The sequence below is a fragment of the Lactuca serriola genome, chromosome 3 (genome assembly GCF_051521515.1).
Source record: "Lactuca serriola cultivar US96UC23 chromosome 3, Lser_US96UC23_V15, whole genome shotgun sequence".
Classification (NCBI taxonomy): Eukaryota; Viridiplantae; Streptophyta; class Magnoliopsida; order Asterales; family Asteraceae; genus Lactuca; species Lactuca serriola.
The window spans coordinates 188463797-188535885 of record NC_136410.1 but is presented as its reverse complement, the minus strand read 5'-3'; the positions used below and the strand labels follow the sequence as shown (position 1 = coordinate 188535885).

The window sequence follows — 72089 nt, the reverse complement described above, 5'->3', positions numbered from 1 at the left end:
GGTTACGAGTCTTGAGTTTCGATTCAACTCGGCGAGTTTGGGAGATGAATCGACGAGTCTTCTGGGGTTTCCCCGACTTTTGGACACATTTGAACTTGACGAGTTGCCTGGAAACTCGGCGAGTCAACGAGGGTTTCATGACTCTGTGAGTTTTGGAAGAACTCGACGAGTCAGTATAGTGCACTCGGCGAGTCAGGTCAACATGGACTGTTGACCTCGGCTGTTGACTTTGACATTGACCAAGGGTTGACCAGTTTGACTTCCAAGGGTATTCTGGTAATTGAGCACTTAAAGATATGGTTCCATCATAGTGCTAGGTGGTAGAGTTTGTGGCTCTGATTGGAGGATTTGATCTTATCTCTTTAGTTCGGCAATTGCAAGGTGAGTTATCCTCAATATACTCAAGGGTCTAAGGCACCAAAGTCGGCCCTTTGATATGTTGTTTGAGATAGTTACTATTGTGATATATTAGCTCGGCATCCTGTTAGATAGGATGGTTATATGCTACTATGATCAGTTAGATCGGTACCTTTGTATATCGAATGTGGTTATGCTTAGTTACCTATAGTTTGGTCTGACTGTTTGTATGCTAGTAGGAGATTACCTGTTATATGTGCACACGATTGAGCAGTAGTGGAGGGTATCCCATCCCGAGGATGATAGGGCCCTAGTATGTTGTCTTGTAGACTGTTATATGATTATCTTATATAAGTGCCCATGTTTGATTTATAGTATGTGGGTAATCCAACCCGATGGTTGTAGGCCGAGTGTATTCCATCCCGAGGATGATTGGACTCATCGTATTTGGGCATTCCAACCCGATGGTTGTGGGCCGAGAGTATTCCATCCCGAGGATGATTGGACTCGTAGTAGGTTGGCATTCCAACCCGATGGTTGTGGGCCGAGAGTATTCCATCCCGAGGATGATTGGACTCATAGTAGGTTGGCATTCCAACCCGATGGTTGTGGGCCGAGAGTATTCCATCTGGAGGATGATTGGACTCATAGTAGGTTGGCATTCCAACCCAATGGTTGAGGGCCTGGGGTATTCCATCCTGATGGATGATTGGACCATAGTAGTTGTTGTATGTGTAGGTGTGTGGGCATTCCAACCCAATGGTTGTGGGTCGAGAGTATTCCATCCAGAGGATGATTGGACTCGTAGTATGTTGGCATTCCAACCCGATGGTTGAGGGCCAGAGGTATTCCAACCCAATGGTTGACTAGACCCATAGTATGTTGTTCATTGCTTTATGTGTATGGTTGTGTGTATGGGTATTTTGGGGGTAACTCACTAAGCTTTCGGGCTTATAGTTTCAGTTTATTGTTTCATGTACATCAGGAGATCGTGGCAAGGCAAAGGCGTGATCGTACAAGCTCCTCACTTTTTAGGACTTTGTTTCTAGGATACTCTAATATGTTACATTTTGAAAACAAGTTTTGTAATGGTTGATGGTTTTGGAAATGTTTTAAAAGTTTGAAATTGGCTTGAATTTTATGGATGTTACATATGCTTTATGCGAATCTACCAACAACATTCACTACTCCTCATAAGCTTGGAAGTGTAAGAATGTGTGAATTTGATTTACACCAGAATTATTCTAGGAAAATTCAATCTAGTGTTTGTTACTTGTTCTATATCACAAAACAATTACAGATTTTGCATTTTAGATAACCTGAATGAATCAACCCTAACTCAATTGAACAAAAAGAACTAGAATTGAAATCAAACCTTCAATTAAAACCAAATCAAATTCACTAGATAGCATTTAAAACAAACAACAAGTCAAATGATTGAATTCACACACATAATTGTCAATACATGAAGTTGGAGAATTATGTTTCTGGCCACTCATGACTAGAACAAAGCACAAACCTAGAAATTGAAATTAAAGTCTTACAAAGTGAAATCCAAGTGTTTTCAAGCAACAATTGTCTTCAAAATACTCCCCAAAATCGCCTCTGGAACTTACAAAATCGACCCTCCTTTTCTTCTGGAACTGGTTGCTTCTTTTTAGAAAGGAATTAAATTGTTTTAAACTGACGACCTCGTTTACACGGCCGTGTAAACTAACACTATCATTTACACGGACGTGTAAATATAAAAAGTAGAATGCTCAATTTGTTCAGGCCTTCAAAGTTCTATGCTTGGTAGAATGTGTTTACACGGCCCGTGTAAACACAAGGCTTGCATTTACACGGCCGTGTAAATCTCTATAAAGCTAAAATCTTCATTTTCTTGATATCTTCCTCCTCGATGCTCCTCAAGTCCCGAAACTTCATCCATATCTCTTATTCATCACCTCAACTAAGATCCTACCTCTAAAAGTCACTAAAATATCATAAAAGTGTGTGAATGGAATTGCATCATGAAAAATCCCGAAAAATATGAAACATTCATGAGTTTAAACATAAATGCAATGCACTTTTATGGAGTAAAACTACAAAAATGGATGCATGAAATGCACCTAACGAATCTCCCCAAGCTTGAACCTTTCTTGTCCTCAAGAAAGAACAAGAAAAATTTTAACTAGAGAAAATAAAATAAAGGAGAAGAAAAGAAAATCAAAGTCAAAACTTTGTGAAACTTAATGCAAGAAATCAAAACAAACATGAAAAAGAATCCAACCCAATGAACCCTGTTTTTGTACCATATTTAAGAATGTACCAGTCGTGCCTTGAGTAAACTTCGCTTTAGTCTCAAATTATATAACCATAGAAATAAGACTTTAGCCACTCCCTAATGCAAACAGAATCAAAGATCACAACACTTGTTCCCTCTCAATATCATCAGGTCAATTCATGGAACAAATTATGGTCTTACTCTCGTGAAATTGTATGTGACAAAACATGCTCAATCATCTTTGTTTCACAAAATATAACAATGACCAATTCCAGCTATTTGTTTATTAACAACAATCTTTTTCTAAAAAAAATATTTTCTAAAAATTCCCTAATATTTACCCAAATTGGATACAAATTCCAAACCACCTACACCAGTCAAAGTAATTAACATTCAGTCCCAATGTCATAAGTTCAAATCCAAGTCCAAAGGATTCTTTTGGCAGCAAAGCATTTTTCCTAAACATATTATTGAATTAATTTATAAACACAAATATATACAAACTTTCTAATTACATTTTTCTACAAATAAAGCTCATGGCTTTCTTTGAAATCCGTGTAACGGGCTTCCAACCAACACATCCAGATCAAATGACCTTAGTGTGCTAGATTTAAAGAGATCCCTCGGGTTTACTTGCCCGAACCTCAAAGGCCACAGATTAGCTTTATTTGTTATTATTAAGTTCATGAATTTCTATGGAACCCGTGTAGCGAACTTTTAACCCAATCAATCCCAAACAATTTAGCTTTAGGCGATTAGGTGTAGAACACCCCTTAGAGTTTACTTGCTCAAGTCCCAAAGGTCACAGATTAACTAAATAATAATATTTTTTAAAAGAATTGTTAACTAAGATAACACATAACACTCTTATTAATTTATTTGCTAGGTCTATTTCTTTATATTTTCGTCCTTCGCTTTTCTATTGTGGGACATCTCACGGTCTATTACCGTGAGGGCTTCTAGACATGTTTCGGGGGACTGAAGTTAACATGCAAAGACCCGTAGGTATAGTTGGAAATATGTCCTCAAGTAAGGTATATAAAAGGGAATGAGTAGAAAGAACTTTTTAGAACGATGGAAGGCTGGGGACATTGAAATTTTATATTCTTTTTAGGAATTTTTGAATTTGGCGTTTTGAGTTCAATTGAGCATTTACTACTCATAAGACCAGTCATGTGTCCCAAAGAATTGACTCATACCTGCTGTTATGCTCCAATGTTGACAATCTTCTCACTTTCTGTTTTGCACAAGTAGCTTCGGGATGTGTGTTCGTGTGCAATTAGCTTGCTATTAGATTTTCAATAAAAAGAGCAAGTCTAATCTCAAGGCAAACATCTTACTTACCAGCTCAACTGTTTTGAGAAGAACTGGGATTGAATCAACAATTTTTTTAATAAAAATTGAATGCAATGCAAAAATATTAAAACTAGACTAGAAAGAAAATCTTTTGTTTTTTTTTTTTTTTAAAAATTCTATGCAGGAAAATCAAAAAGAAAATGAAAATTAATGCAATATGTACAAAGTTACATGCAACCTACATGCAACGGGATTTATGCATGGATGGATGCCCCTCCCTAAGCTTAAAATAAGCATCGGCCTCGATGCTTGGAGACAGGCATAGCCAGCCTATTGAGGGTTGGGCGGTGGTGGATGTGGTGGGAATTGTGCAGGGTAGTAGGGCTGATAATCGGTAGGATAATATGGGGGCCACTGGGGTTGAGATGTTGATGGTGGTTGTTGTGGTGGAAGGACAAGTACTCGGTGAAGGTCACTTATCAAATAGTGGATATTGAGGTTGTGTTGCACTTGAGTTATCCATCGTTGATCGAACTCAGCCCACCTCAACTCCTGTTGGGCCCAACGCTCTTCCTGAAGATTACGATAATCCTGAAATTCTAAAGTGTTTTCAGCAACGCCCGTGTAAATATCTCCTATCTCCTGCTGTAATCTTGTGTAATGGCGGTCTAAGCATGCAAATTCGCCCATGTAAAGGTTGTGTTTAGGAAAAGGAATAGGGCGAGATGAGCTGGAAGCACCTGTAGTTGTAGTTGGAGCAGGAGGATTAGGAATGGTGGTCGGAGGTCTACGGGTTGCAGTAACATCCAAGTTGGACTGGAGGTGCCAATTGGTTGATGGGATGTCATTGTCCAAGGCTAATATCTTCTTATTTCGGCTGTCGATGCGTAGATATTCTTTACCATCAACAGTCCAATGAACATCCCCATTGGAATTGCGGTGAAAGAGATGCATGGTCTCCATAACATTAAGTGATAAACGAGTACGGCCCATAATTATGTTGGTTGGATTGTTGGGTAAATGGAGGCCAAGATGTTCAGCTATAATAGAAACCATGCCTCCACAATGAAGTTGGCCACCATTGCTCAAAGCATTTCTAAGCATTTTCTGAATTACCCAACACCCGAAGTGAGGAACTTCCTCGGGCTTGTGAATCATGCACCATAAGACTTCCAACTCTTTCGTGTTTGCCTTGCTAATCTCTTCTTGAGGAAACAGGAGAGAAGCAATGATCTGGTGGGTGACCTTAAGAACCGGATGAATAATACTGGAAGCCTTTGTCGTGCCCGACTGAAACTCGTGTTCACAAGAGATGCTTCTCCAAAATCTTTCGCATCTTTGCTCAAATACAACATTTTATGCGCTTTCCTGTATACACATCCCTTTCCGCCTTTGGAGCACAAATAATATCACAAAGGATGTCAGCATGAATCTTATGGGATTGATTGAGCAAAGGGAAAGTAAGGATATGTGTTTGGTAATCAAAGGTGATGGATGACAAGAGTTCCAACATGGGTTTTTGATAGCTTAAAGCATGGAGATTCAATAGACCTTCCGAACTAATGTTCTTCAAGAGCTTGTGGATACCTTTATAGATATGAAGGTCCTTAAGGGCTTGGATGTCTACAAATTTTTGTGCCCCTTTTACCTTTGAATAAGGCTTTCATACAAAATCTCTTGTTGATTGGACTAAAAAATAAGACCAAATTCATAAGGTTTTTCCATGGAATATTGGTCTTGTTCATCATTGGTCTCTTGACCACCCATATGTGAGGTCCCAATTCTAGCCCTTTTCCCATGGGAAGCCATTGCCCAATAAATTCAACAAAGTTTTGCACACAATATAGGACAATTTGGAACTTTAGAGTATTCACAACAACTAGCAATATCACCAATAATTACCCCAAAAGAATGTGGTTCTAACTATATGCACAAAGTAAAGAGTTAGGAACAATTATACCAATTTGTGCTTGAAAATGGTGGTAGGGTGATGTCCAATGCTTCCCCAAGATTTCCCCAAGCTTATCCTACAAGATATTACAAACATTAGCTCGAAATTGGGAGACTCAAAAATTCTAGGGCTTGCTCAAAACCCCCAAAATCGACCATTAGTAGGTGAAATTGAGATGTATGATAAAGAAGATGAAGAAAAGAGAAGCATTTCATACCTTGGAGCTTGATTTTTGAAGCAAAATTGAGGAAGATGGAGTGGTTTTTGAGGGTTTTTTTGAAGGGGGTAGTGGGGAGTAGAAGAACTGCAGCTTATGTGAAAAGAATGAGTTAACAAAATCGAGTTTTAGGCTTTAAAATCGTCCAACTCTATTTTTACGTTTACACGGCTCGTGTAAACAGAAGGGTAACATTTAGACGGCCGTGTAAATGCCGCGTTTTAACTGTACCGACTGAACGTTTACACGGCCCGTGTAAACCATAAGCATAAGTTTACACGGTCGTGTAAACCTCTATAAAGGCCAAAAATGTTGATTTTTTTCACTTTTTGAAATTGCAACTCGCTAATCCACTACTGCCCGGAAAATGATTTTTTTACCCTCTTTAAACATGAAAAACAACTTGGAGACTTGAAAATGAAGAAAATATGATGGAAAAATAAGAAATGACAAAAATACCCCCGGGTTGCCTCCCGGTTAGCTGCCCATTTTTAATGTCGTTGGCTCGACTTGGACCCCAACTATTTGTCAATCTTGGTACTTTGGATCCGTTACTTCCTCCACTTCTTCATTTTGTACTTGAAATCCTTCATCATAAGGCTTCAAACGATGACCGTTTACCTTAAAGATCTTTCCGGTTTTTTCACTTGTGATTTCTATTGCACCATGATCAAAAACATTAGTGACAACAAATGGTCCCACCCAACGGGACCTTAATTTACCAGAAATCAATTTAAAATGAAAATGGTAGAGTAATACATTTTGATCTTTTTCAAATACCTTGAATGCAATCATCTTGTCATGGTAGGATTTTGTCCTTTCTTTGTAAAGGACTTCATTCTCATATGCTTCATTACGGGTCTCCTCAAGTTCTTGTATGTCAAGCTTCCTCTTCTTTCCCAATTCACTTAGATCCATGTTGAACTGCTTGATTGCCCAATAGACTCTATGCTCCAACTCAATGGGTAATCGACATGGCTTTCCAAAAACAATGTGGTATGGAGACATCTTAATTGGAGTTTTGTATGCAGTGCGGTATGCCCACAAAGCATCATCAAGACATGTGCTCTGGTCTTTGTGGTTCGGATTGACTGTTTTCTCCAAAATGCTTTTGATTTTCATGTTTAAGACCTCTTCTTAAACATTGGTTTGGGGGTGATAGGTTGTTGAGACTTTATGAGTTACCCCATACTTCTTCAGGATGGCTTCAAGCATCGGTTGCAAAAATGAGTCCCATGGTACTTATGAGAGCCTTTAGAGTGCCAAACCGGGAGAAAACCTATGCCTTAAGAAAATCCACCACAACTTTGGAATCATTAGTACAGGTGGCTTTCGCCTCCACCCATTTGGACACATAGCCCACCGCCAACAAAATATATGAACATCCAAAAGAGGGTGGAAATGGTCCCATAAAGTCAATACCCCATACATCAAAGATCTCACATACTAAAATGGGGGTAAGGGGCATATGCTTCCTAGAGCTGAAGGACCCATATCTTTGGCATTTATCACAATGTGCACATAACACATAAGAATCGTGAAAAATGGTAGGCCAAAAGAATCCGCTATCTAAGACTTTTCTAGCTGTACTTTGGGGTCCAAAATGACCTCCACAAGCTTATGAATGACAAAAGTTGAGGATGGATTATACCTTTTTTTTCTCAACACACCTTTGGATCATTTGGCCTGCACAATACTTCCAAAGGTAAGGCTCATCCCATACGTATTGCTTGGCCTCCTTCTTGATTTTGTCCTTTTGCTAATGTGTGGACTCCAAGGGGAAACTAATTTGTGACCAAATAGTTGACAATATCTGCATACCATGGGGCTTCCTTGACAATGAACAGGTGCTCATCTGGGAATGTGTCACGGATTGGTGTGGTGTCTGCGGGTGGCACAATACGACTAAGATGATCCGCAACCAAATTATCTTTCCCACTTTTATCTTTGATTTCTATATCAAACTCTTGCAAAAGCAACATCCACCGTATTAACCTCGGCTTTGAATATTTCTTGAGTAGTAAATGCTTTATAGCTGCATGGTCCGAATAGGTAATCACTTTGGTTCCGAGGAGGTACTGTTGGAATTTCTCCAATGCAAAGACAATAGCTAACAACTCCTTCTCTGTTGTGGTATAGTTTTTATGTTCACTATCAAGAGTCTTTGATGCATAATAGATGACATGATGTGCTTAGTCCACCTTTTGACCCAATATCGCCCCAACAGTCGTGTTGCTCGCGTCACACATGATCTCAAACAGGAGATCCCAATTAGGTGGTTGGATGATTGGAGCGAAGGTGAGTAAATCTTTCAAATGGTCAAAAGCCTCCTTGCATGGTCGGGTAAACTCAAATTCAGCATCTTTTTGGAGTAGTTGACACATCGATACCGTAATCTTTGAAAAATCTTTGATGAACCGCTGATAGAAACCTGCATGACCAAGAAACGAACGAACTTCCTGAACATTTGTCAGGTAAGGAAGACTCTTGATAACATATATCTTGGCTTTGTCAACTTCCAAGCCTTTTAGGACACAATATGACCTAAAATCAACCCCTTGTCCACCATGAAATGGCATTTTTCATAGTTAAGCACAAGATCTGTGTCAATGCACCTTTGCAAAATTTTTGTTAGATTGCTCAAGCATTCATCAAAGGAGTTTCCATAGACTGTGAAATCATCCATGAAGACTTCAATGATGTTTTCAACATATTCAGAAAAAATGCTCACCATGCATCTCTGAAATGCTGCAGGCGTATTGCATAGATCGAAAGGCATACGCCTATAAGCAAATGTGCCAAAGGGACAAGTGAAGGTGGTTTTCTCTTGATCTTCTGGGGCTACCAGAATTTTGTGAAAGCCCGAGAAACCATCGAAACAGCAATAGTGGGATTTTCCCACCAATCTCTCTAACATTTAGTCAATAAATGGTAGGGGAAATGGTCCTTTCTTGTTGAAGCATTTAACTTCCTATAGTAAATACAAACCCGCCACCTATTTTGTACACGGGTTGGCACCAATTCTCCCTCATCATTTTTGACAACGGTGACCCCAGTCTTTTTCGGGACTACCTAAACGCGGCTCACCCATTTACTATCTGAGATAGGGTAAATCATACATGTATCCAAAAGCTTCATGATTTCTTTCTTGACCACCTCCGTCATGGGTGGATTCAATCTTATTTGTGCCTCTCGGGTTGGTTTCAAGTCTTCCTCTTTATGCATGGATAAAGAGGGACTCAACCCCTTTATGTCAGCAATCGTCCATCCAATAGCCTTTTTATACTCTTTCAGCAATTTCACCAACTTATTTTCTTCTTCTTTGGACAACTTATTGGAGATAATGGAAGGCAATGTGTCTTCTTCTCCAAGATATGCATACTTCAAATGCTCAGGAAGAGTCTTCAATTCCAGCTTTGGTGCCTGCACAACAGAATGAAGAAGTTTTGTGTTAGAAATGGGCAGTTTCAGCTTGATATTATCATACCTCATTTTCTTCCTTTCTTTCATGAACTCCACAATTTCTAGTAATTCCTCATCAAGCTTGAAATTCGCTGCAATTTCCTTGACCAAATTGTTATTAAAATTCATGCTCAAAACTAACTCCAAATAATCATAGTTAGTAAACTCAAAACACTTTTCGGTCAAAGGTTGGATCATATCAACAAAATTTATACAATGAACATCGCTTGGATACCTCATTGCTTCATAGATATTGAAGTTAATGGCTTCCCCATCAAATTCCATAGACAATGTACCATTGTAGACATCATTTTTTGTTCTTGCTGTTTTTAAAAATGAAAATGGTCTACCTAAAAGTATGGAACTTGAGGTTTGGTCATCATCTCCCATATCAAGCACATAAAAATCAGAGGGAAGCACAAGTTCATTGACTTGCACTAATACGTCCTCTAATATACGTTTTGGATGTACCAAAGATCGATCGGCAAGTTGAACTATGACTCCCGTTTCGGCTAGAGGTCCAATTCTCATTGTTTTATAGATTGAGTAGGGTAAAACATTAATTGATGCTCCAAGAGCACGAAAAGGTTACCCATTTTACAAGGAACCGTGAATACACCTGGATCCTTGCATTTTTTTGGTAGTCGTTTTGTAAACACGGCTGAAACATTTTCCCCAACTTTCATAGTTTGATTTCCTTTAAGCTTTTTCTTAGATGTGCAAAGTTCCTTAAGAAACTTAGCATATCTAGGAATCTGTGTAATAGCATCTAAAAGAGGGATATTGATTTCAACCTTTCGGAACATTGCCATGATTTCGTCTTCTTCCCGTTCTCTCTTTGTGTTTGTTAGCCTTGAAGGAAATGGAGCTGGTGTGACTTTCACTTCGGTCACTATTGGCTTCTTTGACTTTGAATTATTTTTCCTTTCCTCTTTTTTGACAGCTTCTTCTACCTCAATCTCTTTCTCTTCCTCTTCTTCATCCGACATCCTTGGACCTTCATAGCTTTTCTCACCTCTTAAGGTAATGGCACATGCATTGTATTTCAGGTTCTTCTCGGTTTGAGATGGTAGCTTGCCTTGTGATTCCATCTTACTAACGGATTGAGCCAGTTGTGACACTTGTTGCTCCAAGCTTTTTATGCTTGCCTTGGTTTCTTGTTGGAAGCTTTGAGTGTTGGTGGCAAGGATTTTGACAATATCTTCTAGTGACATGCTTGATGAACCCGCTTGTGGAGGTGGTTGTGGTGGATGCCTTGGCTGGAAATTTTAAGGTTGAAAAGGTGGTCTTTGTTGATTTTGAGTAAATGGGTGGTTTTTGTTGGTATTGATGTGCTTGATTTGGTTGATAATTTCCTTGTTGATTTCCTCCCCAACCTTGATTGTTGTTCCATCTTTGGTCAGCCCATGGCTGCTCAAATCCCCTTTGGTTTGACCCGAAATATCCTCCTAAAGTATTTGCTTCTGCATAACCCTCGTCTTGAAGTTGTGGGCACATATCGGTTGGATGTCCCACTTGAGTGCAAATACCACAAGGTCGGGGTGTAGGCTACACACCTTTGTCTTTGGCTAGCATCATTACCACTTTCGTAAGCTCGGATAATTGAGCTTCAATTTGAGTAGTTTGGACCTCTTTTACACCTCGGGGTGCATCCGTGTACCATTCTTCATCATGGCTTGATTGTTTAGAATCTTCAGCCATGTTCTTGATTAGGTTGCGGATTTCGGTTGGAGTCTTGTCGGGTAAAGATCCACCACTTAAACCATTAAGAAGCCTTCTTTCCATTGGAGTCATTCCTTCAATGAAATATTGGAGAATTTGGTACTCGGTAATTCCGTGGTTAGGACAACGGACACAAAGTTTTTTGAATTTCTCCCAATAGGTGTGGAAGGCTTCTCTCTTGTGTTGCTTAATTCCAATGATTTCCCTCCGTAGGGATGAAGCTTTCATCTCGGGAAAGTATTTATCCAAAAACAACCTCGCAAGATCTACCCAAGTAGTTACCGTCCCTGGTGGGAGGTCATAGAGCCAGTCTTTAGTTGCATCTTGCACTGCGAAGGGGAATGCACTAAGCTTGATTTGATCCTCTGTGAAACTGTGTGGTTTCATGCCCACACACACAACATGAAATTCCATCAGAAACTTGTGGGGATCTTTTTTTTCCAGGCCTCTAAATGTTGGGAGTAAGTGGATGAGACCGGATTTTAGTTCCACGTTGGTGGCAGTTGGATATGTGATGCAAAGAGGTTGTTGAGTAACCTCTTTCCTCGACCATTAACGGAGAGTTTGCTCGGGTGGTAGGTTTAGAGGTGGATTCCCTCCATGGTTGTCTCCTATTGTGTGAGTAGTAGTTGAAGTTTCTGTGGATGTAGTGTCACACCCCAAAACCAGGAACGGCGGAAACGTTCTAGGGCAGAGGACGTCATGTACAGTATCACAACAATGAATAGTAGTAAACAAGCAACAACATCATCCATTGCATTAATAATATAATTTTAATACAAGTGTTCTGATATGCCTAATAGACACTAAAGTATAAATCAAAATGAAAGATGAGTCTTGAACGAGCTCCATCTTCTCTAAACCTTGCATCGGTACCTGTCTACAGTTGACCTAAGGATACAAGTTATTTTGAAAGAGATTATGAACTTTAAAGCTGGTGAGATCATAAGTATTTTAGTGTCTGAATTTGTAAGAAAGTATTTGTAAGTATGTGAAGTGTAAGTATGTAAAAGTTTTGAACCTCCTAGAAATCCTATGTTTCCTACTAAAAGTAGCCTTCTACCAAGGCATCTAGTATCTGTCTGTGTCTCTTGTAAGAGTGTGTATTTTCCCAAATCCGACTATCGTTAACCAAAAACATAGCTTTTACATTACCGTGCATCGTGTGAATGTTCACGAATTGAATGTAATGGGAAAAAATATTATAGTACTGTAGTATTGAAATAAGTAACTACTGTTGTACTAAATACCTTAAACTAATCATAATTTAAAGTACCATGCGATCGGCCTATATCCTACTACCGACTATAGAACGCGACAATGTACAATGTCGGAGAAAAATGATATTTGGCACCCGTAGACTTGCAAGTCCCACTGTAGCGAGCAGCAAGGTGTAGGATAGTCAATCCAGTATAGATCTATACGCAAACTCATAAGCTCCCCAATTAAGGAGATTCTGAATACAAAAACGGCCATGGCATGAAGTGTCATGCCCCGTTTAATGGCTCACATAACTACATGAATGTATATGTAATGAATGTGCTAGCTGTAATGAATGTTCTCCCTCTGTCTAGCCTATATGTATTGTAATGTTCTATGTGTACTAGCTGTAATGTGTGTTCTCTCTCTATCTAGCAAGTATTGAAATGTACTGTGTGTACGAATTGTAATGTGTGTTCCCACTCTATCTAACAAGTATTGACTTATGAATGAACTGACTCATTGTATGATTCTTCGTCCTAGTAATAGAATTAGTAACTTCCTAAACTACGGCTATTGTAGTTTACTAGCAATATGACCCGTACGTATGAACATGAACGTATACCCTTGCTACCCAAGGGTATTGAATTGACTGATAGAACTTTTATGTCTATATATGTATAAATAATAATGACTAATATTTAGACGACCTTCGGACGGATAACCGATGCCCTAAAGTCACATCCCAACGAGGAAAAGGAGATAAAGCGAACTAGCCTTCCTATGTCCTTTAAACATTACTTATATAGATATACATATATAAGCGCGCAATTGACAATATAAAAGTATAAAAGAAGTTTTGTAAAACCATTGAAACGTTTAGTAACTAAGAAAGGATGACTTGATGTCAGTTTGTAAAACGATTTGAAAGCAGTTTGTTTGATAAGAACAGTTTAAAGTATAAGGAAAGCCCTTGTTTTGAAACAAAATTATAACAGGGTTTGAAAAGAAACATTCAGTATGTAAGACAGTTTAACAAAGAGTTTTAAACGAGTAAAAATGTTTTGGAAAGCCATTTGAAGTAATATGTTTGATAAAACAGCTAAAAGTGTAGTAAATCCGTTTGTATGTTAGTTATTAATCACATGTGATTGATATAATAACTAGCATGATTCAACTTGTATCCCCCTATAAAAGCATTTAAAAACATTTAAAAATATTGATTAAGGGGGTATGAACTCACCTATAGCAAGTGGTTGGGCTGAACGGACTGAATAGGATGCTAAGTGTCAAGTGAAGACTTGAGCACACACAAGGATCCTAATTAACATATATTAACACATATATGTATCCAATTAGTCTTTAAACAACTAATTAACCAAGATTAGACATCCTAATACATGTAAAACACTTGATCTAAGTGCTATAAGTCCTAAGGATTGTATCTAAGGGTTGTAGGACTTGGCTATTGAGTTTAGGGTTCAAGGGTAAACTCCCTTGGAGTTTACAGTTTTGTGACCATAACCCCATGGGTTTACAGTCGTAAACACATGAGTTTACGGCCGTAAACTCATGTTCTTTTGACTATTTGTTGCTTTGAAGCTCTACAAGCCATTAGAAGCAATTCTACTTGAAGCATAAGTCTATGGAAGTGTTTGTGGCATCAAATCACTCTTATATGTAGTTTACGGCCCATGGACCACTATTCCATGTGTTTACGGTCGTAAACACATATGATCTAAGGTCTTTTGACATTTTCAATTCCTAAACACATCAAGGAAGGGGTCTAAACTAGTTTCCAAAGCTGGAGAAGGGACTACAGCCACTTTGGCACACTTTTTAGGGTTTACGGTCCAAGAACATCTTGGACTGTAAACACCTTTGATCTTCACTTTCTTGGGTGTTTTCTTGATATATGGAAGTATAAGAAACCTTAAGGTACTCTAGGATAGAAGTACTTACAAGATAGAGGCTTGAAATGGTACCAAAAGGCCAAGAACACTAGTGTGTGTTCTTGGTGTTCTTGAAGATCTAACCTTTTGGAACATTTTATGGATGGAAGTGTGTTGGAACACTAGATTAAGTGATATACCAACTTAAAAGGGTTAGAAACACTTACTAGTTGAAGATCTAGGAGTAAAAGTCGGATGCTACTTGATAGGATTTGAGTTCTAACTTTGAAATGGTGAAAAGTGATTTAAATGGATAAGTGCCATATATATACCACTAGGTTTTACGGTCCAAATACCATTTGGGCCGTAAACTCCAAACTCCTGAAATTTTTGGAACTTTATTGTTGCACAATAAACCCTAGGGCATCCTCTCTCCTGATATCTCCTAAAGGGTTAATCTTAACATACTCAAACTTATTCCAAAAAGCTTGAAAGTTTGTAGAAACTGTTCTGACTTCAATTGAAGTGAAGGGTTGTACAGAATAGAAATTTCAGGTTGTCACATGTAGTATTTGGAATGTTAAGTGGGCGAAGATGGTTGTGGTGAGAGTGAGAGGCTTTTTATTTCGAATGCGGGCACACTTGAGAGGGGTATGTCCTCCCAAATGTTGATTACTAGAGGGTTAGATGATGAAGAAGTCCCAGAGCCCGGTTGCCTCTTACAAAGCTTGGCTTGCTTCCTCAACCTCTTTGCAGTCTTCTCTATCTCCGAGTCAATTGGCAATGGTGTACCTATACGAAAAGATCTAGGCATAAACAATTAGTAACACCGTGTCCCCGACAACGGCGCCAATTTGTTAGGCATGTCAAGTCAACAAATAAAGGGGGTAAAATAGCTCCTTAAACACTATTACTTTGTACTAAAAAGGTAATAAAAGGTAAGTAGGTTCGATCCACAAAGACACGAGATAAGTTCTTATACCCTTTTTGCGTAAGGTACAAATGAGATCACAAAAGAGGGGGGGTTTAACTCAAACAAAGACTGAAGCTATGAGTAAACAATTTTTCAAATAAAATAAACTCAAGATTTGTAAAATACTCCAACTCTATGCAAGACTAATTAGCAATATGATTCAAAATATGAAATCATATTTGTTAAATTCTATCTAAGTTGGTATTAGGAATGCTAACAAGCTCTAGCAATTCACATTCACCATTTTAATTAATTAAAATAAGCTCTTTAATTAATCCTAATCTAACCAATCTAATCTAAACAAGTTCTTAGAGTTAGATGGAAAGATTGCATTATGCATTATGTGAATCTACCAACAACATTCAATACTCCTCATAAGCTTGGGAGTGTAAGAATGTGTAAATTTGATCTACACCAGAGTTATTCTAAGAAAATTCAATCTAGTGTTTGTTACATGTTCTATATGACAAAACAATTACGGATTTTGCATATTAGATAATTTGAATGAATCAACCCTAACTCAATTGGACAAAAAGAACTAGAATTGAAATCAAACCTTCAATTAAAACCAAATCAAATTCACTAGATAGCATTTTAAACAAACACCAAGTCAAATGATTGAATTCACACACATAATTGTCAATACATGAAGTTGGAGAATTATGTTTCTAGCCACTCATTACTAGAACAAAGGACAAACCTAGAAATTGAAATTAAAGTCTTACAAAGTGAAATACAAATGAAATCAAAATGAAATCCAAGTGTTTTCAAGCAACAATTGTCTTCAAAATACTCCCCAAAACCGCCTCTAGAACTCACAAAATGGACTCTCCTTTTCTTCTGGAACCGATTGCTTCTTGTTAGAAAGGAATTAAATTGTTTTAAATTGACGACCTCGTTTACATGACCCGTGTAAACTAACACTACCATTTACACGGCCGTGTAAATACAAAAAGTAGAATGCTCAATTTGGTCAGGCCTTCAAAGTTCGATGATTGATGGAATGCATTTACACGGCCCGTGTAAACACAAGGCTTGCATTTACACGGCCATGTAACTCTCTGTAAAGCTAAAATCTTCATTTTCTTGATATCTTCCTCCTCGATTCTCCACAAGTCCCGAAACTTCATCCATATCTCTTATTCATCACCTCAACTAAGATCCTACCTCCAAAAGTCCCTGAAATATCAGAAAAAGTGTGTGAATGGAATTGCATCATGAAAAATCCCGAAAAATATGCAACATGCATGAGTTTAAACCTAAATGCAATGCACTTTTATGGAGTAAAACTAAAAAAATGGATGCATGAAATGCACCTAACAAGGACGTTAATGTCATTGCACGAACCTGGTGTTCCTGGGTTTTCCGCCTAATTTGCATCATATGGCTCCTTCACTCATGCCCATATTGATGTTTTCTTTTGGTTTTTTCCACGTCTCTCATCTTCACTAACGATACAATATGCTGACATTAAAGCGATATCTTCATCAGTATCCCATTTATCACCTCTTGGATTTTTTTTCCAGTATTTTGTGAGGTTTGAACATTTTCAGTGATGGGAAATTGATTGGGATATGCGAAAAACTGTGAGGTTTCATAACTTTGAAATTTTTGATAATCTTGAGAATCATTAAGATTTAAGACGAAATTTGGATTCATCTTATTAAAGAAATCAAAAGTGTTTAGAAATGAAAAGTTAAGATGAGATATGAAATATATCAATATTATACTCTATTTATAGAAAAAAAATATATAAATTTTAGTATTTTTTTTTCAATTTTGATTGAGATAATGTTAGATTTTTAATAGATAATGATTTTTATCCTGAAATATATAATCTTATCTAGAAAAAATATGATTGGAGGTTTCTTTGTTCAACAAGTGTAAAAGTAAAGTGGGTGTGAACTTTTTTGAGTTAGGTTGTCTTGCCGGTCTAGTTCACCAAATTAAGTCAATTTTTTTTATTATATCTAGTTCACCAAAAATCCCCCAAATGGGGGTAGTCTAATGCTCCCTACTTAGAAAATTCATGTGGGTGGGAGACATTTAGGTGTTGTTTAGTTTTAACTAGATGAACATGATAAGAAAAGGACTTTTAATCCAATAAATAAGCTATATATAGGTATGACCAAGTGGAAAATCTTACATGATAAGCACCATAAAAGCTAGGACGCATAAGCTCATCAATGAGATTAAGGTTTCGAGACAAAACTGCCTCCCGCACCTTGCCACATCAAACATTAAATAAATAAATAAATAAATAAATAAATTTCAGAAAACCATTGCAATTTCTTGTTTCTTATTCCAAATCTAGAGTTCTTGTTCCTCGTTGCAACATAAGGATGGACCTATTGAAAGTATTATAGATATGACATTTATTTTCACCTTTTAACTATTATATTGCAAAGGAAAACATAAAACGTAAAAGAAATAACATCGAGCATGCATCCTTATAGGAAAAAACACAATGTGTCCAAGAAATTAAAGTTTGTACGTTGTCATTCCATTAGCCCTCAAAGAAAGAAAAGACAATGTTTTGATCAACTAAATCCATCTTCTTGCTTAATCAAGATGATAAAATTAGGCTTCAATATGGGTCATCACAACATCTGGATTCAATCCCTCCAAAGAACTGTATAAGCTAATTCGATATTTCTGGTTATCTGCGGCCTACAGTAAAGATAAAAATGTGTTCTTTCAGCAACATCCAAGACTTCTTTCACCTTAACATCCTCACAATACATATATTCATCTTCTTTTTGGTGACTGATTTTGAACTGGGTTTGAAACACATTACGCTTCCGGGTATGATCGATTTATTTATGGATTTGGCGAAAGAGAATGATTGGAACTGAAACTGAGAGGAATAAGCAGCAGCCACCATTTCCATTGAGATTTGAGCGACAAGGGAACGGAGCAACAAGATGTTGCAGAGCTAGGGTTTTTTACGAGTTAAGCATTCACATACGTTGCTATTTCTACTGCTAGTCGTAAAAAAGATGTTAGACCTCAAAGATTTTGAAATTCCATGATTTACGAGTTAAACATAACAAATCGACAATATTTAATGGGTTGATTTGGGTTGGGTTTGATTCAACACATTTAGTAATTGAGTTAAGTGGGTTAACCCAACCCAAACTTTTAGATAAATGGGTTGTCACCAGATTGGCCTATTTATACACTTTCCAACCCAACCTATTAAATAAATGGTTTTAACTTAGGTTGACCTATCTCTAAATATTATTAAAAGAGAACCTTTAATTCTAAACTAAAGAAATCAGGACCATTGATTGCATTTCGATCATATATTTTCCACCTTTGGATTATTTGATGACATCATCTTTGTCAACCCATTTATTTTTGTCAATAGATTTTATAAAACGTTATTACGTTTTAAATTAGAATTCCATTAATGACACTTAAATCTCACCAAAAATAAAATGAATTAAATTAGGAATTCTATTAATGACAATTAAATATCATAAAAATAAAATGAATTCAATTAGGAATTATATTAATGACAATTAAATCTCACAAAAAATAAAATACAAAAATACCCCGCCTCCCTCATACTCTTAAAAAATGACTTTTTTGGATTATTTTTAGTTGATATGGAAAGTTATATTTTTTGTATATTGAAGCTCATTTAAACGATTGTTTTCTTGAAAAAAAATCATTAATAGCATTAAACTTTGCAAAAAAAGTTCATTAATAACATCGTAGTTTCAAAAAATGACTTTTCCGTATTCTTTTTGGCTAATCTAGAAAAAATTTATATTTTTTCTACATTAGAGCTAATTAATAGGATTTTTTTGAAAACATTTTATTAATGAAAAGTACATTTTCATTTTCTTTCGCGTAATAGACCATTTATGTAAGAAAAACATTTCAAATATGGACCATTTGTGTAATTTTGTTCCCATGTGAACCATTTATGTAGTATATAAATTTAATTGTTAATTAGTAGGTCATTAATATGACAATTTTCTAGGGAAAATTTGTTTTTAGTATTGAAATTTGCAAAAAAAAAAAAAAAGTAGAATGTTAACAATATATTAATTTATTTTGTATTTATCATATATATATATATATATATATATATATATATATATATATATATAAAAGTTATATTATAATATAAGTTTTTAAATACGACATAACGAGATTATCACTTTATAAAAATAAAAATAAGATAGCAACCAATTAATTGATTCTTTATTTCAATATTTCATTATTATCTTTAAACGATTAATTATGTTCTAAAATTTTGTTATACGAAAATTTTGTCAGATATATAAAAGTAATAATGTTTTAATTTTTCAAATTATAAAAGTAATCATGGTTTATGTTTTTCATATATGAAAATCATATTACAAAAAAGAGTGTTAGCATCTACCCGTTATAAAATAAATTTCACATATTATTTTAGTTTTTAAACAAATATTTTGATAAAATAACTATTTTTTAGGATTAATGTATACTTATATATGAATAAGAGATGATACAAGAACAATATATTATGTGTTCATTAAAGTATAGCATGTTCTTGCTAAGAACATATGAAAATTTGCATTCATAAATAAGTCTCATTTTTTAACCAATTTGCTAATATTTATTGCAACACACCCTCCCTCTAAACCTTAAGCCCCTAAATAGTCGTCTGAAACTTATCATCAAAAGAAACTATTTGGTACCGTTGCATCACTAATAGTCAAAATAAACTATCTAGAGATTTGGTCCAAGGTTTCCTCTATGTCCGCATGAAGATGACATGTTACCATTCAAGCTGATAAGAAAACAATTTCTAATCAAATTATGTTTTGCGATGGCAATCAATAAAGCTTACGGAGAAACAATTCCAAATGTAGGTATTTATCTCCCAGAATCGGTTTCACGCATGGCCAACTTTATGTGGCATTGTCTACAGGGATATCGCGTGCCAATACAAAAGTATTAGTGAACTCTGACGAACAATTCAACGACAATGAAGTTTATACATCAAATATGGTCAACAAAGAGGATATCATTACTCTGTAGGTATTTATCTTTAAGAATCATTTGGAGGCAACACCATTTTATATGGAGATGGCTTTAGACAAATTCTTCTAGCAATACAAAGAGGCATTTGTTCGGATACTGTGCATGCATCATATTCGTCCAAATTACGGCGTGATGTACAGTTTTACGTTTAACCGTAAACATGAGATTTATTTTGGTTGTATAACTAAGATTTAGATGAGACAAAAGCATTTGATGAGTGGATTGTTAAAATTGGTGATGGTAATATTGGCGGCCCTAATGATGGTGAAGCTGAAATTGAATTTCCAGAAGACGTTGTTGTTCGCTCTATAGGTGACCATATTCATTCAATTGTATCCATCATTTATCTATTCTTTAAAAATCATTTTTATGATCGATCATATTTTCAAGATAAAGCTATTTTGGTCCTTACAAATGAAGAATTTGATGCTACCAATGACTATATTTTAGGATTGATGAGAGATGAAGGGAAAACATATGAGTTCAAATTCTTTACGTGATACAGAGTTACCAGGTTTTTTTTTTGAGGAATCAATTTACTCTTCAGTTGTGTTGAAAGATTTTAAGGTTTTAAGTTGGCAACTCGACGAGTCCATATTCCGGACTCGGCGAGTACGCCAGTCTGGATGAAACCCTAATTTCAAGGGTTTGCACCCTCTTTAAACAACTTTTGGGGCCTCAAGTCAGCCCCCATCAGCCCTCAGAGCATCATTCTCGACACCCTAGAACCCTCTTAGCATTTTTGTGTGATTTGGTGTGTTTCTTTGAAGATCTTGAGAGAAAAAGGAAGGTAGATCAAGAGGAGAAGAAGGAGATCCTAGATCCTTGTGGAATTTCAGAGTATAGTAAGGTATATCTTGGCCCTTTTCTGTTTCTATGCCTAAATCCCCTTTTTAAATCCATTAAAGCTATTCTTGAATCATTTCTTGGCTTAGTAGTAGCGTAGAGGACTCATTGAGATGATTAGCCTTCGGGTCTAGCTAGGTTTGAGTTCCAGAAGCTTAGATCTAGTACCTTGATGGAGCCATTTTGCATGAAAGCTCTAAATCTACTCTTATAGTGTGCTTTGAACCCTAAAACCTTCATTTGATGTTATTTACACGTAAAGTTGGAAACTTTACGTGTTAATCAAGCCCCAAGAACCCAGATCTATGAATGGAATGGACTGGTTTCAAGCAGAATCGAGTATATAGTGTTTGCATGTATATGACTCGGCGAGTCGTTCTTCAGACTCGGCGAGTCGAGTCGCGAGTCCCCTGTTTTCCCCTTTTCGAGTTATACCGATTGGAACCAGTGAGTGAGAGATGGACTCGGTGAGCTAGAGGGTTAGATTCATTCGTGGAAGAGCTCGGCGAGTCAATGCCCTGACTCGGCGAGTCCAAGGCAATCTTCATACCTCGGGAAAAGACTCGGCGAGTTGTTCATACAACTCGGTGAGTTGTTCATACAACTCGGCGAGTTACAGCTAGAGTGTTCATCTGATGAAGGAGAACTCTACGAGTTGTTCATACAACTCAGCGAGTCGGATACAGATTGTCGGAGTGCTAGTAACAAAGAGGAACTCGCCGAGTTTGTGCCAAAACTCGACGAGTAGTAGCAGGTAGAAGCAAGAAAGTGAGAGTAAGGACTCGACGAGTTGGTGACCCAACTCGACGAGTCAGGTCAACTGAATGTTGACTTTGACCGTTAGGTTGACTTGGACCAAGGGTAAGAGAGTCATTTTACCCTCAGTATTATTATCAGTATTGGATTGATGGTACTTATGGAAATTGTAGCTGGGGTGAAACCGGAGCCGCAGCAGTCAGATTCCGGAGCAGTCCTTTCAGCAGCTAGGCTACGAGGTGAGTTTCCTTCCAGTAGGAACAGGTCTACGGCCACAATGCCGGCCCGTTTAGTTAGCAGTAGTTTCGGACCTCGGTCCGATGCAGTAGTTAGGGTGCTTGATGTCTTTGTGATTCAAGCATGTTTTGTGTTATGTGTCCCGGACTCTATTTCGATGTAGTATGCAGTATATGTATTCATGTTAGTTGATATGTTTATGTTGTGTTATGTTCAGTCAGTTCCGGACTTCGGTCCGATGCAGGGGACAAGGTCCCAATCAGTTCTGGACTTCGGTCCGATGCAGTTAGTTCCGGACTTCGGTCCGATGCAGAGGGCAAGGCCCTGGTTAGTTTCTGGACTTCGGTCCGATGCAGTGGGCAAGGCCCAGTAGATGCTTTATATGTTATGTATGGTTTGTGGTAGTTTGGGGGAGCTCACTAAGCTTTGTGCATACAGTTTCATTTTTGGTTTCAGGTACTTCCGCAAGTAAAGGGAAGAGCTCGGGATGATGGCATCGGACACACCACAGCTTCAGTCTTATTCCTGGGAGTTTGTTTTGATTCATAGTTTGATTTGGCACAAATGTTGATGACATTTTATTATGGTTTGAGATATTTGACACATGGTTTTATGATGAGACGATCAGTATATGATTTTATTATTATTAAAACAAAAAATTTTGGGTCGTATTTTTGGATGTTACAAGTTGGTATCAGAGCCTTGGTTTGAGGGATTCGGGCACACTTTCAGGTGTGTCTAAACTCAAACTAAGGAAGTGGTAAAATGTTTTCAAAAGAAAAGAGTTTTAGAAAAGTGAAAAGAATTTTTAGAAGAAAAGAACTTTGAAAAGAGAAAAGGGGTGTGGTGCATGCGATCAACAGAGCTCAAGTAAGTACTCCCAAATTACCCATACAAGTTTATGTTATGAGTTATCAGTTTCAGTTTCAGTAGAACAGCATGCTAGAATAGGGCTAAGGATCTAGGAGGATGCCTTATGTGCCTACTATATGTGCTTCAGCTTTATGAGAATTACATACTAGTTGAGTAGGCAGCAGTAGGATATCCTGTTTAGGTTATGCCTGATATCATGAGCTTAGCATTGTATGCCAGTACAAATCCTTGTTATGCGGATAGAGTTGCTTGAGTAGTTTTTCTGTGTCTGAATGATGCTTGCTTTGTGCTTTGTGGGGATCTGAGTGATAGGAGTTATCCATTAGGTGAATACGTCACGTCACATGTGAACAGGGTTGAATAATCTCAGAGTGTTAGATTTGGCCCTATTGCGCAGCTCTGGTATGAGTCTGACCGTAGTAGGGACGAGCCTTTACTCGAAGGATTATCTGAGCCTCGCCACATGTGATGGTATTCAGGTAATGGCTAATTGGCATTACAAGGAGGCCTTCAGTAGCTGAGGACTGGATTGGGTGGAGTTATAAATTTCCCCTAGGGAAAGCCTAGGATGGGGAGTAGCAGAGATTAGTAGCAGTAGAAGTGACTTGGTGGAGTCAAGGCAACACTTGAGGAAAGTACGGATAGATATGGAAGGTAGTATGGGCCCATACTACTGAAAGGAGAGGATCCGTACTCGAATCAAGGAAAGCCGAGATGAAACCAGGAAACTTGTGATAGTAGTGATCCCTCGAGATATAATTATGTCCCTAAAGTTTATTATGATGTGTTTTCAGAATGGTGGTATTGCGCTCTCGACCAGCCGTCGGCAGTTCAGGTGCCGAAGAGGGATCAGGATCAGACCCGGAGGCCGGGCAGATGGATGAGCAGACTAGGGAGTTTCTCTCTTCAGAGATTACTCGCACCATACTTGAGCAGACTCCTGTGATCTTCGGTTCGATCAAGGAGGGCATCTTAGAGTTGATGGACGAGAGGTTGAGCACTTTCCGTGCTGAGGTAGCGGCCATGATGGGGTCGCGCACGCTTACTTTCAGGGAGTTCCGGGCATGTGGAGCTCCAGATTACCACGGGGCACGGGACCCCATTGTGAGTACCAGATGGTTGGCGGATGTGGCCAACGCATTCCGCACGAGCAGATGTCCCGAGGGGGACAAGGTCAGATTGGCGTCCTGTCTTTTGAAGGATAGGGCACGAGATTGGTGGGAGGAGGTTAGTCATGCCATTGGGGATGACGCGGCTTTGGATGCCATGACCTGGATAGACTTTTCTACCAGGTTCAGAGCTGAGTTCGCACCTGTTCTTGAGGTGCAGCAGTTAGCACGTGAGTTCCAGGATTTGACTCACACTACAGAGACAGTGGCGGAAATTACCACCAAGTTCAGAGAGAGGGCATTTCTCGTTCCTCAGTACGCAGCTGATGAGGAAATGAAGAAAGCCCGTTATCATCAGATGTTGTGGAGTGATATCCGCCAGTTCGTGAGCCGGTCCAGCTGTAAGATGTTGGATGACATGATTGCTAGGGCGAGAGAGAGAGAGAGAGAGAGAGAGATTGACCTTGAGATGGAGAGAAAGAGGAAGCCGGAGGCGGCTCCAGGTTCAGGGATTTCGGGCAAAAAGCCCAAGGGTTCATATCACAGAGCTAGGAGTCAGCAGAGCCATGCTCGGTGTGGCAAGTGTGGGAGATTGCACGATGGGGCATGCAAGGCAGGGAGTGCCGGCTGATACAAGTGCGGCCGGACTGGGCATATGAGCAGAGATTGTACAGCCACTACTACCACCGTTGTGGCATCAGATCTGATTTTCTTTCAGTGCAATCAGAGGGGACATAAAAAGTCCCAGTGTCCGAGTTTAGCTACTGCAGGAAAGGTGTCAGCACCTGCTCCTGCTACTTTCACTACTAGAAAAATACTCTTTAATGGCGCGCAAACCATGACACACGCTGTTTTACGATAAGCAAAAGTGGGTGCCCTAAAAATAATGTTAGATCTCCCAAAATGTGAAAGATTTAAGACGCGCATTTTTACGTGCCCTAAAATTAGTGTTACAAAAAAAAAAGAAACACCGAAGGCACCTATCACAAAATGGGCGTCGTGAAATCATGTTGTTTTATATTTATTTTAATGAAACGCGCACATCTTCCTTTTTAGTAGCGGGAAAAGGAATTCCCCAAAAATTAGAAAAGTTGAAAACCCGCCATGTCGATTTAGGTCTGGTTCCATCTCCATCTCTCGTTCACTTCCATCTCCACTTTCTCTTCCATCTACAATCTCTCTTCAATCACCCACCTCGCCGGCGATGAAGGTTTCTTGTGATTGTTTGTTGTACTTACAAGCCCTAGGTCCGATTTCAACAAAAATCTCTTTGGCGACTCATTGCCTCTCCCTGTCGAGTTCGAAATTGTCACTGGAGGAAGTAAGGGCAGTGCAAGATGACGAAGGGCCTTCAAAGGCGATTTGTTTATTACAGTGTGGTAGCAGAGACGACGGTGCTACTGATATCCCTAAACAATAGTCATCTTCAAAAAAGTTACCAAATCAGACATGCCTCCTTCATCTTTCTCTCTCCCTCCCTCTCTCTCTCTCTCTCTCTTTCTCTCTCTCTCTCTCTTTGTGTGTTAATCGATTGGTACTTTCATCGCCTTTAATAGCTACAAGAACCCTAACCCTCGTCCCATCAAACAAGTCATTGAAGTTGGGTCATATACAAATCAGACATGCCTCCTCTGAAGACGCCTATAAGGTGCAAAAAATCTGCTAAAACTGATGGTGATTCAACTACATCTCCTGTTGTTTCTTCCGAAACGATGATCAAGGTGGAAGTCGTTTTGGATAATTCTGTAGTAGGTGATGTGAATAAAGCGATAAATGAGGGCGGTGAACCAGACGCAGGTGGAGATAAGATCACGGAGGATTTACCGCTAGTAAGTGAGGATGTTGGTAAAGGGAAGCAAAGAGAAGGAGATAGAATCGTTTACCTAGAAAATGATGAATATGACGAGACCATAGTCTAGAAGATAGATGATTTACAGCATGGAAGCGAGAATATGGATCAAGACAAACAAGGATCAGGCATCAATGGTCCCCAATTGGAGACAGTTGCAGGTAAGAAAATTTTTCACCATGAACATAAATTTTGATTTATCACTTGATTGCTCTTGAAGTTGAGGTGTTTTATGGTTAAACTCATACATCAATGATAAAAAGATTGAATTTAACCAATTTGACATGAATTTGGATGATCATGCGAAGGATAAGCTCAAGAAATCCATGGTTTCCAATAATGAATCTGGTAAGAGTATAGAAAGTGAAGTCTGAACAAGCTCCGACATGTTTCTCAACAAAGCTCAGGTAAACCGATTCATCTGTGATTCTGGTCATAATCAAACCTAAACATATGTAACATCAATGAAGAATTCTGAACAATATATGTAATGTTTGATCTTTGATTTGAAGGATAAAGTTGTTGCAGGAATTGAATCAAGGATTTCTGCTTGGACATTTCTGCCTATTGAAAATGGAGAAGCTATGCAAATATTTCATTATGAAAATGGTCAAACCTATGAACCACATTGGGATTATTTATGCTAGGTAACATTTATTCCATTTATTCATATCAAGATTGTTTGACTTTGTTCTTGATATAATAAATTAGTCTTGTTAAATCTGATTACATACCATACAATCTATTTCTTTCAATTTCTAACATGATTGTTTTTGATGGAGTGGCTTGTAAGTTGGAAGTATGTAAGTGATAATAGTTGTCTCATGGTTTCTCTTTATTCAAAATGCATACCAAGTGTTTGATGGATTACCTCAATTAAACCAATCAACAAAAAAAGAACTGTTTATACCTAATAGATTTGGGACCGTCTCCTTCGTCTCCCTTTCATTCTTTGTTTTTAACTTTTTTTGGTTCTTGTTTCATTTTTAATTGAATATTATCAATTTCTTCTTACTGATATGGTTTATGAAATATGAAGCACGAAATTGAGGCTACCTTGATTTGGTCAAATTGATGAACTGTTTTCCTATGATCAGAATATTAGAACCCTAATTCCAGAAGAATCCGATTGGTTTTCTAATATTTCATATATCTTTTTTGATGTTTTAAATGATTTGTTTCTATGACAACAACAGATGAAATGGGATTCATATCTGAAGATGGTGAACCACAAATACAAACAGATGAAATGGGGCCCAACGGTGCGCTTATTTTACTTTCGTATTAACCTTCTTCCTCTCTATCTTCCCGTAAATACAAAACTAATCCCACTGTTGAATTAGTGAATTAGGGGTTAGGGTTTGGAGTGATTTGGGGAGAAGATGGGATTGGGTAGGCTGAGAAGAAAAGGGCAAAAGGTGGAAGAAGGAATCAACTGAAACAAATTGGGAGATCGAGAAACGGAGGAGCAAGGAGAACATGATCGGCGAAGTTGCTGCTAATTCACCGTCCAATACAGCAGACGAGACAGCAGAGAATCAACAGCAAGAAAAGCCATGGCATTCCTACATTTACGAGGATCTACCTCGTACGGTTCAGGAATCTGTCGATTCTGCCGTTCGCTCCGCCCGTTCGCTGCAGCAGAATTCGTCCACTCATATTCGAACTCTTAAGGTACTCTATCAATATCTATGTCTCATGTTTGGGTGCGTTTCATTTCTTGTGCAGCTTTCCTTATAGTTAGGGCTTCCGTATATACGATGAATGTTTATCTGTGTGCGTTCTATGATGGATTTTATTAAGGACTAGTATGATAATTTAAATTTGGTATTTTGATATATAGTCTAGTTGTCCGTATGCGTTAATGCGTATCTGTATCTCTTTGCATGCTATTTCAAGTGGATTTTTCATCTATAGGATGATTGCTTATCATTGTGATTCTATTGTTTTTAGTATGAAACTTAGCTTAATGTAATCACATACCTCCGTTATATGTAAACAAGAGACAGATTGATACATAAATGATCAACCGTGATTCAAGTTTGTGTATACATGCTTATATTTTGGGTAGGTTAAGAAGATGGTGCACATTAGAAGCTCTTTTCAGCATACTACTTAAATACTCAACTAGATTATCAGAATTCTCCCCCTAGAATATGAATTTAACATAAGACACTGACAATTCTTCTCAAGAATATAAGTTTTATGCAGCATAAGTTGGAGCCAAATTAGTTATTTCTCCTTCATTCATGCAATCTGATTGTTAACTTTATTACCCTTCTAGTTTGTTCTGTGTGATTATCAGTTAAAATCACACCTCAATTTCTTATAAGACACTGGCAAGTCTTACTTTTCATGTTCATTTCCAGGATCATGTAGTTCAATACACAGCACAGTATAGGAGTTATGAAGATTTGGTGTTCAGTAAGATCAAAGGTGTATTTTTCTTTTTTACAACTACCAAACATTTATTTCATGATAAAAAATCAACAGTGATGCCATATTTTAGAGGCTTGATAAGTTGATATTTCTTGGATTAGTTTTCTCTCATACTTTTGTGTCTTAACAGATCAACTCACAATTGTAAGAGAACACCCAACTTTATCTGCTGGAATTGCAATTACAGCTGGTCTTCTCCTCATGAGAGGTAAAGAAAGTATTCCACTTTACATCTTTAGATCAACAATATATAACTTCATGCTTTACATTTGTCGTATGCACTTATGATTTTTTATTTGTAACCTGTTGGCTTGAATGAACTCATTGGCTTGTTATGAACGAGGTAATATTGTGTCTGTGGATCCCAACATCAACATTGTTGTTCATGAGGATATATTTGGTCTTTATGCAATGATTGGATCTTGATATGGTGAGTATATCCACCTAACAGTCAGCATTTTTTAGTTCAAACATTATTTATTTCCAAAATGTGACATTAACATAACAAACTGTTGTATTTGCATTTGTTTATGGAGGCACCACCATTGTTAGAGAAAGCTAAATGAACATTGTGTTTGGATGAGGCCTATCAACCCCCTTGGTTTGAAGAAATTAAGGGTATTCTTGGAATTTCAAGTGGGCATCATGTATATGAGTCACTTGCTCAAGTCAATCAAGAAATTGTAGAACATATATTCAAGTGTTTTATTTAAACTATTATATGTTTATAACTAATTAATTATTATGAATATAAAGCTTGACATGTATTATAATATTATATGTTTAAAGTACATCACTTCCTGCAGAACCTTCTACTGGAATCAAGTCCGTGAAGCCAAAAGTAAAGGGAGTATCAATGATAGAGTTGTTTACATCAGAGCAGGTTCGTGAACATATAACAGGTCTCAGGCAGTGGGTTGGCCAGGTCAGAATCTGCATTTTACTTTATGGAGGTGTGTTTTGTTTTGTGTTTGTTTTTGAATCTCTCATTTTATACAGAGCAAAGAAAAAGTAGAAAAGAATCAAGCTCTGGAACACTCGATGAGTGAGAACTCGTGTCAACTATGTGCAGTTGAAAAGCTGAGTTTTGAACCCCCGCCTATACTTGTCCAAATTGTTATATGGAAGAAGTTGAAAGAGGAGAGCGGATGCCTCTACCACAGAGTGCTGTACTTGGAGCAAAAGATTTACCTCGAACCATACTCAGTGATCACATAGAGAGCAGGTTGTTTGGAAAACTGAAGCAGGAGAGACTAGAGCGCACAAGGTTCTATGGGAAAACTTATGATGAGGTGATGTTATAATCCCCCCCAAAAAAATAAAAGACAACTCCATAACATACATTGTGAATGAACAATAAAGTATGTATCTTACATTTTCTTTATTATCAGGTTCCTGGAGCAGAAGCACTTGTTGTCAGAGTGGTCTCTTCTGTGGACAAGAAGTTGGAAGTCAAGCAACAATTTCTTGATATCTTTCAAGAGGAAAATTACTCTGTGGAGTTTGGGTATAAGTCTAAGGTATTTCAACCGTACTAATTTCGTTGATTTGTTTATTATAGCATCTTTCCCTACATTTCTTCCTATACAATATATTATACTCTAAAAAATCTACCCAGTTATATGCGCTGGCACTATCTTGTGGTTTTGGTATGTGAATCCCTAAACTAGGCTTTGTTGTTTTAGGTAGTTCTGTTGTTTCAGAAAATTGAAGGTGTAGAAGTGTGTCTTCTTGGTATGTATGTTCAAGAATTTGGAGCAGAGTTCTGCAGCCAAACCATCGGCGTCTTTATCTTTCTTATCTGGATTCAGTTAAGTACTTCAGGCCTGAGATTAAGGCTGTGACAGGGGAGGCTCTTCGTACATTTGTATATCATGAAATTCTGGTAAGTAACTTCTCTGTTGCGTTAGATCTTGCATAGCAGTTGCCTTAATTCTTGTTAGGTTGATTAAAAAAATTACCAATTTTATTTTCCAGCTACTTTCACACAAGGGCATTTTGGTCTTTTCCTGATATCTTTTGTATGTTTATTTTAGCAAGCTAGTACAGCAAAATCTTTTGTATGTCTATTTCAGCAAGCTAGATAAGTCCATATGTCACTCAATTTTGTTCTTTTTTATTTTTAGTATGTGCAACATAGCAAAACATCAATGTCCTTCAAAACTATGGATGATGGCCAAGTCTTACTCTATGCAGTAAGTATTAAAGAAATAGCAATGCACTTTCATTCATTTATTTCATATTTTTTTCATAGTTCTCTAGAGATATTTTTCCTTGTGTCATAGAATGATTGGCTCCTATCTTGTTTTTTGATATTTATACGCATTTTTTAAACATATTTCTTTATTGTATTGCATGTTAAGTTACCGAGTATAAAAAAGCTTGTTGATCATGTAGGTGTTCAAACCAATAGAAAATTTTTAAACATATTTTTTTATTGTATTGCATGTTAAGTTACCGAGTATAAAAAAGCTTGTTGGTCATGTAAGTGTTCAAAACAATAGAAACTTTGTAAACATATTTCTTTATTGTATTGCATGTTAAGTTACCGATTTGCCATGTGTAGGTCTTGTTTATGTTCATAATGTCAAGCAAAGTAGCTCGAATGTTGTGAAGGTGGGCAACAAGTTCTTCTAGTTCAACTATTACTAGTTGATGACTTTCATCTTTTTCACATTTGATGTATTACATTTGTCTACTATTAGAATGATTATTTGTATAACATTAATTTGTACAATGCATTGTATTATTTGTATATGGTATTTTATTTTCCATTATGAGACATGAAATGCAAATTTAATATGAAAATAAGTAAATCAATAAATATTTTTTTAAAAAAAATTTAAAATTACGATACGCAAAAATGTGTGTCATCTTCATTTATGACATGGCCTATCTTGACGGGGGCTTTCTTGATACGCATTGCGTGTCATTAACACGCGCGTCGTAAGGTTACGACACGCGAATGCGTGATGTCTTCCTTTATGACAGGGCCTTTCTTGATGCGCATTGCGTGTCGTAAACGCGCGTCGTAAATGCGTGTCGTAAATGAGCGTCGTAAATGCGCGTCGTCTATAGACGACGTGCAAAAGCGCTTCATCTCTCTTTATGACAGGGCCTTCCTTGACGCGCATTTGCGCGTCGTCTGAGCCTTTTACGACGCGCAATGAGCGTCGTAAAAGGCTGTTTTTCTAGTAGTGTTTGAGGATTTCAAATGGCCGTCAGGGCCGAGTTGAGACGCCGGTGGTGAAGAGTAGGGCTTTCCAGCTGACAGCAGAGAAGGCGCGAGCGACTCCTGATGTGGTGTCGGGTATGTATTTTTTTCCCTTATCTCAGTATTTATTATTGATTGTTCTTATGGTTATATGTTTTGTATAGGGTCGTTCTCGGTGAACGGCATTTCAACTACAGTATTGTTTGATTCGGGGGATACCCGATCATTCGTCTCCCTTGCGCTTAGCAAGAGGTTTAGCAGAGCTCCAGGGGAGCTAGATTGTCCAATTGAGGTTGAGATAGTAGCTAATAGGACCGTTAGGGTTGCAAGGGTACACAGAGGGTGTTCCCTACAGTTATTCGATGAGTAGTTTCCGGTGGACTTGGTCCCTATTCTCCTGCGAGGGAATAAGGTCATAGTAGGCATGGATTGGCTGAGCCCCAATGGGGCGGTGATAGATTGTGAGCTTCAGTTGGTAAGGGTTCGCACTCCCAGTGGGGGAGAGTTAGTGATTCAGGGCGAGAAGCCACAACGCGGACCAGTTTTGTGTTCAGCAGCGAGAGCGAGACGCTACCTTCAGCAGGGTTGCACCGGCTATATTGCCTATGTTTTAGATGCCCGGGAGAAGGGCAAGATGACAGTTGATGATGTTCCGGTGGTGCGAGACTACCCGGATGTATTTCCGGAGGATTTGTCGGGGATACCTCCTGAGAGACAGGTTGAGTTCGGGATTGATCTAATCCCTGGTGTGGCTCCGATAGCCAAGGTACCGTATCGGTTGGCTCCCCCAGAGATGCAGGAGTTGTCTACGCAGCTGCAAGAGCTGCTAGACAATGGATTTATCAGGCCGAGCAGTTCGCCCTGGGGTGCATCGATTTTATTCGTGAAGAAAAAGGACGGGTCGCACCGTATGTGTATAGATTACCGGGAGCTAAATAAGTTAACGGTGAAGAACCGTTACCCACTTCCGAGGATAGATGATTTGTTTGATCAGCTTCAGGGAGCGTCTTGGTTCTCCAAGATCGGTTTACCCTCCGGATATCACCAGATGCGGGTCAGAGGCGAGGATGTGCAGAAGACTGCCTTCAGGACCAGGTATGGTCATTATGAGTTTGTGGTGATGCCGTTTGGGCTCACCAACGCTCCAGCCGCGTTCATGTACCTCATGAACCGTGTGTGCAGGCCGATGCTGGATCGGTCTGTGATAGTATTCATAGACGATATCTTGGTGTATTCCAAGACTTAGGAGCAGCATGAGGAGCACCTGAGAGAGGTGTTAGAGGTTTTGAGGAGGGAGAGACTTTTCGCGAAGTTCTCCAAGTGCGAGTTCTGGTTGCGCGAGGTGCAGTTCCTTGGTCACCTCGTCAACTAAAAAGGTATTTTGGTAGATCCGACCAAGATTGAGGCCGTGATGCAGTGGGAGGTCCCGAAGTCTCCATCCGAGATTCGGAGCTTCCTAGGTTTGGCAGGGTATTACAAGAGATTCATCCAGGATTTCTCCAAGATAGCAGTACCGCTCACCCGACTGACCAGGAAGTCGGTAGCGTTCCGTTGGGGGGCTGAGCAGCAGATAGCGTTTGAGACCCTCAGGCAGAGATTGTACGAGGCACCGATTCTTACCCTGCCAGAAGGAATAGAGGATTTCATAGTCTACTGTGATGCCTCGATCATAGGTATGGAAGCAGTGTTGATGCAACGAGGTCGTGTGATAGCTTAGGCCTCGAGACAGTTGAAGCCTCACGAGGCTAATTATCCTATGCATGATTTAGAGTTGGGGGCAGTGGTGTTTGCCCTCAAGATTTGGAGGCATTACCTTTATGGGGTCCGTTGTACCATTTACACGGATCACTAGAGCTTGAGGTACCTCATGGATCAGCCGAATCTGAACATGAGGCAGAGGCGATGGTTAGATGTGTTGAAGGATTATGGCTGTGAGATCCTTTATCAGCCAGGGAAGGCCAACGTAGTGGCCGACGCCCTGAGCCGCAAGGCAGTAGCGGCCCCGATCAGAGACATTTGTTTGAGGATGACGGTGATTACTCCATTATTGGAGCAAATCAAGGAGGCACAGGTAGAGGGCCTCAAGGAGGAGAGACAGAAGTGTGAGAGGATCGTGGGCCGAGTAGATTCTTTTGACTATGATATTAGAGGATTGTTGACCCTTCATGGGAGAGTTTGGGTGTCGTACTGGGGCGGAGTACGGCAAGTGTTGATGGATGAGGCTCATAAGTCTCGATTTTCCATTCATCCAGGGGCGACGAAGATGTATAGAGATCTTCGACCCTATTATTGGTGGCCCTGCATGAAGCGGGATGTCGCCTGGTATGTGGAGAGGTGCCTGGCCTGTAGGAAGGTTAAGGTAGAACACCAAAGACCTCACAGGAAGATGCAGCCGTTAGACATTCCAGTGTGGAAATGGGAAGACATTACCATGGATTTCATCACGAAGCTTACCAGGACTGCGCGTGGAGTGGATTCTATATGGGTTATAGTGGATCGGTTGACAAAGAGTGCTCATTTTATACCGATCTATGAGAGCATATCAGCAGAGAAGTTAGCTGATATTTATGTGAGAGAGGTGGTGGCACGTCATGGAGTGCCTGTTTCAGTGGTGTCAGACCGAGATGTCCGTTTTACTTCCAGATTCTGGGAGCGGTTTCACAACGAGATGGGTACTCGTCTCCATTTTAGCACCACTTTCCATCCTCAGACAGACGGGCAGAGCGAGAGAACGATTCAGACTCTCGAGGACATGCTGCGGGTATGTGTTCTAGACTTCAGTGGCAGTTGGGATGCGTATCTTCCGTTAGCGGAATTTTCGTATAACAACAGTTACCACGCGAGTATTGATCGACCTCCTTTCGAGATGCTCTATGGGAGGAAGTGCAGGACCCCGATTTGTTGGGGCGAGGTCGGTCAGCGAGTCATTGGGAGCACTGAAGTGGTGCTCAAGACGACTGAGTTGATCCAGCAGGTTCGTGGCAGACTGCAGACCGCGTAGAGTTGCCAGAAAAGTTACGCCGATAGGAGGCGTTCAGATTTGGAGTTCCAGGTGGGCAATATGGTCCTCCTGAAGGTATCACCCTGGAAGGGTGTTATCAGGTTTAGGAAGAGGGGCAAGTTGGGCCCCAGGTTCATTGGTCCTTTTAGGGTTTTGGCCCGGGTGGGTTGGGTTGCTTATCGATTGGATCTTCCGTCAGAGCTCAGCCAGATCCACAACACTTTCCATGTTTCTCAGTTGAGCAAGTGTTTGGTGGAAAAGTCGGCAATTGTGCCCATTGAGGATATTCAGGTTGATAGCAGCCTGAATTATGTCGAGAGACCAGTTGCGATCTTAGATCGGAAGGTGAAGACCTTGAGGAACAAGGTGATTCAGTTAGTGAAGGTGCAGTGGCAGCACCAGAAGGGTTCAGAGTGGACGTGGGAGTCCGAGGAGGAGATGCGGGGGCATTACCCAGAGTTGTTCCCAGATTCAGCGGCAGCAGACTTCGAGGACGAAGTCTGAGACAAGTGGGGGAGGGTTGTAATACCCCAATTCTGGTATGATATTTATATATTTATTTTCTTCAAGTTTTAGGAGGAACTCGACGAGTCAGTAGCCAGACTCATCGAGTAGAGTCGGGATTTCGAGCACGTTTAAGTTGGCGACTCGACGAGTCCATATTCCGGACTCGGCGAGTCCGCCAGTCTGGATGAAACCCTAATTTCAATGGTTTGCACCCTATTTAAACAACTTTTGGGGCCTCAAGTCAGCCCCCATCACCCCTCAGAGCATCATTCTCAAAACCCTAGAACCCTCTTAGCATTTTTGTGTGATTTGGTGTGTTTCTTTGAAGATCTTGAGAGAAAAAGGAAGGTAGATCAAGAGGAGAAGAAGGAGATCCTAGATCCTTGTGGAATTTCAGAGTATAGTAAGGTATATCTTGGCCCTTTTCTGTTTCTATGCCTAAATCCCATTTTTAAAGCCATTAAAGCTATTCTTGAACCATTTCTTGGCTTAGTAGTAGCATAGAGGACTCATTGAGATGATTAGCCTTCGGATCTAGCTAGGTTTGAGTTCCAGAAGCTTAGATCTAGTACCTTTATGGATCCATTTTGCATGAAAGCTCTAAATCTACTCTTATAATGTGCTTTGAACCCTAAAACCTTCATTTGATGTTATTTACACGTAAAGTTGGAAACTTTACATGTTAATCAAGCCCCAAGAACCCATATCTATGAATGGAATGGACTGGTTTCAAGCAAAATCGAGTATATAGTGTTTGCATGTATATGACTCGGCGAGTCGTTCTTCAGACTCGGCGAGTCGAGTCGCGAGTCCCCTGTTTTCCCCTTGTCGAGTTATGCCGAGTGGAACCAGTGAGTGAGAGATGGACTCGGTGAGCTAGAGGGTTAGACTCATTCGTGGAAGAGCTCGGCGAGTCAATGCCCTGACTCGGTGAGTCCAAGGCAATCTTCATACCTCGGGAACAGACTCGGCGAGTTACAGCTAGAGTGCTCATCTGATGAAGGAGAACTCTACGAGTTGTTCATACAACTCGGCGAGTCGGATACAGATTGTCGGAGTGCTAGTAACAAAGAGGAACTCGCCGAGTTTGTGCCAAAACTCGACGAGTAGTAGCAGGTAGAAGCAAGAAAGTGAGAGTAAGGACTCGACGAGTTAGTGACCTAAATCGACGAGTCAGGTCAACTAAATGTTGACTTTGATCGTTAGGTTGACTTGGACCAAGGGTAAGAGAGTCATTTTACCCTCAGTATTATTATCAGTACTGGATTGATGGTACTTATGGAAATTGTAGCCGGGGTGAAACCGGAGCCGCAGCAGTCAGATTCCGGAGCAGTCCTTTCAGCAGCTAGGCTACGAGGTGAGTTTCCTTCCAGTAGGAACGGGTCTACGGCCACAATGCCGGCCCATTTAATTAGCAGTAGTTTCGGACCTCGGTCCGATGCAATAGCTAGGGTGCTTGATGTCTTTGTGATTCAAGCATGTTTTGTGTTATGTGTTCCGGACTCTGTTCCGATGCAGTATGCAGTATATGTATTCATGTTAGTTGATATGTTTATGCTATGTTGTGTTCAGTCAGTTCCGGACTTCGGTCCGACGTAGGGGACAAGGTCCCAATCAGTTCCGGACTTCGGTCCGATGCAGTTAGTTCCGGACTTCGGTCCGATGCAATGGGCAAGGCCCTGGTTAGTTCCGGACGCCGGTCCGATGCAGTTTCCGGACTTCGGTCCGATGCAGAAGGCAAGGCCCTGGTTAGTTTCTAGACTTCGTTCCGATGCAATGGGCAAGGCTCGGTAGATGCTTTATATGTTATGTATGGTATGTGGTAGTTTGGGGGAGCTCACTAAGCTTTGTGCTTACAGTTTCAGTTTTGGTTTTAGGTACTTCCGTAAGTAAAGGGAAGAGCTCAGGATGATGGCATCGCACACACCACAGCTTCAGTCTTATTCTTGGGAGTTTGTTTTGATTCATAGTTTGATTTGGCACAAATGTTCATGACATTTTATTATGGGTTGAGATATTTGACACATGGTTTTATGATGTGACGATCAATATATGATTTTATTATTACTAAAACAAAAATTTTTGGGTCATATTTTTGGATGTTACAATTTCCAACCATAAACTTACACTAAAAATAGGTGTTCCAGTCATATTACTTTGTAATAATGACCAAACCAAAGGACTATGCAATTGTACTAGATTATAGATTGTTAGGCTTGGAAGAAACGTCATTGAAGCCTGAATCATATATGATAGATTCTTTATGGAGACTACTTATATACCTTGGATGAATTTAACTCCATCTAATGAAAGAATTTCATTTTGTTTTCAGCGGAGGCAATTCCCTATAGTAGTTTATTTTGTTATGGCCACTAACAAAAGTCAATGACAATAATTATCAAATGTTGGATTATACTTGCATAAGCTTGTCTTCACTCATTTTCAGTTATATATTTTTTGTTTCTCGCGTCACAAGTGAAAAGGGATTGAAGGTACTCATATATTACGAGGAAGGTTTTCCAACTAATAAAACAAAAAGTTATGTTTACAAAGAGGTCCTTCAACTATTATAGACATTCAAGTGTTTCTTTGTTTTTTTTCAAACATTTAAATGTTAACAATAATGCTAAGTCTGTTTATGTTACTTTATTTTTTTATAGTGCCAACTTTTTTATACATTTACATGTACATTTTTATATGTTCCCAGTGTTTTACGCGGGGTCATAATCTAGTTTAAATTAAAAATAAATTAATTAATTAACTAAAAGTTACACCATTTAAATTAGTTATAGATTTCAATAAAATTTTAAATTATGGCAAAAGCACAATCTCAATTCATGTATATAAAGAAATTGTTCAAATAAAATTAAATATATGTAATTTCTAAGCGAAAGTGATTTTAGAGAGTGATTAGTGTTGTCGTTGCCAAGAAAAAAGTTAGAAATTAGGATTCCAAACATAAATAACTCAAATGTACCCTTAATTAACTATAAAAAAAACATATTAATCTTATAAATATCATTTTATATCTTCATACTCGCTTATTAGTGTTATAAAATATGATCAAATAATAAGATAAATTATAGAGTAAAGAAAGACATGAGAGTAGAGAGAACTTTTATTCCAATATTTGTGATGAAATCATCAAACTTTATAATACATAATATTCACTATTTATACTAAACAAAGAAGATGAAAGGTCATGTATGATATGAATGCACATTATAATGGTGCATAACTACACTCATAAAACTCATAATAATGTTTGCTTTAATGTTCACTAATTATGGAGAGTAATGGGGGATATGGAGAATCCAATAGTCATTCACTAAATAATAATTCATAACACTCCCCCTTGAATGACGATTGTATCATGCCTCATTAAAACCTTAATCGGTAAAACCCTTTATTAAGGAAAAAGAGTACATGATTAATAATAGATATTGGAAACAATTGCCTCGTTAAAAACCTTGTTAAGAAAACCCAGTGGGAAAAACATAGCTAAGGAAAAGAGTACAATATGTTTCCAACTCCCCCTGATTAGCACATCACTTGATTTTCTTGAAGCACCGCATAGCAATGTTTCATACCATCTTTTCAAATTTCGATGTAAGAAGTGCTTTAGTAAACAACTCAGGAAAGTTGTTACTGGATTGAATTTTCTAGATGTTGATGTCACACTCTTTTTGAAGATCAAGAGTGAAAAAAAAACTTTGGTGATATATGCTTGGTTCTGTCTCCTTTGATAAATCCTTCCTTGAATGGAGCTATACAAGTTGTATTCTATTCATATAGTATGGTTGGAACATCCCTGTTAGAAGTTAGACCAGAATTCTTGCAAATATGTTGAGTTAAAATTCTTAACCAAATACATTCATGACTTGCCTTATAAATTGTTATAATCTTTGCATGGTTAGAATAAGCAGCAACTAAAGTTTGTTTAACAAAATGACAAGAATTTACGTTACCTCCATAAGTGAATAAATAACATGTTTGGGATCGTGATTTGTGTGGATCAAATAAATATCCCGCATCTGCATAACTAATTAACTTCGCATTTTATGAATTTGATTATTATAAATTCATATCTATTGTACCTCGAAGATATCAAATAATGTGTTTGACTCTATTCCAGTATCTTCTTGTTGGACAAGAACTATATATTGCTAATAAGTTTACGACAAAATATTTATCAGGTCTTGTATTAATAATAAGATATATTAGTGCACCAATAGCACTAAGATATAGTTCTTCGGGAACAAGAAGATTTTCATATTTTTTATGATGCTGAAGTTGGTCCTTTTAGGCATCTAATTGCCTTACCACATTCGGGTTACTCATGGATGTGAGTTATTCATATAAAACCTTTTTAGCACCTTTTCTAGATATTAATGTACAAAAACTTCATTTTTGTGTGCTTAATTTGAAGACCCAAATAGAATTTCATCTTACCAAGATCATCCATTTCAAAAATTTCTTTCAAACAAGAAGTGACCTTTTCCAATTCTCTAAGATTTCCAATTATGTTCAAATCATCTACAATAACATCAATTATAATAAATTCTTATTTGGATGTTTTTATGAATACACATGGGCTTAATGGATCATTTTTATAGCACTCTTTCAACATAAATGTACTAAAACAATTGAAGCATATACGGCCAGATTGTTTCAATCTATACAAAGATTTATTTAATTTTACCAAATATAGAGAATTAGAAGTTTGTGCTTCTGGCACATTAAACCCTTCTGTGAATTTCATATAAATATCATTTTCAACTGAACCATATAAATAAGCGGTAAATACATCCATTAGACACATCTCAAGTTTTGCATATGTTGTTAAACTTATAAAATAACTGAATGTAATTGCATCAACTACCGGAGAATACATTACTTCATAATCAATTTCGGGCCTTTGGGTAAAACCTTGTGCAACAAGTATTGCTTTATATCTCACAACTTCATTTTTCTCGTTTCTTTTGCGCACAAATACTCATTCGTGTCCCACTATTCTTACTCCATTTGGTGTACGGACTACAGGTCCAATAACTTGTCGTCGAGTAAGAGAATTAAGCTCTTTATTTATTTCATCTTTCCATTTTGGCCAATATTTTCTATTCATACATTTCTCAATAGATTTAGGTTCAAGATCCTTATTTTCTTTATAATCGCGTGCAGAACATGATATGAAAAATTATCGTCGACTTATGTCTTATGTTGGTTCCGTCTTATTCTTGTCATGACATAATTTATTGAGATCTCATCATTTTCATTTTTTTTCCAGGTACCTTATATTTTGTTATGTCATTTGGCTCTTCTAGAGCTCCATTCATCTTTTCAAGAGATTTTGTTTTCTCTTTTGGACCATCAATTCTATTTCCTCCATGTCATTTTCGAGGATTTTTATCTTTGGAACCGACTGATCTTCCACGCTTCATGCGTGCCTAAGATTCATTTGCAGTTGTATTTGTTTTTTTCTAGGATATCAATTCTAACTGGAGTATGCATAGCTGGTACATGAGACTTTGTTACTCACTTAGGGTCAATAAATGCTTCTGGCAATTGATTTGTTACATTTTGTAAAGGAATTATCTTTTTTATTTCAAGTTCACATTGACTTGAACGAGGATCTAAAACTGGAAGTGATAATTCATTTCAAGAGATTTTATTTTCCAGCTTCTTTATTTCTCCCCTAATGTTGGAAAAATATGATTCATCAAAATAATAATCATCAAATATAGCTGTAAATAAATCTCCAGTTGATGATTTTAAATATTTTACTATAGATGGAGATTCATATCTAACATAAATTCTCACTCTTCTTGAGGGCCCATTTTTGTGAAGTGAGGTGGAGTAATGGGTACATAAATTGTACATCCAAACATCCTTGGATGGTAAATATTTGGTTCCTGACCGCAAACCAATTGAATAGGGGAGAACTCATGATAACTAGTTGGCATTATGCATATAAGTGATGTTGCATGTAAAATTTCATGTCCTTATGTTGATTAGGAAGTTTATAATGCATTAGTAATGGTCTTGAAATTAATTAAAGGTGTTTGATTAATTAATCAATTAGACCATTTTGCGTACGAACATGTGTAACAAGATGTTCAATCCAATCGACATGCAATAATCGTTAATAGCTTGCAATGAAAATTTTGCAGCATTGTGAAGTCGAATTATCTTAATTGGGTAATCGTGGAAATGTGCCCTTGGGCTGATTATTTATGCAAGTAATATTGCAAAAACCAAATTACAGGTAGACAACAAGCACACATGTGACCATCTAGTTGACTCATCAATTAAAACCATAAAATATCTAAATGATCCACATGGTGGTTGAATTGGTCTACATATATCCCTTTGAAATCTTTCTTAAAACTATGACTTTCATACCCAACTTTTGTTCAATGATGGATGGGAAATTAATTTTCCTTAAGAGCATGCAACACAAGAGAATTCATTAGTTTGAAATATCTTCTGGTTTTTCAAGGAATGATCACTTGAAGTTTTAATTATTTTGCGCATCATAATTTATCCAGGATGGCCCAACCGGTCATGTCAAACTTTGAAGGTATTATAATACCTTTTTTTATTTTCAATAGCATGAATCATTGTAATATTTGTATTGTACAATCCGGAGGACAATACATATAATTTTTCCAAAAAACTTTTCTTACCCGATATCATTTTTGTAATGTTGAGATAATTTGTATTACCATCATTAGTTGTTTCAATATGATATCCGTTCGACCGAATATCCTTAAAACTTAATAAATTTCTTGGTGATTTTAATGAAAATAATGCATCACTAATTGTAACTATTGTCCCTTGTTGTAATATTATATTCGCTCTTCCGGAGCCTTCAATCATTTTTGCATTACATGTTATTATATTAACATTTGCTTCTCTAATTGATAAGTAAGCAAAATACTTTTCATTATTAAAAGTATTATGTGTTAATGCATTGTCTGTAAGAAATATATCTTCCTTATTTCTGTTGCGAATATCCATATTTCTTTTCAATAAATAAATAAAACACAAGAAACATTCGACTTAGAGAAATAAAGTCATATTTTATTAATTGGGGAAGATTGTGACGACATCATTTCTCGTGAAACGAATATGACATAAAAACATAATAAATATCATGAAACAAAACTATTATAGATTATTTTTCCATCACCATCAATAGCATCACTTGTCCTTTCTGGGTAGACAAGATAATTCGCGACATTTATATTTTAGAGAATCTTGATAAAGATCAACAAAATGCTTTGGTAAGCGGCATGTACAAGACTAATGATCGATCATTCCACATTAGTGACAAACATTTTCAACTTTTTTTCTTTTATGCCTTCACCACTTTATCATTAGGATGTGGATTTTTGCTATTTTCCAACTTCTGGTGGTTACTTATAATCTTGTTATTTTTATGATAATTATAATAACATCCACGACGTCGGTTAGACCCATGACTATTATAATTATATGATGTTGCATTCACTTCAGGGAATGCACTAGATCCGGTCGGGATTGATTGGTGATTTTTCATCAATAACTCATTGTTTTGTTTAGCCACAAGAAGACATGAGATTAATTCATATTTATTTTAAACATTTCTCATGATATTGCTACTGCAGGAGCATGTTAGTAATATGAAAACTAGAGAAAGTTTTATCTACCATGGTTTTCCATAATAAAAATAGAAATCAAAATAAAGACTTGTATGTTAAGGAATTGTTAGAAAAGAAATTCCATAAAATAAGTTGTAAGCATTGTACATGTAAAATTATAAAAAAAAAAAATACATACCTGAAAATAACAAGAACAATAACGAGTTAGAGCTCTATGGTAGAGTCGTGCTGATAACGTGTTATAAAATATGATCAAATAATAAGATAAATTATAGAGTAAAGAAAGACATGAGAGTAGAGAGAACTTTTATTCCAATATTTGTGATGAAATCATCAAACTTTATAATACATAATATTCACTATTTATACTAAACAAAGAAGATGAAAGGTCATGTATGATATGAATTCACATTATAGTGGTGCATAACTACACTCATAAAACTCATAATAATGTTTGCTATAATGTTCACTAATTATGGAGAGTAATGAAAGATATGGAGAATCTAATAGTCATTCACTATATGATAATTCATAACAATTAGCTAGTTTTTACTAAACGTCATTTTTTATAGCTTTTTAAAAAAACTTCTGAAAAGTTAATCTAAGTATTTTGTTAAAAACTAGTTTATAAGATACTTTTTTTATTTGTCAAACATGACAACTTATGATGTGTTTGGTATGCCACGACTAGTTTATTTTGTTGGCTTTTTTATGATGACATGTTTGACAAACAAAAAACTAGTTTATACTAGCTTTTTATAAGCTTTTTTAAATCTTTTCAAATATACCCTTAATTTATCATAAAAAAACATATTCTTCTAAATGTTTTTTTATGTTATTTTATATCTTTTAGATAGCTTGTCATCTTGTTTTACTAAACGTTATTTTTTATCAGCTAGTTTTTCAGCTATCAACTAACTTTTCATATAACAGTTAGTTTTTCAGCTATCAACTACTATGCAAAACATAACCTTAAAATTTAAAAACTAGAAAAATAAGTTAGTAACTTGATCATTTATGCACAATATGAAATATATCAAGTGTTGCAATGTTGAATGTTGAAAAATAAATAAATAAAACAAAAAAGTTAGAGAAAGTGTTTGATTACATGTTACATTAATATCGTTTACTAGGTCCACTACAGGAAATGTTGCTTCATAACGGAGATATAAGAAACGATCTTTAAACTGCCAGATGTTGAATATCATGCTCTTATGGATACCACTTGGAACTTAGTCTAGCTTCATTAGTTGTTAGGCTTTTATTAGAGCTTCTTATTCCACTTCATCATCTTTTTGGCATGAAAATCAAAATGCAATTTAGATAACTCACGTGAATTCTTTCATAAGATACGAAACATACTAAGTCACGATGTAGTTGGAACGATTGTTCTACTTGTACTTTTTTGATACAAGCCACCGACCATCTTTCGAGAGAAAAAACTGACATAATTTTAAAGGTAAAAACGAAAATTATGAATCATCCCTAATAAATAAAGAATTTTTTGTCATTTGTCACACTCTCATTGATTTGGCCACATGTCATTTTCTGGTTATTTTCAATTAAATTTTTTCCACATGACATTTTGTGGTTGTTTTATTTTTATTAAATATATTTATTGCAATAAATCTACCCTAATAAATAAGAATAATTTTGCCAAATGTCATTTTTTTCATTGAATTGGTCACATGTCATTTTGTTATAATTTTGAGATATATATTTATTTTCCACTTGTCATTTATTTTATTTTTTCATTTTCAATATATCATTAATTTAGTTTCTATAGATTAAACCTTAATAATTACTATTAATTTCAAATTTCAAATTTGAAATTTGAAATTTCAATTTCAAATAATTTACAGTTTAAACCTTTATATTTAAAATATTGTTATAATTAACCCGTTTAGTATACAAGTCTGACAACTAAACACATAATTTTAATTTATTTATTTTTCGCATGTATTTTTTCTCATAATTTTCACTTATTTTAGATTTCAAATTTAAATAAACTTTCGATGTAATCTTTTCTATTTAACATTTTGTTTTAACCAACCCGTATAATATACGGGTCTCACAACTAGTAAGAAATATAACTAGGTTTGTTTTAATTATTGTTATGTTAGTTTCATTTTAATTTTTATGCGATTTTTTATTTTCTTTAAATTAATGAAATATTTTCTTTTTATAATTAAATTATTTATATATTTATTTAAAAAAAATATGAGCAAATAAGTGGTGCATTCCCAAGGTAGAGAGAATCGGGGAAAGAATAAAAGAAATGATATGATTATAGGACAAAAGTGAAAGGTGTGTGAAGAGTACACAATTTGGTCCAATGCATTGATCATTGAAGTAGTGAAGAATACAAACAAATCTATGGCAATTTGATATGCAAAAAAGTACAACTTAAAAGCAAAAAGTTGGACACATTTATAACTTAAGGGGTATAAAAAGGGCCCTTTGGATGGACTTTATTTCTTACACCTACAACATCACATCAACCCTACCCCTTTTCACACAATTTTAGCATCTAGAAACTTTAAGCCGGCCCACACCATCCCATCTTAAGACGTAGTCTATATCACTTACACAACAGATACACAATAGTCTGCTAGATAACCAATATTCACAAGGAATCCGGTACATAGCAAAACAAAATCTCTGACACTGCAACTGCTGACACTCAAAACGTTGACTGTCTCTTGACTCTCAAACTCCATTTCAAATGGCTTTTCACCGTTGGTATGCTAACACGGCATCTAAGAAATCTCTTTTAAACAACTTCAAGTCCATATTTCTCCATTAAAAACTAACACAAAACACCTCCTAAATCTCCAACTAATCTTCTTTTCTTACTACTTTCATTCTATACATGATCTTATATATATTTCCAACCTCTCATCTTTATCATCAACAACATTGATAAAAACACGAAAATAGACCTCGAGGGCTATTTCCAACTGGAGTTTTTGGTGTTTCAACCGACTCATCCTTTACCCCCATTAATGTGCTTGTGCCAGGTGATTCGGGTGAAAAGATGGTATTTTGGGAGGTGAAAATTCGAGGTGGGATGGATGTGGGTCCCATTTGTGTATTGTTTGATAAGTAATGAAGAAGCATTTGTATTATTTGAGTGAAATTTGGTCGAGCATTTGGATCTTCTTTCCAACAAGATGTCACAATTAGAGCCAAATCCTCTGGGAGGTCATCCGCACTTGGTCTTACATTCTGTCAGACAAAATCATCAAAAAGGGTAAAATAGTCATTTAACATGGGTTTTAACAAAAAGTCTCATATCCCTATGTTATAATAAGATTTTCCCAATAGGGTTAATAATTGTATTAAAAAAGCATACTTTATGTTTTGTTTTATTAATTAGACCGGGAATGTAAAAGTAGGGGTAAAATGGTCATTTGAAAAGCGTTTAAAAGGAAACAAACGTTCCTTTTCGAACCTAAACCGGAAAAATGCTATCCACTTATGTTTTAGGCATCATACACAGGTAATACAAAAATATGGGTAAATTGGTCATTTAACATGAGTGTGACAAAATCAAACAAACGGTGTTATTCATAGAGAGAAAAACCGTTATGAAACCCTGAAATAAGGACCAAAACTGCAAAAAGGATTCATTTTTGGACCTAAACTGAAAAAAAAAAAAGTCAAAAAAGTAACAGGGACCAAAATTATAATTTAGTCAAAAGTGATATACTTTATAGTTTATACTTAATTTATGTTCTAAGCATCCTACTTTAAAATATTAAACAAAAAAAAAAAAAAAACAAACAAGAAACTATACTTTATTGACTTCTCATTATGTCATTATTTCCCCATTTTACTCATATTTGACGTTTTCTAAACACAAAAAATTCAACCTTTTTATGAAAACTTCTTCTAATCTAATGATTAAATATAAGGCGTGTGTTTCAAGTTTTGAAAAATTCAAGTAAGCTTGCTTATAAAGATTTCACCTTTCACATATAAAGTATAAACAACACCACTACATTACCAATTTACCAATTACCATTACCCAACCTGCCCAAACTAAACTGCCCGAACTGCCCGAACATGAAGAGGATAAAAATAAAATATAATACCTTGAAAGCAGCTGCATATGCAGCTTGTAGATTTGACATTCCTTCAAATGGTAATTTGTTGTGTATAAGCTCCCATAAAACAATGGCAAAACTGTATGCATCTACTTTATGGTTATAATGCTTCTTTTCTCCATGCCTTAATGTCACAGTGCTATAAAGCTACACTTTGTATTAGATATTAAATGTTAGTAATAAAAAAAAATAGAAAAGTAATTATAATTTATAAATTATTAAATTATTAAATTATTAAATTACCTCTGGAGCCATCCATCTATATGTTCCAGTTTCTGCTGTCATCATCTCTGTTAATGATTCTTCTCTTGCTAAACCAAAATCAGCAAGTTTTACAGATTTGTGGTCTGACGTAAGCAGCAAATTTTCTGAAAAAAAATATATATAAATGATTTTTATCGATCCAAATAAAAAAAATAAAAACATATATTTCGAATTCTAATTTCTAACTATAAAACAAACGATGAAATGAAGATTTACCAGGTTTTAAGTCGCGATGAATGATCCCATGAGAGTGTAAACATTCCATTGCACGAGCAATATCAAGAGCAAATCCAATAGCGACACGTGTCTCCAACCCATTGGGTCGCATATTCACTAAGTATTTTCTCAAAGTTCCACCGGTAAGAAGCTCGGTGACTACCACCATGACTGGTTCCTTGCAAGCTCCGATGAACTAATACAAAACAAGATTCGATTTTTTTTAATTCTTATCAATAATATAGCATTATCCAATATCCATAGTCTATTTAATGATATTAAAAGTGTACCTTTACTAAATTCTTGTGTTGCACTTTTGATAACATTGCGACTTCTCTCACAAAACGACCTTCTATCTTCGCTATCTCCTCTGGCGTATCGCCTTTATTCACAATTTTAATGGCGACGATTTTGTTTTTGTATCTGGGGGAAAGAAGACAATCAATAAAACAACAAAATCGGGAACGAATTAACAATTTAGATCGATATTCGTCGTTAATTGCGATTTGCGAACTACAATGACTTACTTGCCCTCGTATACTTTGCCATGAGCACCCTCGCCGATCTTCGGACCAACGAAAAGAAGCTTCGGATCGATTACCCACTTCGCTTCCAAACTAAACTCGCTTGCGGAGAAAAATGCATTTTCAGATCCCATATTCTTTGAGGATTTTTATCGAACACCTTAGAGGCAAAATGTTCAAGAACACATTTTTTTAAAACCTAGGCTAGACCCACAGCATAAATAAACAAACCCACAAACAAGATCAACTAGCAGACTCAAAAGGTTCACTTTAATGGCAGTGACCCATACTGTGAGATCAGACACACACAGACACACATACAGAATTAAAAATATGAAATCGGATTGCCTTTGTTTGGGAGACAAAGCATAAAACCCCCCATGTTCATTAAGACAAGAAACTAACCCCACGACTTAAATAAACCTTAAAAGACCCATTACGATAAGCTCTGAGCAAGATCAATGGGTTCTTGTAAAGAATTAAAATTCTGGAGTAAATGAGAGAGGGTTTGAGAGTATTTAATTGGAAGTTTGGTTGAGTTATCGATCTGCAAAGAAAAAGGAAAGGAATTGGGTAAATTTGTGTCAGACAGAATCGTGTGTGCATTATCTTAGTGATTAAAATATTTAGGGAGAAAATGGAAGATGAGATGCGTAAACCCGAAAGATTTGGGGTTTTGATGCCATTTGATTGAGAGATGGTGCAGGTTTTATAGTGGAATTTTTATACTAAAATAATACACACGCATTATCAACGGGTACCCATAATTTAATAGACTATTATCGATTATAATGGGTTTTATTATTTTGTATTAACATAAACAAGCTATATTATTTATTCATAATCAAATGATGGTTGTTTATCAAAAGTTAATATAGAAACTGAATTCTTCTTTTTTATTTAAAAAAAAAACTAATTGTGAGACTTATGTATAACATAGGTTAATTTTAAAAAAATTGATATAAAAATCTAAATATTTTATAACTTTAAATATATAAGAAAAAATAAGAAAAATAATAAATTATTAAAATTGAAATGTTTTTTTTTATATTTTTAATTTAAATAAATAAACAAAAGAAATTAATAAGCTTTAATTTGAGAATTTTGAAATTAGAAGATAACTCCATTAATAAAATTGATATTTATTTATACCTTATTTATTATAATTATTATATTAAAATATTATATGAAATTTAATAAAATAAAAATGTCCATAAAATGACATGTGGAAAAAAAATAATTCAAAATAACCAAATAATTACATTTGTCAAATTAAATGAGAATATGACATATAACAAAAAAAAAACCCTTCATTTATTAGAGTTGAGAAACTACAACTTGTTATTTTTTTTAAATATAACATGCATTCCTTTTATATATAGATATTAGAAAATTAGAATATTCAAAATTTAAACGAATGTGTCTTTAATTTAATTGAAATAACAAAATTAATAGACTAAAAAAACTTAATAAATATGGGGAAAGTATAACTTTATATCAAAATTAAAAATATAATTTTATTAAAAAAATACTAGTCCATATATTACAATTATTTACTATGAAATTTCATTTTTTAAAAACAATTTATAAGAATATTATCGTTAATATTATATAACATATATTTCTCAATATATAACCGTTAGTGTGTGTCTATATATATATATATATATATATATATATATATATATATATATATATATATATGAGATTCAATAGATAATCATAATTAACCAACGAACCAAGGAACCAATCGTGAGCATCAGAAATCATAACGATCAACGGCCAAGGAAATAAATGTACACTTTCACATTGGACGCACACACATCGGATAATACCAAAAAATCCACCCATTACAAAAAAAAAGCCACAACTTTTTTTCGTTTAAAATTTTTTTAGGCCATGTTTTTTATCAAAAAAAAAAAAACGAATATACCGTTGTTTATAATTTTTCGTCCTCTTTCCATAGAGATCAATGATTATATATAAAAAAACGATTTTTTTTTTTAAAAACTCACTTCATTTTCTTTAATGAAAAAAGTTAAGGTCTATTTTTTATAGAAAAAAATTAATAAATATATCAAAATTCATATTTTCGTACTTTTTATAGAAAAAAATTAACAAATATATCATATTGTGAACTTGTTCAGATTCATATTGTAAACATGTTCAGATTCACATTGTGAACCTCCTCAGATTCACAGTGTGTATAATAATAAATCAGATTCACAATGTGAATCTACACTGATCGAGGGTTTTTTTGTGAACCTTCTCAGATTCACAGTGTGCATAATAGTAATTCAGATTCACAATGTGAATCTGAACTGTTCGAGATTTTTCATATTGTGAATGTTAAAAATTGAAATATTTACAGTTTAGATTCACAGTGTGAATCTACACTGTTCGAGGTTTTTTTTATCGGTGTTGATGTTAATTAATAGAGTACAAAAAATTAATATTTTTGGTATAATTAGTTTTTTTTATATAAAAAAACTTAAATATTGAAAAAAATAAGAAAATTAAGTGGGTCTTTTTCGAAAAAAAAAAGTTCGTTTTTTATATATCATCATGGATCTATATGGAAAGAGGACGAAAAATCGTGAACAACGGTATATTCGGATTTTTTTTCGATAAAAAACTTGGCCTAAAAAAAAAATTTAATGAAAAAAAGGAAGTGGTTTTGTTATACTCCGGTACATGTACGTCTATTATAAAAATTTACAATCCTTCATTTTGCCGTTGATCGCTTTAAATTCCGACGCTTTAGATTGGTTTCTTGGTTCCTTGATTAATAATGGTTCTTTATTGAACTTTTCCCTATATATATATATATATATATATATATATATATATATATATATATATAGAGAGAGAGAGAGAGAGAGAGTTAGGATTAAATGTGAATCACAAATATAGTGTGAATGTGTGACTAAATTCTAACCATTAGATTGAAAAAAGTGAAAGGATGTGATCATAGAGTACATGGTATTAACATAGACTATCATTTACTATATAACTACACTTAAGTACTTATAAATGCATTTTATTAAGAGAGAGAAATGAGAAATACATGTATCTTAATTAATAATAATCGAATTTTAAAAATACAAATAAATTTTTTTATACGTTTGAGAATTCAATTTCCATTTTTATCATTATAATTCTTAAAGAATATATGTTTTTATTGGAGATTGCTTTGATCATTACCAAGAATATAAATCAATTTTCATTCTTATCATTTTAATTCTTGAAGAATAAGTTTTTATTGGAGATTGTTTTGAATGTCTCAGGAATATAACTTTATTTCAATTCTTATCATTCTAATTCTTGAAGAATATTTCATAAATTACAAGTTCATATATAATATTCTTTAAGAATAATAGTTATACTCTTGAAAAAATAAAATACATTCTTAAAGAATAAGAAATTATATACACTTAGATAACTAACATTTTGGCAGAATAATATAATATTTTTGAAAAAATAAAATACATTCTTTAAGAATAATACATGAAAGAAATAAAATAAATTCTTAAGGAATAACATAACATTCCTCAAACAAGCATGCACATGATGTTTTGTTCTTGCACTGTCTGTCATCAAGTGAAGTTTTGGATTACTTAGGTGGTACAGGTTCATAACTTGTTGGTAGAAAGCATTGTTTTTCCAATCATGTGACAACAATGTAGCATATTTAATTGGTATAAAACGTAATACAAAATTCATGTCGGTAAAGTAGTAAGCCTAAGTAATAAGATTTTACACAACATTTTGAAGAATACACAAACTTCTATATTACATTACTTAAGAATTTATTTGTAACGTATACTACATTCTTTGTACAATATGCAAAAAAATATACTACATTCTTTAAGAATATGTTTTTCAAAAGGCCAAATTGAAATACGAAAACCCTACCTTCTTCTCTATTGTTCATCACTTTTTATCACCTTTGTTCATCTTTAACCAACCAAAAAAACCTGCAACATCTTTTGAAATCATCAAGGACAAAAACAAATTGTGTGTAATATACTTCTACATTCTAAATAATACATGAAGACCTGAATTTTTTTTGTAAAAAGCACATGAATACCTGAAAAAAAAAATTGTGCCATCTTCAAGGAACAAAACCACTTGGAGAATAGAAATTGATTAGACCATAGCGAAAAAACTACAATTAAATATATCTTGATGCAAGTGTATACAAAGTATGCATTTTTATACCCAATTTTGTTGATCAATCTCAATGGGCATTTCAACAAACACCTTATATGCATCTAAATCAAATGCTAACTATAAAATCAAAAAATCAGTAAAATATTTCCATCAAACAAACAAAATAATCAATCACACTTGAGAAGTAAGAGTATAAAATAACTATCACAATTGTTTATGAAATTAAAAATAATAATGTAATATACCAAAAAGAGATGGCATGCAGTCGATTTCGGGAAGAGAAGTAGCAGTAACAAAGAAGAATCAAATGAGAAAAGCATCCTTACATTGAAACTGGTTAAGAACGATAGGTATTGTGCAAACAATAGAGGAATATATCAACCGTTTGTTCTTTAGGGACCAACAAAACGCAATCTGATACCATGTTTAACAACACCAAAAAAATTCAAAACCTGTATTAAAGACATCCAATCGTATTTTGATAACCTGCTTTGGGCTATAGGTTTTAATTTCCGGATGATCGGAAAAATTAGTGTTTTGGGTCGGATGCGTTGTTCTGTGAGTTGAAGACGATGATGGTTGATGTATGGTTACAATTTATGAAACCGATATTCCAATTTTATAGGAAGATTAATTAATATGTTTGTTTTACTATATTTATGTATAGTTAAAATTCCTATTATAACTTTATCAAATGATTGGTCTAGAAATGGTTATACATTCACACAATACTTGATGGTTATATATGATCCTAACTCTCTCTCTCTCTCTCTATATATATATATATATATATATATATATATATATATATATATATACACAAACACACACACACACATATATATATATATATATATATGTGGTGAGGTTCGATAGAAAACTATTATTAACCAATGAATCAATTTTTTTTTCAAATTTTAGAACTTCTTTTTTATCAAAAAAAATTACAGAAATTCATAAGTTTTTATCTTTTTTCCAATGATATCAAATTCGATAAAAAAAAATTACTTTTTTCGTCAAATTCATAGTGTGAATCGCTACACATTCACAGTGTAAACCTAAATTCACACGGTGCATCCGAAAAATATATAAACATTCACAATGTGAAGTATTGAATTTTGATATATTTTTTTCGATAAAGAATAAGTTCTAAAACTTGAAAAAAAAAATTGGTTCGTTGGAGAACCATTAATAATGGTCCTCTACTAAAATTTCCAATATATACATATATATATATATATATATATATATATATATATATATATATATATATATATATAAGGTTTAGGTTTAAGTTCTATGGAAAACAAAAAACACTAATAATTATAAAAATGCATAAAAAATACTTAGAGATTACAAAACTTTTTTTGACTTTATAAATGAAAAAATCATAGGTTTTTACTAAAATTCGATGAAAATTTTTTGAAAAAAAAATTGATTTTTTTTTTCAGCAAATTTTAGTAAAAACCTGCGATATTTTCATATATAAAGTCAAAAAAAGATTTTTGATCTCTAAATATTTTTTTATTCATTTTTATGATTTTTAGTGTTTTTTGTTTTCCATATAACCCTTCATTATATATATATATATATATATATATATATATATATATATATATATATATATATATATATATATATGTCTTTCTTTAATTTTCAAGGCGGCATTTTGTAATTAAATCAAAAGTTATAAAATAATATTCATATAAATCAAAAAATAGTTACAAACAATTAAAAAAACTCACTAACCGACACCACTCACCACCCAACCAACACCACCCACGACCACTACCTACCACTCATCACCACCACCTACAACCCACCAACCACCACCACTAACTACCACCACGACTACCAACAATTCATCACCATAACAAACAACCCACTACCACCACCCACGACCTCCACCCGTCACCACCTATCACCCACCAAAACCACCACCACCATCACTACCACCCGCCACCACCACCCCTACCACCAAAACCACCCGCCTCCATCACCCATCACTACCACTGGCGAACCACTACCACTACCCATCACCCAACAAAACCACCACACATCACCACCACCCATCTCTACCGCCTACCACCACCACCCACCCATTAACACCACCCGACACTAATACACTCTCATCGCCACCCACCCACCACCACCACTCGCCTCCACCACTTATCACCACCACCTATCACCACCACCACCACTATCCGCCACCACCAACCATCACCACACACCACCACCCCCACCCCCACCCTCACCACCCACCATCACCACTCCTACTATCACCACCCATCACCCATGGCTATCATCCTCACCACTACCTACTGCCCATTACAACCACCATCCCCAACACCCACCACATAATAACACCCACCAACCACCACCATCACTTATCACCTATCACCACCCACAAAACACCACCACTACCCATCACCCACCACCACCACCCACAATCCTCCATGTGATTATATGTATATGATCACATATGATTTATTTGGGCAAAAAAAATATATCTTGTGTGCATTAATCATATGTGATTAAATAGATATAATCACATGTGATTCATTATATGAAAATAACTATTGAACAAAAAATATGAAAATGAAACTTATCCATCTTAATCATATGTGATTATATTCACGAGAGCACCTATTGAATCAAGAACATGAAAACAAATATTTTCACATAAATCATATGTGATTAAATACATGTAATCACATGTGATTAAATACACAAGACCAACTACTGAATTAAAAAAACAAAAACGAATATTGTCCACACAAATCATATGTGATTAAATACATATAATCACATGTGATTATATGTACCTAATCACATATGATTTATGTGGACAAGATTCATTATTTCTTTCTCGATTCAATAGATGTGCTCATGTACTTAATCATATATGATTATATGTATCAAATCACATATGATTTTTGTTGATAATATTCGTTTTTTGCATTTCCGGTTCAATCTTTTTTCTCATGTATTTAATCATATGTGATTGTATGTATTTAATCACATATGATTAATGTGGAAAAAGAAAAATTATTGAATCGAAAACATGAAAATGAATCTTTTGTACATAAATCATATGTGACTAAATGTATGGACAAGATTTATTTTGTTCATATAAATCATATGTGATTAGATACAAGTAACCATATGTGATTAAATATATCTAATCACATATGATTAAAATGGACAAAAATTTGTTTTTACTTATCTTTGAGTTGAATTACTTGCCATTTTCTATTTATATTTTACCTATAATAACATTCAATATTTTTCATATTAGTTAATTAGCCTTATAGACATTTTCTTATAATACAATTTAACCTGTTGGATTATGTTTACAAGATTTGATTCAATAGTTGTTCTTGTGCATTTAATCACATGTGATTATATGTATTTAATCACATATGATTTATATGGACAAGATTTATTTTCACATTTTTTATTCAATATTTTTCTCATGCATTTAATCATATGTGATTATAAATATTTTATTACATATGATTAATGTGGGCAAGATTTGTTTTCACGTTATCGATTTAATAGTTGTCTTCGTGTATTTAATCACATGTGACTATATGTATTTAATCACATGTGATTTATATAGACAAAATTTGTTTTCGTTTTCTCGATTCAATACTTATTATCATATATTTAATCACATGTGATTATATGTATTAATCACACATGATTATATTTAATTAGAAAAATAGTAATTATATTTATATGATATCTCTTACAAAATATTGTAGAAACACTCTTTTCTATTTATAAAATACAACCTTACGAACTAACATCATCTTTAATCTATATAATTTCATTGGTCTTGTTTATTACCCAAAATTTAAATAAGCCTAACAATTAAATGTATTAATTAGATATCATGGATCCAACAAAAAAAATGATGTTCCATCCAAATATTAAACCCATTAAAGTTATCCCAAAATTTAGCATGTTCAACCCAAATAATATTTGACCTAAATTCTTAAGTTAAAAAATCAAAAGGTCTAACCTACCTTATCAGATGCATGAAAGTTTCAAAGAGTTGATTTTCTGGCGCCTTGTTCCTTTCTAACGAGTCTTTCTTCTTCGACGAAACTGTACACTCAAATCCATATCGCAACAGCAACACGATGTTGGGAAGCAGAAAATAACGAAGTTAGAGTCCATCAACAGATCACACTCGTCGATTTCGTTCCGCTACTTGATTGCCTCCCCACCCTGACATACATATCGCCGATGAAAACCTTAGGTAACATTAGTTTTGTCATTTCGATCTCCTCGTCACCGCTCATCGATCAAGAAACAGAATCCTTGTATGATCGATCGAAATGTCTGAAAATCCTCAAATACCGGTTGGACCACACGGAGGCTCATCACGATAACCATTACTTGCTTTTCAGCTGCTGGAATTGAAATGAGGCTATGAGATTTCCCAAATCTTACCTCTGAACCGACAATATTTGATTTTGGTGAAGATTTCTCCAAATTCCTGATGTGTTTTGTAAAGATGAGGAACAAGATCTGGTGAAACTAGATATGGGAGGCGTTTTGGAGGAGAAAACGATGTGAAGCAGATTCGTAGAAAACAGCATTCCAGCGGTTTTACCGGCGGCCTAGCGGTGCCGGTGGTCCAGTGTTTAACGGTGTTTGGGGTGTGATAAAGTAATGTAGCGGTTAGGTGGGGGTATTTTATTTATATTCAAAATAATAATATTTTTGAATAATAAAAAAATTGTTAAATATATAAATAAACTCGCTTTTTAAAATAAGTAGTCCAAATTTATACTCAAATGTTCTCGCAATAAGAAATGTCCTCGATTGAACGCACTTATATATATATATATATATATATATATATATATATATATATATATATATATATATATTGTAACACCGAAAATTTCAAAACAATTTTTCATTTAAAAATAATCGTTTAATTGTTAAAAACACTTTGCTTAAAATCTCATTCATAATCGAATTACAAAACATGACTCTTTCTCTGGTGTGTACAATCGAGCCGGTGCCGTCCCGTGATCCTGAGAGAAACCTGAAACACATAACACAAAACACTGTAAGCACAAAGCTTAGTGAGTTCCTCAAAATACCACACATAACACATATTAGCCACTCGAGGCTATAACTCTGTGGGTCCGTGGACCCTACTCTATGAACCCTCTGGTTCTAACTCTGGGAACCTTCCGGTTCTAACTCTGTAAACATGCACAGCATAAACCACATAGAAATAATGCAGTTCAACACATAGCATACAAATACTCTGTCACATAACTCTGGTTACCTACTCAAGGTAAAGTATAGTGAGAAGACTCACCTCGCGTATCTCGATAACTCGCAAATCCCGGAAATCACTCGCGCTCGATCCTCCGAGCTATAATCCTCCTATAACATAATATATCTCTAATTAACACTTTCACAACTAAGGTTGACTACCCCTATCAAGTCAACACTGGTCAACGGTCAACTTTGACCGGACTCGGCGAGTGCACTAGAGTGACTCGGCGAGTCTATACGTGTTCACTGACTCCCTAGGATCCTCTCTTGACACGTCGAGTACTTCCCTGACTCGACGAGTTCCACCTGGCATGAATCGCGGGGCCACCACGACTCAACTCGCCGAGTCTCAAGAACAACTCGGCGAGTTCCAGCTTGACTCAGTCCACCGGTCAACCCTCTCTGACTCTCCCTGAATCACTGAGTCAACCCTTAACTCGGTAAGACCACTCGCTGAGTGGTTATGGACAATCTTCATGCTACTCGCCGAGTCTGTTCTTCGGACTCGGCGAGTCTAAGCCATGCATGAACTCAAACTCACTCCTGAGGTCAGATCTGTTCCAGTAACTCATAGATCCAGTCCTTCCAAGCACATTTATCACGTAAAGTTACAATCTTGGTGCTCATGCAAAGGTCCAAAGGCCTTATTTGATGATATGGTCTCTAGAATGCTATTCTAAGCTCATGGCCTCCATTAACACTCATAAAGTGTTGGGTAGCGTAGCTTTTTGATGTATTGCGTCCATTGGGCTCGGTTAATAGTCCAAGTTTTGTTACTCCGGTTTGGGCCTGTCCAACCGTGAGCTGATAGGGTTTAATATAAATATATATGCTTGCATGCATATTAGGTTAACGATCTAGAAGACAATAGAGATTACGATAGATCACAGATTTTACTTCATCGTTCTTGTAAACCCTAAATCCTCTACAGTAGAAGTTCTTTATCGAGCTCTGCTGAGGATTATTGATTAATCATTCGACACTCTTTGATCCATTATTGTGTTCTTGCTGTTTACTCGTTTATTATTTTACCTGTTTTAAAGATCTAATCGATCTTCAAGTTAGTTTTTAACTCATCAATTGGTATCAGAGCAGGAGGCTGTGTAAATCATACACTTCTTTTCTGTGAAAAAGGTTTCTATTAGGGTTATTCCGCATTTACTGATATTTATTGAGCTGTCATCCCATAATTGACGTAACTCGATATTTATTGTTTTGCCCTAATCTATTATATTACAATTCTGATCTTTTAACAGGTTATTCGATCAAGCATGGACGAGTCGCAATCCAATCCCATTAATATTTCGAACAACATTGGATCAACAATGAAGATTCCCATCCTATACACCCATGATTATGAAGTCTGGGCACATCACTTTGAAGACTATGTTATAGGATCTGAGAACAATGGATACCTCATCTGGGAAGCAATCGTATCTGGACCCTTTTCTCATTCAGCAACTTCAAGGATTATTAAAACTCAAAAGGAGTATAATGATCTTTTGAAAGATGTTAAAGATATTGCTCAAGACGAAAAAGATAAATTTCAGTGCAATATCAAAGCATTGAGATTAATCAGATTCGCTCTTCAATCCGATACTTTCAGACTGGTGAGTTCATGCACGACTGCAAAAGAAATATGGGACAGGCTACGAGAATTATACTCTACAGACGAAGATCTTGAACACTCCATTCAAACCTTACTCTTGTTCGAATTTGGTGAATTCAAACAGGGAGCCGAAGAGACTGTGACGCAAACGTTCGATCGCTTCAATCATCTTCTTAGCAAAATGATTAAACATGACATTGAAAGGAAGCTAATTGAGCAGAAGGTTACGTTTTTGAACGGTCTCAGATCTGAGTGGAGAGCAGTAGTGTCCACAGTTAAAGCGCATGAGCAATTCAAATCCTATTCTTTGGCGAAACTGGCGGGCATCCTGAAATCCCAAGAAAAGATCGTGTTACAGGAGAAAAATGTGGTTTCAAGCCTGGGTTCGTTGGCCCTCCTGTCCAAAAGCAAAGCAGTGATGGAAGAAGAAGACCTCAACTTGGAGGACTATGACCTCACTTCTGAAGACTATGCTATGATGGTATCCAACCCCAAGAGGTTCATCAAGAAGAGATTCCCCACAAACAAGAACCGAAATTGGCAAGGGAGTTATAGTTCTGAAAAGGTCAAAGATGAACCGAAGGCAGAAGAATCAAGGAAGGAACCGAAAGCTGAAGGAGATTCGGGAGTGAGCTGCTATTACTGTGGGGGAAAGAACCACTATGCAAAAGATTGCGTCCTCAAGAAAATGGCAGAAAAGGATGATGAAAAGGATGAAGAAGCTTTGTTGCTGAAAAAGTTGGATGAAATCAGAAAGAAGAAATCTACTGCTAACCCTTTTATGAATGCTTTAATTGTGCAGGGTTCGGTAGCAGATGATGAGTTCGGTGGCGTGGAGGTCTGGTCAACCGACTCTGAAGATGATGAAGTAAGGAAGCCTTCTCATGGAAAGGCTTATGTGGCGAAAGAAGAGAGCAGTGGTGGAAAATGCTTGATGGTGTCCGACGTTTTTCAGATGAGGGGATACAACACGGATGGTGGGATTGAAGACGCAAAGGAGCGAGAGGACTTGTGCTTCACTGCAAAACCGCTCAGCGTACAGTTCAACGAGCTTGATGAACTGATCAAGAAGGTACAATCCATTTTTGTTTCATTCAAAGTCCCACAATGCTCATATGAAAAAGAATTAAAAAATGTTAATTCAAGAATCTCTCATCTAGACAGTAGTTTAACTCAAACTCGAGTCACCAATTCTAACCTAACTGACCAAATAAGCAGGGTATTTTCGAAGAGTGAGGAACGGAGGATGTGAATCGAACTGAAGGAGTCGGAGTTAATCAAAATAAAAGATGAAAACATTTATTTGCAAAGAGACAATTTAAAGCTTTTAAAACAGCGAAATGTTTTTTGTTTGATTGCTAAACGTCTTTACACTAATATCACTCAGCTTCATTTGGATTGTGAAATAGGACAAAAGATTCATCGCATGATTTTACCCTTCCTTGAGTTTAAGGAGGATGAAATTGATGCTGAAGCGTATAATTGTGAAAGTGTTATTTCGTCTGAGGAAGTTAATCCGGCGTATATGTATGGACTGGACAAAATTGAATCTTTCATTAAGTCCAAGGACCATAAGGACATGCTTAAAATCCTTTTGGATGAAAATGATAAACTGAAACTGAGGACCGAAACCATACAAAAATTTGACTCATTGAACGCCAACTTGAGCTCAAACAATAAAATTGATGTTGAAAATGCATCTGAGCTTAATGAGGACGACAATATGAGTGAAATTTCTGTAGAGGACACAATTGATTGTTCAGAATTTGTTAAGAGCGAACCCGAAAACCACAAGAATCTCATCTCAGAAAATTCAGTGGAGTTTGCTCGTTTGTCCCAACAAAAGTCCCCGATCCTTGCAGAAAAGGCAGTAGTATATAAAAAAGTTAGGACCACTCCAAATCAGGTGTATAAGGTCACAGACGTAACCGAACATCAGACTGCTGAACTCACAGCCATTGTAAACGAAGACAATGCTGATGGATGCGACGAGTTCTTCTGGTCAGCTCCAATTGACAATGCTGATGAAACGGTAGGTCTGTCTGAAAGAACTTCATGGAAAAGCAAAGGCAGATATGTGCCAGAACCTTTAAATAAGCCTGACAGCTTCAATGTGCCAAGTACTAGTGGGACAAAAGATATTCCTCAAGAAAAAGGAATTCCTGCAAAAGAAGTCACTCCTTTAAGCGAAACATCATCAGTTCAGAGTGAACCAGCTAAAGGGAAACTGAAACCAAAAGCCAATATCCATCATCAACCGAAGCAGATGAGAAATCAAAAACAACAAAGGAATCAGAGATACAAGAAGAATCTCTCTGAGAGAAAACAGTTTTGGCAATCTCATAATGCCTATTTTTCACATCAAGACAAGAACTTAAAGTCAGAGAAAAGTCCTGTAGAATCACAAGAGAGCAATAACAACCGAAAGCAGAGGTTCGGTTCAGAAAAAGACTTCAACCGAAAGCAGAAGTTCGGTTCAGAGAAAAACATCAACCGAAAGCAAAGGTTCGGTTCAGAGAATGACTTCAACCGAAAGCAGAGGTTCGGTTCTGAGAACAAAAGAGATCAAAATTCTAGGGTCCGTCCCACTAATGATCAAAAGCAAAAGGGTCACCTAGAATCTCCAGCCAAGAAGTCATCTCAATCTAAGTCCTCTAATTCTTCAAATGCTTCTAACTCCTCTCCACCTCATTCTAAATTTCATTCTGTTCACACTCAAAAACCTCAATCATCAACTGAACAGAAAGGAAAATCGAAGGTCTCATCAGTTATACCAGAGTCCAAACCAAAAGCAACGAATCCCAATAAAATTAAAGTATTCACCATCAAAAAGAAAGATGAAACAACACTAATAAAAAGAACATACCTTGTTGACATCTCTCTTACTATTCCTGTTCCTGTGAAAGGCTCACGAGGACCCAAGAAACTTTGGGTTCCTAAATCTGCTTAATTTTTGCAGGTTATCAGTGACGAGCAGTTTGACGAAGAATGGTACATTGATAGTGGCTGCTCGCGTCACATGACAAGAAGGAAGGAAGAGCTAAGAGAATACAGGTCTCTTTCAAACGGTGGAAATGTCAAGTTCGGGAACAACTCCTTCGGCACCATAAAAGGCTATGGAATGATTACAAACGGTGATTTCACGATACGGAAGGTTGCATATGTGGAAGGATTACAACACAACCTCATCAGTGTATCTCAACTTGTTGGAGGTACCGGTCTCAAAGTTTCATTCGACGATGAGGGCTCTGAAATCATTGAGAAGAAGACGAAAAGAGTTATTCTCAAATCGGAGCGTAAAGGTGAGTTGTTTCCCCTAAACCTCAAACCTATCAAAAGGAACCCAGCTATCTGCCTGTTATCCAAAGCATAATCTGACGAAAGCTGGTTGTGGCACCGAAGGCTCTCTCATCTCAACTTTAAAGATATCAACAAACTTGTCACCGGAGGTCATGTTCGAGGTCTTCCATTGCTCAAGTTCGATAGAGAACATTTGTGTGCTGCATGTGAAATGGGGAAGCAGAGTCGTCAAAGTCATCCATCTATAATAAACACTAAAGTTGTTGAACCACTAGAATTACTTCATATTGATTTGTGTGGTCCATCATCTATCGAAAGTATCGGTGGTAGCAAGTACATTCTTGTTATTGTTGATGACTTTTCGCGTTTTACATGGGTGTTCTTTCTGAAGCTTAAATCTGAAGCGACTCATAAGCTAAAGGTGTTCATCAAGCAGATTGAAGTACAGCTGAAGAAAGTCGTTCGCAACATCAGGAGCGATAATGGACTGGAGTTCAAAAATAAAGAATTTGAAGAATTCCTGGCAGAAAAGGGAATTAGTCACAACTTCTCAGCTCCTTACACACCTCAACAAAACGGGATTGTCGAAAGACGAAACCGATCTTTGTGTGAAGCAGCCCGAACCATGCTAAGTTTCGCTTCCTTACCCTTATATTTTTGGGCTGATGCTATTTCTGCTGCTTGTTTTACACAGAACAGGTCATATCTCAACAAGCGCTTCACTCTCACTCCTTATGAGATCCTCAACAACAGGAAACCAAACGTCAAGTTTTTCCATGTGTTCGGTTCACGGTGTTTCATTTTCAATTCCAAAGAACACCGCAACAAGTTTGATGTCAAAGCCGACGAGGGGATATTTCTGGGCTATTCTCTAACTTCTAAAGCGTACAGGGTATTAAACAAGCGCTCGAGAAAAATAGAAGAAACTTATTACGTAACTTTTGATGATAGCTATGTCAAAAAGCTAAAGGCCAACGAAGACACAGCTGGAGATATCTTTCCCCAAACTGGCCAAGTCACAGCCTCAATCGCAAATCTCTTTGAGAAGTTCGTCGAGTTATTTGATGAACCAGAGAAGGCAACTCTCTCAGAAGCCAACGCAGCTGACAACAAGGTAGATCATCTGAAGCAACTTATCGATGATGCTGCAAAGAGAATGAATGAAGGAGGATCAAGTTCTGACGACCCTCCACAACACAATGTTTCAGTCGAGGGGGAGGATCCGCCATCATCATCACAGCCGAACTCACATGTTGAGGGGGAGAACAGTTCTCAAGCTGCTCCCGAACGCACTTTATCAACCGATAGTACCACACCAACCGAAAGTGCCTCACCACCCGAAGGTGCATCAACACCCGCAAGCTCAGCACCAGACATACAAGACATTCCTGAAAGCTCATCTGTCGAGGGGGAGCATGCCGATATGCTTTACGACGATGAAAGTCCATCCGAACCAGAAGAGACGATAAACGTTGAATTGGATCCAACCTTTGATCCAAACTACCCTCCTCTCGTCAAATGGACCAGAGATCATCCTGTCTCTCAAGTTGTTGGGGATGTATCTGAAAAGGTTGAGGGAAAAGAGTCTATGGACCTCTTTGGGTCCAGATCTAAAGCATCAACACAAAAAGAGGCCAATTACTCCATGAATCATTCCACAAAGAAGCCCTAACTCTAAGATTTACACCAAGGGCTGAGAAAGGAACGAATGGTTACCTCAAATGAAGTCTCTGGACTTAGGAATCACTGGATTAGCACCTCCTTTGGTCTCCTCTTGCCTTGATCCTCTTCTATATGCCAAATCACCCACAAATAATCAAGGATCTCCCTCTTTTCTCTCACAAAACGCTCAAGGACTCTTTTAGGGTTCTCTCTGGGGTTGGTGGCTGCAAATGACGGCCATAAGCCCCTTTAAATAGGTCTCATACCCTGAAATTTAGGGTTTCATTAAACAGCGTGGACTCGCCGAGTCTGGACGCGAACCCTTTCCCAAACCGCGATCATACTCGGCGAGTTTGAGCTCCAACTCGCCGAGTCTCCTCACAAAACACCAAAATTAAGAAGAATAAATAATACCTGGGAATCCGGGCTGTTATATATATATATATATATATATATATATATATATTGGAATGTCTTCTCTCTCCAATAATTTTTTATAAAGACAATTTTGAGCTTCATATATATATATATATATATCTTACAATAAGACTAGACAATCAGTCATAAATTGGTCACTCATCTTAATTTAAATCATTATTTATCAACTTCATTGCTGAAAATACACATTCTGCGATGAAGGTTAGAATTAACAAAATTAGTGATAATTTAGTTTTTTTAGTAGAAAAATGTATGTGGATATATTATAGGGATAATGACTTGAAAGGGTAACGAACTTTCGACTTTGTTCACATTTAGTCATTAAACTTTTTTTCATTTTCTATTTGCCACTGAACTATTGAAATTGTTCATATTTTACCCTTATGACTGGTTGCTACCGGTCATAAGGGTGGGTAATGTGAACAGTTTCAATAGTTCATTGGCAAATAGATAATGAAAAAAAGTTTAGTGACTAAATATGAACAAAATCGAAAGTTTGTTTCCTTCTAAACAAGTTCAACGACTAAATGTGAACAAACTTCTTGTATTATGTTTTAGCAAATTATTTATTTTTGTTAAATTCTAACAGCATTTGTCAATGAAGATTTCTATGAAATAAAAAAACAAAACCCCGAAAATATATTTAAAAAAATGAAAAACCGAAACCGAAATAAAAAACCAATGTCTCCCTCTCTCTCTCTCTCTGTGTCTCTTTCTCTCTCTTTCTTCTCTCTCTCTCTCATGTCACAAGGCTACTTTACCACATGCAAGTGGGTCTACAAAAGTCAAACCATTTACAAAGACATACATGGATAACTTTGTACCCAACATTCTCCCCCTCAAAGTTAGGAATGGATGACCACCTTCAAATTTTCCAAACTCGAGCAACTTCACGAACCGAGCCTCAAACGTGACACATGTAGAGATGAACATCAAGTCTTCAATTCTTTCATGACTTTTAAATATGGGTTCTAGAGTTTGAGACCATACAAACCGAGCATCAAAATGTAATTAGGAGTTTCTCATTCTCCAAAAAATTACCCAAAATTTGAGCATTTATGCACACTCCAAAAATCTTCAATAAGTCCAAACCCATCATGAACCGAAATCACTTCCGAATCTCCACTCGAATCATTTCATAACCTTCAAATACTCGAGGTCACTTCGGTCTTCATGTCCGCATAATATGAAAAATTCAACTTTCGAATTTCCATATTTAAATCTATCCCTATTTTTATAATCGAAAAATGATTATAAAACCAAAAAGAGAATGAGAAAGTGCTCAATTCAGAATTTTTTTTATCCAAAACTCCCCCTTAACACATGATATAAACATTTTGCTTTAATTCGGAAAATCCAAAAAATCTTCAATTTTTAGTTTCGTTCACGGACATTGGTTTTTATTTCGGTTTCGATTTTTTGTTTTTTTTTAATATATTATTCGGGGTTTTATTTTTTTATTTCATAGATTTCTTCACCAACAAATGTTGCTAGAATTTAACAAAAATAAATAATTTGCTAAAACATAATACAAGAGGAAGTTTGTTCACATTTAGTCATTGAACTTTTTTAGAGGGTAACGAACTTTTGACTTTGTTCACATTTAGTCACTAAACTTTTTTTCGTTATCTATTTGTCACTAAACTATTGAAAATGTTCACATTTTACCCTTATGACCGGTAACAACCGGTCATAAGGGTAAAATGTGAACAATTTCAGTAGTTCAGTGACAAATAGATAACGAAAAAAAGTTTAGTGACTAAATATGAACAAAGTCAAAAGTTCATTACCCTTTCAAGTCATTATCCCTATATTATATGTTACCATCTTTATTATACTTACAATTCTCTTCAAGTTATTAAATCTTTTATCTCGAAGTATATCAATAATATAATTTTGAAAATTTACTCAAAGTGCTCCGAGGTTATGTTATTTTTTAAACGATAGAATTTTCATTGAAGACCTAACAACACACTAGAAAAACAAGATGATTACACTGAGTTTATAGCATTTTTACAACTAACCAACCTAACCAACCTAGTAACTTTTAACTTACTACTCTTACTAAAAAAAAATAAAAAAAAATCTAAAGATACTGGCCTTCTTTTTATCTCTCCATCTTTGAAGAGTTAAATTTCGTCTTGTTAAATTAGTTCTGAATTTATAATAATAATTTATAAATCTATTGTTAATGTTATAATTGTAATAAAATAAACAAAAACAAATATTTTAATGAATTAGATCAACTATAACTTTGTGTGTGTATGAACCAGTCTAAAAAAATAAATACATAAATAAATAAAAAAGATCAAATATAATTATATAATTTTCAGCAACAATAATATCATGTGTTTTGTTGAATATATTATAATCGGTAGTGGTATCGAAAAAGGGTAAAAGTCTATAAAAAAATTTGGCAGGAAAATATATATTACTTGATGAATCTGTCTTTTCCCTTCGTGATGAACTTGCTCCTAGTGGACTAGTGGTAGTGAATTTGTTGGATGTGAGCAACTCAGCAATAAGATTAAATGATCTATTACTAATATGTAAGATGGGAAGTGTCGAGTAATAGTATATCTAGTTAAGAAAAGGTATCCTATCTACTATGTGAGCCTATTTTTATGTTGATTTGGGGCGAATGATATTGCGTTAGAAAAAAATCGATTCAATGAGTATTAAACTCAAGTTGAATATTTATGGGATCGCATAGATAGACGGGGAAATAGGACGGGTTTGGAGCGAATCGACATTGATCTAAACCTTTTTAACAAATTTTAAAATCCGATCCAAACTCGTTCCGTAACCCGCAAGGTTTTGAATAATCAAATTCATACCCTTATCCACCAGATGAACTGATATCGAAACTCGCTCCCTAACCCATAGGTTTTTTGAATAGTCAAACACACCTTACTTAATTCATAAAATAACATTTCTTAAATAAAAACAAATGTTTGTTTAGAAAACGCATTGTGTAACGCCCGAATCACCAGGTATAAACTTTTGCAAATATTTCAATTATTCAAGGACTAGACCTGAGTACGTTGGGAATACACAAGGTACGCACGACGTACTCCTATGCATGCGCGAAACGGGGGTGTCCCATATGTACGATGGGCATACCCATGCGTACGTAGGGCGTACGTAAGCCAGGGGAAAACCCTAATTTTTAGGGTATGCACCCTATTTAAGCTCATTAATCCCCCTAAGTCCTTCTTCTTATCAGCCCCCATTACCTTTTTGAGCTAATATTGAAACCTTAGCCATCTTGAGAGTATTATTGAGCTTACAAAGAGTTTTGCGTGTTCTTTTGTGATCTTGAAGAAGAAGGCTCGAGGAGAAGCATTGGACAAGAAGGAGCTTGTAGATCCAAAAGTTGTTCATCATTTCTAGCTCATCGGAGGTATAAATTCTGAAACTTGTTCATTCTAAGTTTAGATCTAAGTTTGGAGAAGAACTTGGCATATTTTGGTCCCATGACTTTGGTCTCATGGAGTATAGACTACTCCATACCATTTGAGATGTCCTTTTGGGCTCTTAGGGGTGCATGAAGTCATAAAAATCGGATCTTGGAGATTAGAACTCAACCATGCCTGAGTTGGTGAACACTTAAGGGAGATAGAAGGCTTAATCCATGGTTTGATTCCCATCAAGTCATGAAAAAGCATAAAGTTGGCAACTTTATGTCTTAATACACTTTAATTACCTTGGATCTAATTTTGGACGTCAAAAGCTTAATGGTATAAGACATTTGGTGAAGTTTGGTTGTCCGACCAGTACGTCGGGTGTACTCCTGAGTACGTTGCACGTATTGGGCCAGCGCCCCGATTCCGGATCAGCAACGTATGTCGGACGTATGAGCTAGGTACACCACGCGTACATCCATCTGTGAGCCTTTGGAGTTTTGGGCTCGAAATTAGATGAGCTTATTGCCTTGATTGAGTTTGAGCCTTAGGAGTATTTGTGGTATTAAGTCATGTGTGGGCTTTGGGTCATCATGGAGCTCTTGGGCCCATGTCGGGCCTTAAAGTCCTTTTTAGTTTGACTTGGAATGCCTTTTGGGCTAGTTTGGATTTGGCCCTTGGTGGGGTATGCCTAATAAGGCAAGGATTAAGCAGCCTTTGTGCCCTTGAAGTCAAGATTTAGGGTTTGGGCTCATAGGTTAGATTATTGACCTAAATTCTAATTAGGGTTTCTTTACCGATGATATAGTGAGATGATTTCACGAGTATGTAGTCAGAGTGTGATTTGATATCTTCAGTATGAGGTGAGTTTCCTTCGCTGTAGTTGTGGGTCGAAGGCACTAATTTCGGCCAACAAGATTATGTTGTTAGTATGATGATTGTATCCGTGACAATTACCTGTTATGCATGTATCTGCTTGATGTCTCTGTGACTCTTATTGTTACGATTATATGTGTTAGTGGTAGGGGTAAAATAGACTCGATACCAATTGAAAGATACTGAAGGGGGTGAAGTAGACCCAGTATCGAAGGGGGTGAAATAGACCCAGTACTGGTTGAAAGATACCGAAGGGGGTGAAATAGACCCAATACCAGTTGAAAGATACTGAAGGGGTGAAATAGACCCAATTATGTTTTGACTGTTATGTATGTATGGTATGGAGTATTTTGGGGGAGCTCTTTAAGCTTTCTGCTTACAGTTTTCAATTTATGTTTCAGGTACTTCCAGCTCGAAAGGGAAAGGCTCGACCTGATCGCACCACATCTGCCCATATTTTCAATGATAGGATGACATGTTTAGGTTATGCTTGATTTCCGACTACTCACTGCTCGAATGTTGCTTGCTTTGTGCTACTAGGAGTCCCATTAATATCAGCTAACTATTAAGTAAATATGCTCTTATTTGAGATTAGATCATTTTGGAAGGCTAGGTTTAACTCTCTTGCACAGCTCTTATTGAGTCCAACCGTTGTAATGTGAGACCTTTCATTCGAAAAATTATCTAGTACTAGTAATATGTAATTGTGTTCAGGAGCTAGTTAGAGGGTGTTAGGGGGAGTTCCTTCTACAGTTGATGGTAGGGAGTGGTGTGGTGGTAGCCCTAGGAATGAACGTTAGGAAGTTTTTGTATTATGTCTTGGCGCGTAGGACGTTTTAAGTATGAGAGGGTGGTGGATAAAAGGGAGTGACTTGGAGGATTCGTGATAGTTCTTGGGGAAGTTGTAGATAGGTGTGGAAGGTAGTATTAGGCTCGTATTACTGAAAGCACATGATCTACATCCGAGACAAAGAAGACCACAATGAACCTAGGAAGCTCGAGAGTGTGAGCCTTTATGTGCGTATATTGATTGTGTGTGTGTTATGTTTCAGTATGGTGATGATAGGCGGTGGAGCAGGAGGTTTAGGATCTAGATCTGGTTCGGGCTCGAGCGCCGGACCAATTGATGCAGGTTTATGCGAGTTCATCGCGTCTGAGATTACAAGAGGTATCCTTGATGCGACCCAGTTGATGTTTGGATCAATCAAGGAGGGCATTATCGAGTTGATGGAGGATCACATTCGGATGTTTAGGGCCGCTCTGGCCGCTAGTCAGTCCGGAACCCAAACTCTCTCCTTCAAGGATTTCAGGGGTTGTGGGGCGCCAGAATTCTTTAGGGCGAAGGACCCCATTGTAGCTAGACGATGGATAACAGACACTGAGTGTGCTCAGATGACTAGCTTCTTCCCCGAGGGGTCGATGGTGAGGTTCTTTGCTAGTTGTTTGAGGGAGTAAGCTCATGATTGGCGGGAGGAGGTTGGCTTTACCTAGGGAACCCCAGCTATCGAGGCCATGACCTGGGATTTTGTGACCCAATTCTGAGCATTGTTTGCACCAACTATTGAGGTGCAATAGCTAGTTAGGGAGTTTCTAGATATGAGACAAACGACTGAGACCGTGGCAGAGATCACCACCAAGTTCAGAGAGAGAGAGAGAGAGCCCTATTGGTACCCTAATATGTCGCAGACAAGGAAATGCAGAAGACTCGGTACCATGACATGTTGAGATCAAATATTCAGGAGTTTGCCAGTTTTTCTATCTGCCGAACACTGGATGACATGATATCCATGGCCCATGAATGGGAGATTGACTTGGAGCACATAAGGAAGAGGAAGGCAGAGCATAGGCAGACGACTGGAGTGTCGACGAAGACACCCATGGGCTTTGATTCTAAATCGAAGGGCCAGTAGGGACGGAGCCACTATCATAAGTGCGGCAGGGAACATGACAAGGTTTTTAGAGTAGGTGGTTCAGGCTGCTACAAGTGCGGCAATATGGGGTATTTTAGCAGGGATTGCACTACTACGACCACCACAACCCAGGCATCGGATCTGAATTACTTCCATTACAATAAGAGGGGCCACAAGAAGGCCAACCGCCCAATTTTAGCATCAAGAGGACTAGTAGTAGCACCTACTCCGGCAAGTCTGAGGATCACATATGGCCGCCAGGGAAAGGCGGAGGTGCCAGTTGTTAGGAACAGGGCATTTCAGCTGACAGCAGAGGAGGCTCGTGTGACACTCGATGTGGTCACTGGTATGTATCTTTTCCTTATCTTCCTATTTATATTATTTGTAATGTTTATATGTTGTAATTTTGTTTAGGGTTGTTCCTTGTGAACTATATTCCTAAGTTGGTCCTATTCGATTCGGGAGAGTTGGATTATCCACTAGAGGTTGAGATTGATGATGACCATCTGATGTGAGTGTCGAGGGTTCACCAGGGATGAACCTTGGAGATATTCAGTGAGTCGTATCTGATTTATTTGGTTCTAATTCCCCTGCGCGAGAGCAAGGTCATTGTGGGGATAGATTGTTTGAGCCCCAATGGGGCGATGATTGATTATGGACTTTAGTTAGTACGTGTTCGGACCCTAAGTAGGGGAGAGTTGGTGATCCACGCTGAGGGTGCTTAACATGGGTTGGCTCTCTGTTCAGCGTCCAGGGCCATGTGTTATCTTCAGCAAGGATATTCTGGGTTTGTGACCTTTATGATAGATACCTGGTAAAAGGGTGAGGTGACCATTGACGATGTACCGATTGTTCGGGAATACCAGGATGTGTTCCTGAAGGATTTGCCAAGAGTACCTCCACAGAGACAGGTGGAGTTTCGAATTGATTTAGTTCTAGGTGGGGCTCTGATAACTAAAACACCTTATTGTTTAGCACCTCCATGATGGATATTATGCAAAACATATAACCCTAAGTGTGCATGCAACCCTAAAAAAATTGATCTATGTTTTCTCTAATTGAACATACAATATGAACAAAAATGTAGAAACCCTAGAACACTAGTATATAATCAAAACAAATAATTAGGGCTATTGAAATATACCTTGATTGTTATATAGAAATAACAATGCAAATCCTTAGTGTTGTTGAAGCTTTGAGAATAAGCGTCACAATTGTCACGACTCTAGTGGTTCACACCCAACACTAGCAATTGAGAATGATTGAGAAGGAGGAGGGAGGCTTCAAATTTTTTGTTGGATCTCTTGGAAAACAAGTGGCCGAAAATAGTAGGGTTATGACCCAATTTATAGTGCACATAGGAAACCCTAGATAAGCCCAAATCCAAGATTATCTTAAACCGGGTAATTATCCACTTTCCCGATTATCCATTAGGGATTATTCTAGA

The 72089-nt window shown here is 36.5% G+C and overlaps 2 protein-coding genes across 2 annotated transcripts; both read right to left on the bottom strand.

Moving 5' to 3' along the window:
- Nucleotides 1-6615: 6615 nt before the first annotated feature.
- On the bottom strand, nt 6616-7209 carry LOC145095933 (uncharacterized). The gene has a single exon (XM_079033738.1). It carries the CDS (start codon nt 7207-7209, stop codon nt 6616-6618), a length of 594 nt encoding a protein of 197 aa, XP_078889864.1.
- Nucleotides 7210-45162: 37953 nt separating this feature from the next.
- On the bottom strand, nt 45163-48656 carry LOC145093456 (serine/threonine-protein kinase STY13-like). Its single transcript, XM_079031584.1, has 6 exons — nt 47967-48656; nt 47730-47862; nt 47440-47635; nt 47203-47327; nt 46948-47106; nt 45163-46078 (listed from the first exon to the last, which is right to left on the bottom strand). Exons 1-6 carry the CDS (start codon nt 48095-48097, stop codon nt 45761-45763), a joined length of 1062 nt encoding a protein of 353 aa, XP_078887710.1. The 5' UTR covers nt 48098-48656; the 3' UTR covers nt 45163-45760.
- Nucleotides 48657-72089: the final 23433 nt, after the last annotated feature.

Bases quoted from the DNA above. Each gene is read 5' to 3' on its own strand.
- LOC145093456 (XM_079031584.1), bottom strand. From the start codon at position 48,097: ATGGGATCTGAAAATGCATTTTTCTCCGCAAGCGAGTTTAGTTTGGAA. The intron at 47,863-47,966 runs GTAAGTCATTGT...TCTTTCCCCCAG, and splicing joins GGCAAAGTATACGAGGGCAA to ATACAAAAACAAAATCGTCG. The intron at 46,079-46,947 runs GTATTATATTTT...TTTGTCTGACAG, and splicing joins CATATGCAGCTGCTTTCAAG to AATGTAAGACCAAGTGCGGA.
- LOC145095933 (XM_079033738.1), bottom strand. From the start codon at position 7,209: ATGAAAATCAAAAGCATTTTGGAGAAAACAGTCAATCCGAACCACAAA.